General features: G+C 39.9%; 1 protein-coding gene and 1 non-coding gene across 2 annotated transcripts; both read right to left on the reverse strand.

The window, feature by feature from the left end:
• Positions 1-23,095: 23,095 nt before the first annotated feature.
• LOC124796355 lies at positions 23,096-50,714 on the reverse strand. Its single transcript, XM_047260508.1, has 3 exons — positions 50,656-50,714; positions 32,174-32,318; positions 23,096-23,325 (listed from the first exon to the last, which is right to left on the reverse strand). The coding sequence occupies exons 1-3, from the start codon at positions 50,664-50,666 to the stop codon at positions 23,215-23,217; spliced, it is 267 nt and encodes an 88-aa protein (XP_047116464.1). The 5' UTR covers positions 50,667-50,714; the 3' UTR covers positions 23,096-23,214.
• On the reverse strand, positions 23,388-23,504 carry Trnal-caa. Its single transcript has 2 exons — positions 23,467-23,504; positions 23,388-23,433 (listed from the first exon to the last, which is right to left on the reverse strand). It is a non-coding gene; the product is annotated as a tRNA-Leu (tRNA).
• Positions 50,715-72,089: the final 21,375 nt, after the last annotated feature.

The raw sequence follows: 72,089 nt of genomic DNA on the forward strand, positions 1-72,089 counted from the left end.
GAAATTATTTTGTCTACTTACATCAGAGAACTGGAGAGGAAATCCTGGGGACATACAATCTGTCAAACTGAAAAGTGAGCAGTGCTCATTGTGGTGGAAGTCACCTTTCCTAGAAGAATACAACAGCTACCATACAGGACGAGTAAATCAGTTTCTCCTATAGCAGTGTAGAACAGTTTGCAGAGATTTACATTGGATATGACCATATGTTTTTCCTGTGTTTGTATGATTAGCAATTCATATCTGTATTCCATATAGTGTTAACACACTTTGTGGTGAATACACATTCCTGAGGACTGTCACCAGTGGTTCATAAGGCAATTCCAGATGAGTCAATATAACTTTGTGAAATACCCGGTAGTTGCTTTGTCTGACATATTGAGGTAGAGAGAATGGATAATTGCCCACTCACTTTCCATTTTGCAGATGTATGAAGGAAGGAATTGCTTGACCATAATCTGGGGACCCACCTCTCCACACTGTTACAAAACCAGAACACAATTTACCTCTTGATCTAGTTCAGCTGCACATTGGATGTGGTACACACATTTAATATTTGCTCTTAGCTCACTCCATTTAACAATAATCATCAATTTTATACCATTAAAATACCATTTTCAATAGTCTGCAATATTTTCAGCCCATGCAATGTGAAAACTATTAATCCTAGAAAAAAATAGGACCTTTTTGTAGGAAACTGAATGTAGTTTGATTTTGTACTGGGAAACATTTTCACTAGATGCTGTAGTCTTTGAGATATTTGAGAGAAACATAAAAATGTTTACTTCACATGCCCCCACCTTCACGCTTACATCCCACTAGTCAAGATTTTTAGTACATTGTTAATGACCTCCATCACAGTACAAAAATTTGCAACTAAATTAATCTTTTCCTCCAGTCAACATTTTTTGGTCTTCATTGACTGGGCTATTCCATGCCATTGCTATTCCATTGCTGACACAATGAATATTTCATCTTCTTTATACTTCACAAATTCTTTTTTCTGGTTTGGTATTATCCTTACTAATGACAGCATCATCTTTTGTGGAACTGCATATTTTACTCCTGATAGTATGCTCTGGTATGGTCCATCAATACAGGTCAATGATGGTGTAGTAGTTTACACCTTCTTTAACTGTGCTACAAATTTCATTACTTACATTTTCATACTCCAGAATGCTGAACTTACTTGTTAGTGGTCTACAATATTTGATTCTATGTTGAGAGGGCCTGTACTGACAGAATGTTTTTGGGCCTGGTGTACAAAGTTTCTGGTTTGATATTAAGACTTCAACAGGATCAGTTGAAAGCTGTTTCCTGTTTCCCAAGATCTGACCATAACATAGTTCCATTTAAATATATACACAGTTTGTGTATCAAAGTTTGTTCAAGTTCAGCATTAATATTTCCACTGTGGTTTCTGAATTATTACACATGAAAATGTATTGAGGTTTATGTTCACAAAACAACTTAAATTATATCATATGTTCATTACTGGACAAACTCTGACACATTTTTTCAGTTTTTTTTATCACATCACTAATTTTACATGTATGAAACAATGGAAAGTTGAGAACAGAGTAACAATAATATAGAAAGGATCAGCACATATAGGAGGCACAATGAAAAAGAATGCTATAAATATTTCATCTTTTGGACAAAATCTTTCTTCAGAAGTAAAAAAAAAAAAAAAACCTCACACACATTCACACAAAAAACTCACACACACTTGGCTACTGTTTCCAGGCACTATATGTGTGACACCATTACAGTTTGACCATTTATGAGAAGGGAAGATTGCCAAACATTTCTCTGACTAGTGGAAGTTTGTTCCATGAATGTTAAAAAAATGATAAATTCACAAACTTCTGTTATTGGGTGTATAGCTCCTTTTTATAGGTCTTTTTATAGATATAGCCTGTGAAAAGTATTTGTGGCATGTTGTTGTTGTTGTTGTTGTTTTGGTCTTCAGTCCTGAGACTGGTTTGATGCAGCTCTCCATGCTACTCTATCCTGTGCAAGCTTCTTAATCTCCCAGTACCTACTGCAGCCTATATCCTTCTATATCTGCTTAGTGTATTCATCTCTTAGTCTCCATATACAGTTTTTACCCTCCACGCTGCCCTCCAGTACTAAATTGGTGATCCCTTGACGCCTCAGAATATGCCCTACCAACCGATCCCTTCTTCTAGTCAAATTGTGCCACAAACTCCTCTTCTCCCCAGTTCTATTCAATACCTCCTCATTAGTTATGTGATCTACCCATCTAATCTTCAGCATTCTTCTGTAGCACCACGTTTCGAAAGCTTCTATTCTCTTCCTGTCTAAACTATTTATCGTCCATGTTTCACTTCCATACATGGCTACACTCTGTAACGTGCCAGGACATGTCCTTATTTATAAGTGCCACAAAAAAGCTCACGTCACAACTGAATGTACCATTATTGAAACATTTCCTCACCCAGTAGCTAGTGTGCAGTATTCTCGACCTACCTTGCTTTGTTTATTCAATATTGTCTTCCCGGGAGCTGCGTCCATCTCACCTAAATCACACTGAAATTAAGAAGCCAGGATCCTAGGTTAAATTTTCCAAAATCAAAAGCCAAGATTGTATTCATTGTTTAACATTTATGTCAACCCCAGTCTGATTATTTTTGTTATCACTCGCACACACAATATTCATGTGACCAGGCCTCTTACACTTAATCGTCACGTTAGGTAGGTCAAAAACTTCCAATCTTTAACAAAGTTCACAATTACAATTACCGAAAAATTAACCAACTTGCCACACTTTTGCTCCAAGAGAATCTGACCGAGAACTAACTGAGAACTGCACTAGCTCGGACCTTATATAGAAGAGCGCTTGAATATTTGACTATTTCTGTTAATATATTATAGTTTATAATTTCCCAGGGTTAAAATGATCCTTTCTAACTGGTTTTGAAGTTAACTATTGGGTTTTATTATTTAAATAACATGTGTGAGCTGTATCAATTTAAATACGCGGAACTAACTTATGCATCCGCCGTGGGAATTCCCGACATAAAACCACGGCAGCCCTTTTGAATAATAACTTTTACATGTTCAAATTTACTTAATTCTTAATTAATGCACTTACAAAGTTGAGACTGGAATTATTTTACGTAGAAAAATAAAGGTAGCAAAAGTATCGAAACAGATGTCGGAATTATTTGGTAGTTTGGTCACAATTGGCACTGAAAGTCATACAGGCTACAGATTTTAAGTCTTAATATCTATTTAACTAATATACTTTAGGTTAATTTAAACACTTTGCTGGAATCAGTAAAATTTAGGCTTTCTTTTGGATGCAGTATTATAGCTGAATTCGATCTATTAGCTCACTCGAATTTTACTTAATATGTATTGCACAATATACGTCATTGTCCATAACTGTTAATAGTATGCATTTCCAATAAAACTGATTAGCTCTTTACTTTCAGAATAGACATTAGAATGTACTGAAATAATAGATTTCACTAGGGGAATTTAATTTAAACTATTTCTGAATTCTGTACTATGAGGCTGAAGGCCACAGAATCTGTAGTCGGAATCTGAGTAGTGGAAATGAAAAAAAATAAAAGTTCATTGCTTAACTAAGTTACTCAAGGAGTGTAAAACCAAAGCAGGATAGCATGGGCAACCCTGCTTCGTTACAACTCCATACAAATACTTTCAGAAATGACTTCCTGACACTTAAATCAATACTAGATGTTAACAAATTTCTCTTCTTCAGAAACTCTTTCCTTGTCATTGCCAGTCTACATTTTATATCCTCACTACTTCGACCATAATCAGTTATTTTGCTCCCCAAATAGCAAAACTCCTTTACTACTTTAAGTGTCTCATTTCCTAATCTAATTCCCTCAGCATCACCCGATTTAATTCGACTACATTCCATTATCCTCATTTTGTTTTTGTTGATGTTCATCTTATACCCTCCTTTCAAGACACTGTCCATTCCATTCAACTGCTCTTCCAAGTCCTTTGCTGTCTCCGACAGAATTACAATGTCATCGGTGAACCTCAAAGTTTTTATTTCTTCTCCATGGATTTTAATTCCTGCTCAAAATTTTTCTTTTGTTTGCTTTACTGCTTGCTCAATATACAGATTGAATAACATCGGGGAGAGGCTACAACCCTGTCTCACTCCCTTCCCAACCACTGCTTCCCTTTCATGCCCCTCGACTCTTATAACTGCCATCTGGTTTCTGTACAAATTGTAAATAGCCTTTTGCTCCCTGTATTTTACCCCTGCCACCTTCAGAATTTGAAAGAGAGTATTCCAGTCAACATTGTCAATAGCTTTCTCTAGGTCTACAAATACTAGAAACGTAGGTTTGCCTTTCCTTAATCTTTCTTCTAAGATAAGTCGTAGGGTCAGTATTGCCTCACGTGTTACAACGTTTCTACGGAATCCAAACTGATCTTCCCTGAGGTCGGCTTCTACTAGTTTTTCCATTCGTCTGTAAAGAATTCACGTTAATATTTTCCAGCCATGACTTATTAAACCGATAGTTCAGTAATTTTCACATCTGTCAACACCTGCTTTCTTTGGGATTGGAATTCTTACATTCTTCTTGAAGTCTGAGGGTATTTCGCCTGTCTCGTACATGTTGCTCACCAGATGGTAGAGTTTTGTCAGGACTGGTTCTCCCACGGCCCTCAGTAGTTCTAATGGAATGTTGTCTACTTCCGGGGCCTTGTTTCAACTCAGATCTTTCAGTGCTCTGTCAAACTCTTCATGCAGTATCGTATCTCCCATTTTATCTTCATCTGCCTCCTCTTCCATTTCCATAATATTGTCCTCAAGAACATTGCCCCTGTATAGGCTCTCTATATACTCCTTCCACCTTTCTGCTTTCCCTTTTTTGCTTAGAACTGGGTTTCCATCTGATCTCTTGATATTCATGCAAGTGGTTCTCTTTTCTCCAAAGGTCTCTTAAATTTTCCTGTAGGCAGTATCTATCTTACCCCTCATGAGATAAGCCTCTACATCCTTACATTTGTCCTCTAGCCATCCCTGATTAGCCATTTTGCACTTCCTGTTGATCTCATTTTTGAAACGTTTCTATTCCTTTTTGCATGCTTCACTTACTGCATTTTTGTATTTTCTGCTTTCATCAATTAAATTCAGTATCTCTTCTGTTACCCAAGGATTTCTACTAGCCCTAATCTTTTTACCTACTTGATCCTCTGCTGCCTTCACTATTTCATTCCTCAAAGCTACCCATTCTTCTTCTACTGTATTTCTTTCCCCCATTCTTGTCAATTGTTCCCTTATGCTCTCCCTGAAACTATGTGCAACCTGTGGTTCTTTCAGTTTATCCAGGTCCCATATCCTTAAATTCTCACCTTTTTGCAGTTTCGTCAGTTTTAATCTACAGTTCATAACCAATAGATTGTGGTCAGAGTCCACATCTGCCCCTGGAAATGTCTTACAATATAAAACCTGGTTCTTAAATCTCTGTCTTACCATTATATAATCTATCTGAAACCTTCTAGTACCTCCAGGGTTCTTCCATGTATACAGCCTTCTTTCATGATTCTTGAACTGTTAGCTAAGATTAAGTTATGCTCTGTGCAGAATTCTACCAGGTGGCTTCCTCTTTCATTTCTTAGCCCCAATCCATATTCACCTACTACATTTCCTTCTCTTCCTTTTCCTACTATTGAATTCCAGTCACCCATGACTATCAAATTTTCATCTCCCTTCACCATCTGAATAATTTCTTTTATCTCATCATACATTTCATGAATTTCTTCATCATCTGCAGAGCTAGTTGGCATATAAACTTGTACTACTGTAGTAGGTGTGGGCTTCGTGTCTATCTTGGCCACAATAATGCGTTCACTATGCTGTTTGTAGTAGCTTACCCGCACTCCTATTTTTTTTATTCATTATTAAACCTACTCCTGCATTACCCTTATTTGATTTTGTATTTATAACCCTGTATTCATCTGACCAACAGTCTTGTTCCTCCTGCCACCGAACCTCACTAATTATCACTATATCTAACTTTAACCTATCCATTTCCCTTTTTAAATTTTCTGACCTATCTGCCTGATTAATGGATCTGACATTCCATGCTCCAATCCGTAGAACGTCAGTTTTCTTTCTCCTGATATCGACGTCCTCCTGAGTAGTCCCCGCCTAGAGATCCGAATGGGGGCTATTTTACCTCAGGAATATTTTACCCAAGAGGACGCCATCATCCTTTAATCATACAGTAAAGCTGCATGCCCTTGGGAAAAATTATGGCTGTAGTTTCCCCTTGCTTTCAGCCGTTCGTAGTACCACAACAGCAAGGCCGTTTTGATTAGTGTTACAGGACCAGATCAGTTAATCATCCAGACTGTTGTCCCTGCAACTACTGAAAAGGCTGCTGCCCCTTTTCAGGAACCACACATTTGTCTGGCCTCTCAACAGATACCCCTCCGTTGTGGTTGTACCTACGGTACGGCTATCTGTGTCGTTGAGGCACGCAAGCCTCCCCACCAACGGCAAGGTCCATGGTTCATGGGGGGGATTTGTGGCATGCACAACATTATTTAACGTAATTTGAGAAATGTTTATGTAAATTGTCAAAACTATACAGTGAGCACATACAGTACATAGTCAGAATCACATATTTTGTTGTCTCATAATTTAACGTGCAGGTGACTGGTCAACACTGCAGTTACAGTTCATATGTATTAAAGAAACAATATATAACAAGAGCATTAATATTTATTTGAATTAAAACTGCTAATCTAAAGTAACAAAAAGTATTAACCATTTACTTTCTTCTGCAGATTTTCATATTATCTTTCAGATATTCTTCTGAGGATTAATGGCATTTCTGTAGTAACAACTTTCGTAACTTTTGTTTCAGTTTCCATAACCCCATGTAGTGGGTTGTTTTTTTTCTTTTAGAATGTTGTAAATTTTTATGCCCATGTATTCTAACGTTTGTGCTTACAACTTCAACCTTTCAGTGAGAAGCTCTTGTTCCTAGTGCTGTACTGATGTTTAAAATTATTGTCTATGAGTGATGTAGGATTACTACACACAGAAAGAAATAATTAGTCTATAAATGTACAAACAGAGCACTTAATATTCTTAGTTTCATTAACAGTGGATGACAGGATTCTTTTGGTTTCCTACACCACATATTTTTAACAGTTGATTTTTGTATTTTTAATACTCTAATCATTTTGCTTGTGTTAGCCCAGAAAAATAATGCCATACCTTAACTGATTCAAAAAGCTGTGGCAAAACTACTTTTCTCATCTCTGTGCTAGCTGAATATGACAGATTGTATTACGTATTTGTATTTTTTATTGGTCCTGTAACTCGTGTTTAGGTACATATTTTGCACAAATGATATAGGAAAAGTCAGTACTGAGTACTTTATGTGTGAAGACCAGGGTAAAGTTTGATCCAAATGTATCCCTGAAAAGTTAACAAAGCCCATTTCTTTCAGTTCTCAGTTTCTGTGATTGAGGTTTTCATTTATCTTAGATGTTTTAGTTTTGAACTGCAGTAACTGGGTTTCTCCAATATTCCATTTCAATGCACTTAATTGGAACCAGTTTTCTAAACTGTCTAGTAGATTTCTGATAGTTCAGGGAATTTGTTCCAAGTCACTGCTTTTGATCAGGAGTGAAGTATCATCGCTGAATAGAACTGAGTGTGAATTTATGTTTGGGGGCAAGTCATTTATATAAAATAGAAATAAGTCACATTAGTACAACTGCCTTCTACAGTGTCCCCTGTGTGATGTCCAGTTTACTCCACAGATAACTATGGAAAATGCCTTTGTTTTAATTATTGCCACTCAAATTCATGTATCATGTCTGTGGCACTATCTCTGCTATTTCACAGTAATACAAAAGGAGCAGCCCTTCTTTGAATTTTTTTGACATCATTTGTCAGTCCCACCTGATGCGGATCCCACACAGCACAGCAATAGTCCAGGTCATGGCAGACAAGTGTGGTGTAAGCAGTCTCTTTAGTAGACCTTTTGCACCTTCTAAGTGTTCTGCCAGTGAATCCCAGTCTTTGGTTTGCTCTGCCCACAATTGTGCCAGTTTAGGTTATTTGTAATTGTAATCCCTAAGTATTTAGTTGATTGTGCCTTGCCACTGGTGTGCTTTATGTATGACCAGAATATCTTCGGGTTTTGTGCCACATTCTGAGACAGAGTCCCATTGTGGAAATTACTAAAAGCATCTTGCCTTGAAGTACGCACTGTATTTTGAACTTTTGCGAAATTTTGCCAATCTTAGGGATTTTGCATTCTTTTAAATTTGGCATGCTTTTTTTGTTGCTTCTGCAATAGTGATCTGACCCGTTTTGTGTATCATGTGGGATCAGTTCCATCACATATTAATTTATGTGGTATATATCTCTCATTTGCCGTTGATACTATCTCTTTGAAATCATTCCACATCTTTTCTTCACTTACATGATCAGATTGGAAGGAGTGGATACTTTCTCTTAAGAAGGTGCTAAGAGCATTTTTATCAGCTTTTTTAAATAGATGTACTTTGTGTTTCTTTTTGATGGTTGTGGGTGTTAGGGTATTCAGCCGAGCAGCAACTGCCTTGTGGTTGCTAATCCCTGCATCCATCATGATACTCCCTATTTGTTCAGAATTATTTGCTGCTAAGAGGTCAAGTATGCTTTTGCAACCATTTATGCTTTGAGTGGGCTCATGAATTAATTGTTCAAAATAATTTTCTGAGGAAGAAATCAGTACAATTTCAGATGACTTTTTATGCCTGCCGCAGGCTTTAAACGTATTATTTTTCCAGCATATCAAGGGTGGACTGAAGTCACCACCAATTATAGTTGTATGAGTGGGGTACCTTATTTGAAATGAGACTCAAGTTTTCTTTGAATCATTCAGCAACCATATCTCCTGAGTCAGGCGTTGGTAAAATGATTCAATTAATAGTTTAGTCCAATTGTCAAGTATAACCTCTAGCCACACTATTTCACAAGGACTATCTACTTCCATTTCACTACAAGGTAAACTACTTCTGACAGCAATAAATACTCTAACACCAACTGTATTTAATCTATCCTTCCTTAACACTATTAGGTCGTTTGAAAAAATTTCAGCTGAACTTATGTCCAGCTTTAGCCAGTTTTCCATACCTATAGCTATTTGAGCGTCAGTGCTTTCTATTAGGGCTTGGAACTCTGGTTCTTTCCCAAAACAGCTACAACAATTTACACCTACAATACCAATTGTTGCTACAACTACCTTACTGTGTTTTACCTGCACCCTTTTAGATGGACGCCCTTTCTGTGGTTTCCTGAGATCCTCTAACCTTAAAAAACCACCCAGTCCCTTCCACACAGCCCCTGCTACCCATGTTGCTGCTTCCTGTGTGTAGTGGACTCTTGATCTATAAAGCAGAACCCAGAAACCCACCACCCGAAGGGACAAGTCAAGGAATTTGCAGCCTACATAGTCACAGAACCACCTGAGCCTCTGATTCAGACCTTTCACTTGGTTCTGCACCGAAGGACCATAGTTGGTTCTATCGATGATGCTGCAGATGGTAAGCTCCACCTTAATCTCACAAGCAAGACTGGCAGTCTTTACCATTTCCACTAGCTGCCTGAAACCAGAGAGAATATCCTCCATCCAAAGCAACACATGTCATTGGTACAGACATGAGCCACAACCTGCAGTTGGCTGCACTCAGTACTCCTCATGGCATCTGGAAGCACCCTTTCCACATCCGTAATGACTCTCCTGGTATGTGCACGGAGTGCACACTTGTTTTCTTCCCCTCTTTGGCAGCCATGTTCCTAAGGACCACCACTACACGCCTAACATTGGAGCTTCCAACTACCAGCAAACCCACCCTATGTGAATACCCAGACCTTGTGGGCCAAGAAGCTTCCTCTGGAACAGAGTGGATGACTGCTCAGCCATCACTTCTGACAGATAGAATAGCTGTAGGACAGTTTCAAAATGGCATCTGTAGGTAATGTATAAGCAATGTGCCGTCATTGTATTTCTCACTGCAGAGTCTATGGAGCATCTGCTGTCGAGAGAAGTACACTTAGTCACTGTGCATGCAGGGAGAGAAGGCGGTTCAGCGGATCTCCACCTCTTGCAGCGGTTGGGGAAACCACCCACGGCTGTCATGCCTGACCTAGTCCCCTCAGACTTCCACTTGTTTGGGCCATAAATGGATGCCATTCGTGGAAGACATTTTGAGGATGATGATGAGGTGATTCAACAGTGAAGCACTGGCTCTGCCATCAGGACAAGGACTGGTGCCGACAGGGTACACACACCCTTGTCTCACACTGGTGGAAGGCCATAGAATGGGATGGAGATTATGCGAAAAATAGAGTGTGTAGATAAAACACCCCCCCCCCCCCCCCCCCATGAACCATGGACCTTGCCGTTGGTGGGGAGGCTTGCGTGCCTCAGCGATACAGATAGCCGTACCGTAGGTACAACCACAACGGAGGGGTATCTGTTGAGAGGCCAGACAAACGTGTGGTTCCTGAAGAGGGGCAGCAGCCTATTCAGTAGTTGCAAGTGCAACAGTCTGGATGATTGACTGATCTAGCCTTGTAACAATAACCAAAACGGCCTTGCTGTGCTGGTACTGCGAACGGCTGAAAGCAAGGGGAAACTACGACCGTAATTTTTCCCGAGGGCATGCAGCTTTACTGTATGATTAAATGATGATGGCGTCCTCTTGGGTAAAATATTCCGGAGGTAAAATAGTCCCCCATTCGGATCTCCGGGCGGGGACTACTCAAGAGGATGTCATTATCAGGAGAAAGAAAACTGGCGTTCTACGGATCGGAGCGTGGAATGTCAGATCCCTTAATCGGGCAGGTAGGTTAGAAAATTTAAAAAGGGAAATGGATAGGTTAAAGTTAGATATTGTGGGAATTAGTGAAGTTCGGTGGCAGGAGGAACAAGACTTTTGGTCAGGTGACTACAGGGTTATAAACACAAAGTCAAATAGGGGTAATGCAGGAGTAGGTTTAATAATGAATAGGAAAATAGGAATGCGGGTAAGCTACTACAAACAGCATAGTGAACGCATTATTGTGGCCAAGATAGATACGAAGCCCACACCTACTACAGTAGTACAAGTTTATATGCCAACTAGCTCTGCAGATGACGAAGAAATTGAAGAAATGTATGATGAAATAAAAGAAATTATTCAGATAGTGAAGGGAGACGAAAATTTAATAGTCATGGGTGACTGGAATTCGAGTGTAGGAAAAGGGAGAGAAGGAAACGTAGTAGGTGAATATGGATTGGGGCTAAGAAATGAAAGAGGAAGCCGCCTGATAGAATTTTGCACAGAGCACAACTTAATCATAGCTAACACTTGGTTTAAGAATCATGATAGAAGGTTGTATACATGGAAGAACCCTGGAGATACTAAAGGGTATCAGATAGATTATATCATGGTAAGACAGAGATTTAGGAACCAGGTTTTAAATTGTAAGACATTTCCAGGGGCAGATGTGGACTCTGACCACAATCTATTGGTTATGACCTGTAGATTAAAACTGAAGAAACTGCAAAAAGGTGGGAATTTAAGGAGATGGGACCTGGATAAACTGAAAGAACCATAGGTTGTACAGAGTTTCAGGGAGAGCATAAGGGAACAATTGAAAGGAATGGGGGAAAGAAATACAGTAGAAGAAGAATGGGTAGCTCTGAGGAATGAAGTAGTGAAGGCAGCAGACGATCAAGTAGGTAAATAGAAGAGGGTTAGTAGAAATCCTTGGGTAACAGAAGAAATATTGAATTTAATTGATGAAAGGAGAAAATATAAAAATGCAGTAAATGAAGCAGGCAAAAAGGAATACAAACGTCTCAAAAATGAGATCAACAGGAAGTGCAAAATGGCTAAGCAGGGATGGCTAGAGGACAAATGTAAGGATGTAGAGGCTTATCTCATGAGGGGTAAGATAGATACTGCCTACAGGAAAATTAAAGAGACCTTTGGAGATAAGAGAACCACATGTATGAACATCAAGAGCTCAGATGGAAACCCAGTTCTAAGCAAAGAAGGGAAAGCAGAAAGGTGGAAGGAGTATATAGAGAGTCTATACAAGGGCGATGCACTTGAGGACAATATTATGGAAATGGAAGAGGATGTAGATGAAGATGAAATGGGAGATACGATACTGCGTGAAGAGTTTGACAGAGCACTGAAGGACCTGAGTCGAAACAAGGCCCCCGGAGTAGACAACATTCCACTGGAACTACTGACGGCCTTGGGAGAGCCAGTCCTGACGAAACTATCCCTTCTGGTGAGCAAGATGTATGAAACAGGCGAAATACCCTCAGACTTCAAGAAGAATATAATAATTCCAATCCCAAAGAAAGCAGGTGTTGACAGATGTGAAAATTACCAAACAATCAGTTTAATAAGCCACAGCTGCAAAGTACTAACACGGATTCTTTACAGACGAATGGAAAAACTAGTAGAAGCCGACCTCGGGGAAGATCAGTTTGGATTCCGTAGAAATACTGGAACACGTGAGGCAATACTGAGCTTATGACTTATCTTAGAAGAAAGATTAAGGAAAGGCAAACCTACGTTTCTAGCATTTGTAGACTTAGAGAAAGCTTTTGACAATGTTGACTGGAATACTCTCTTTCAAATTCTAAAGGTGGCAGGGGTAAAATACAGGGAGCGAAAGGCTATTTACAACTTGTACAGAAACCAGATGGCAGTTATAAGAGTTGAGGGACATGAAAGGGAAGCAGTGGTTGGGAAGGGAGTAAGACAGGGTTGTAGCCTCTCCCCGATGTTATTCAATCTGTATATTGAGCAAGCAGTAAAGGAAACAAAAGAAACATTTGGAGTAGGTATTAAAATCCATGGAGAAGAAATAAAAACTTTGAGGTTCGCGGATGACATTGTAATTCTGTCAGAGACAGCAAAGGACTTGGAAGAGCAGTTGAAGGGAATGGACGGTATCTTGAAGGGAGGATATAAGATGAACATCAACAAAAGCAAAACGAGGATAATGGAATGTAGTCGAGTTAAGTCGGGTGATGCTGAGGGTATTAGATTAGAAAATGAGACACTTAAAGTAGTAAAGGAGTTTTGTTATTTGGGGAGCAAAATAACTGATGATGGACGAAGTAGAGCGGATATAAAATGTAGACTGGCAATGGCAAGGAAAGCGTTTCTGAAGAAGAGAAATTTGTTAACATCGAGTTTAGATTTAAGTGTCAGGAAGTTATTTCTGAAAGTATTTGTATGGAGTGTAGCCACGTATGGAAGTGAAACATGGACGGTAAATAGTTTGGACAAGAAGAGAATAGAAGCTTTTGAAATGTGGTGCTACAGAAGAATGCTGAAGATTAGATGGGTAGATCACATAACTAATGAGGAAGTATTGAATAGGATTGGGGAGAAGAGAAGTTTGTGGCACAACTTGACCAGAAGAAGGGATTGGTTGGTAGGACATGTTCTGAGGCATCAAGGGATCACCAATTTAGGATTGGAGGGCAGCGTGGAGGGAAAAAATCATAGGGGGAGACCAAGAGATGGATACACTAAGGGGATTCAGAAGGATGTAGGTTGCAGTAGGTACTGGGAGATGAAGAAGCTTGCACAGGATAGAGTAGCATGGAGAGCTGCATCAAACCAGTCTCAGGACTGCAACAACAACAACAACAGATAAAACACCAGTCTTTTGTTTGTGTAATTATGATTATGTTCAATAAAGAATTGTTGAAGAAAAAAATGTTGTATATTACTTTCTGGGCACCCCTCGTCAAAACTTTGAACCTTCCTCAATACCATGACATCTGCAGTTTGTTTTTATCATATATAGTTTGTCTGCAATATAGAACTGAAATCTCTTCTTTCTTTTTAAATCACCTGGTACAATAATGACCACCATTTGTGCACCCTGATAGAGATCAAAGTCCACATTTTCCTTGGCATTGCACCTATCTTTCTTCAGGCTTAATTTCAATGTATTGTGTCAAGACAAACAAGACAGAAAAATTCCTCATCTTCTGATGCTGATGGAAGTGATACATTTTTGTTGTTTTTCCTTTGCCTTTTTAATTCTGTAAAATCTTTAATGACCTTTTCTGCATCTGATTGGCCCTCTCTCATCTTTGTTTGTCTTCAGATACTTGCCAGCTAGCTTTTTTTTTCAGGTGTGTCTGTGTAAATTGTGGATTTTTTATTTTTGCAACCTCGAATTGCCATTTTTCTTGTAGGAGCCCTGGCTAAATATCCCCATTATCACACCAGGAGGAGTAGTCAAAGAATCATTCAGCACTGGTATAGAGAGTTAGTATTGTGTCACAACAGTACCCACAATAATAGTCGCAATTATACTCATGACCACATTCTGCACAATGATGTCTATCATCCCAATACCAACTAACTGATTCAAAAGTCAACCACTGCCAGTTAGTGTCTTAACTCTAATACATAAAAAGCACTAATTATTGTATCTATAGTACTAAAAACACAATTAAGAAAAGAATTTGGTTATAAAAACTTGCTTCTAGCCTCCAAAGTAAAACACGGGGCCTTGCAAGTGGAAATGTATGAGAAGGCTCGCATAATCTGTGAAACTTGTTCCAACAGGCAAGCTGCACGTATTTTTCCTTTTACCCTCCCCACTACCCTGATTGTTTCATCAATAAGAAATCTGTCATATCCATATGCGGTCACAATTGTACCCAGTCTATCCAGTTAGTTATGTAAGTTGGATTAGTTACAGCTGGTTTTATGTTAAAAGACTACAGCAAATATTTGATTTTATCTTTAAATTTATCAAATTTGGAGAAATCCATATTGTGGTCTCCACACATGAAAATATTCTTCTTGGTGGTGTTGAAATTTTCTAACAGTTCTTTGATATGATTGCAAAAAGCATTTTTACTACCAACTGTTGACCCATATGCACATATTACCACAGCATTTTGATTAAGCACTTCTACTGTTGACAGTTCTATGTCTCTTTCTCTAAGATTTCTAATTCATTCACTTTGCTGGAAAGGGACTAAACATTCTGCTGGAGCAATTTAAAGTCTGAAGTGTGTGACATATTGTTTATTTCTTCACCACTTACTTTTTTTTTAAATCTAGTGATGTTAGCTGCAATAAATCCTTCTTATTTGCAGAGGTGGGTGGTGTTTTCTTATCAACTGGTTCCCTGGATTCTGGATTCTAACTTTCTTGTGCTGTGGTGCTTCTAATGGCTTTAGCAGCATTTGTTTCATTTAAGGGACTTCTGCTTCACCGCCTTTCTCTTTGGTTTTATTTTGATGAAACACTGATGTCTTCGGATAGACTTTTGTTTTGGAGATGAATGCACCTGATTTGTACTAGTGTCAATTTTCATTGATGAAAAGAGCCTGTGGCATACTTGCTTCTTCCTTTTTCTATGCAAGACAAAACTATGACATGTCATTCATCATGTGATAGTCTTTTCATGTAAACATTTGTGCATATTCTGCTTTTATTCTACAGTTTCAAACAATTCACTGTCTACACTAAATGATGACTACCCATGCCGGGTGTAAAACTGCTTTTGTCTTATTACTGACAGGGGAAGACCTCAGACACACCCAACTGATTCAGCTCATAGAATGAGATTTTCACTCTGCAGTGGAGTGTGCGCTGATATGAAACTTCCTGGCAGATTAAAACTGTGTGCCCGACTGAGACTCGAACTTGGGACTTTTGTCTTTCGCGGGCAAGTGCTCTACCATCTGAGCTACCGAAGCACGACTCATGCCCTGTCCTCACAGCTTTACTTCTGCCAGTATCTCGTCTCCTACCTTCCAAACTTTACAGAAGTTCTCCTGCAAAACCTTGCAGAACTAGCACTCCTGAAAGAAAGGATACTGTGGAGACATGGCTTAGCCACAGCCAGGGGGATGTTTCCAGAATGAGATTTTCAGTCTGCAGCGGAGTGTGCACTGATATGAAACTTCCTGGCAGATTAAAACTGTGTGCCCGACCGAGACTCGAACTCGGGACTTTTGCCTTTTCCGGGCAAGTGCTCTACCATCTGAGCTACCGAAGCACGACTCACACCCGAGTTTGAGTCTCGGTCGGGCACACAGTTTTAATCTGCCAGGAAGTTTCATATCAGCACACACTCCTCTGCAGAGTGATTCCAACATTATTATTAGATTTTTCTCCGTTATCCCACGCCTTTTGGAAACACAATTGAGTTGACTCTGTGATTAATGCACTGTATTCATGTTAAGAAGGAATAGAGCCTGAATCCCTGTCTGGTGATATTGAATTAGGCTCTCTGCGTTAGGCAAATTCTGGGATGGCTCCTTCAAAAGGCTGCAGGTGATTCAAGCTTTTTTCTTCCTTTTTCATTTTTACCCCGTATATTCGCTCAGGAAATACAAAGTGATGCCATTATTTGCACGGGATGCCTACAAGTGAATAAATAAACAGAATATTTATCTACTGTTATATTCAAGTATGAGCAGAGGACAGAGGATATGACCAAGTGGAGTGTGTTTGTGGCAGGACAGTAATGTATTTTGCAATTACTTAAATTTTCATGTTCCCTGTATGTCTTTGCTCCTCATTATCCACATCTACATCCATACTCTGCAGAACATTGTGAATTGCATGGCAGAAGGCACTTGCCATTGTACCAGTTATTAGGACTTCTTCCCATTCCATTCATTTGTACATGCTGTAAGTCATCTAATCTTGTCTTCAGGATCCCTATAGGAGTAATATGTAGGAGGTTGCCTTGTACTCCTAAAGTCTTCATTTAAAGCAGGTGCATGAAACTTTGTACAGAGACTTTCATCGATACTTTGCATCTATCTTCAAGTGTCTGCCAGTTGTTCCTTCAGCATCTCTGTGGCACCCTGCCACAGGTCAAACAAATCTGTGACCATTTGTGCAGCTCTTCCCTGTATATGTTTTGCATCCCCTGTAAGTCCTATTTGGTACAGGTTCCACACACATGAACAATATCGTAGGATGTGTGAATGAGTGATTTGTAATCAATTTCTTTGCAGACTGATTGCATTAACCTAGTATTCTACCAATAACCCAAAGACTGCTGTCTGCTTAACCTATGACTGGGCCTACATGATGAGCCTATTTCATATCTCTATAAAGTATTACACCCATGTATTTGTATGAGTTGACCAATTCCAACAGTGACTCATTCATACTGTAGTACGTTTTCATTTTGTGAAGTGTACTGTTTTACATTTCTGAACATTTAAAGCTAGTTGCCAATCTTAGCATCATCTTGAAATCTTAACAAGATCTGATTGAATATCTGTACTGCTTTTTTCAGACAATACTTCATTAAAGGTAACTGTGTCATCTGTGAAAAGTCTGAGGTTACAACTAATATTGTCTGCAAGGTCGTTACTTTATAACATGAACGGCAAGGATCCCAGTACACTTTCTTAGGATATACCTGAGGCTATTTCTATTTCTGTCAATGACTCTCCCTACTAAAATACCTCAATCCAATCACAAATTTTGCTTGATGCCCCATACAATCACACTTTTAATAACAAGAGTACAGGTGGTACTGGGTAAAATGCTTTTTGGAAATCAAACATGCTGCATCTTCTTGAATGTGTTGATCCGTGGGTTTCAGGATCTCATGTGAGAAAAGTATAAGTTGGGTTCTACATAACTGATGTTTTCAAAATCCATGCTTTTTGGGATAGAGGAGGCCATTCTGTCCAGTTTGAGCTTGTGTTGTAAGATACTTTAACAAATGGATGTCAAGGATATTGGATGATAGTTTTGTGGATCACTTCTGCCATCATTCTTGTAGGTAGGTGTGTGATCCATGCTTTCTTCCAACTAACTGACACTGTTTTTTTTTCAAAGGACTTAGGGGTGGAGAAAACTGGTAACAGTATTTTAGTTCTGAAAAACCAGTATTTTTTGGTATTTATTTGGTCTCTGATACAACAGATGTTTTTATTTTTTTATAATAACTGGGTAAAAACTCTGATACACCAATTCACCACAGCACCGGTGCAAATTTTTTGTATTTGTATAATACTTTTTTTTTTTTAAATGAGCAACAAACATAACATGAGAATTGGTACAGCATTGCTTTATATTCTGCCCATATTTTACACTTCATAGTAATAGAGGGCCTAGAGGATGTTAATAAAGAAATTTTAAAAAGCCTGATAAGTGAAATAAAATCAATCATCACATTTGCAAAGCAGAGTATTCATGTAGAACCTGAAGGTGGAGCAAGACTGGTAGAGCACAGCAAAGGGATACATAACGTTTTTGGTTCAGTCAGTCCAAACAAGGTGTAATACCACTTACTGAAGAGATTTGTAAATTGTCATCATTAATTGCTCAAGCCTATCCCTTCATTAAAAAAAATCATCAAGGATGATTCCTGGTGCAGACACTGAACAGCTGTCAGGAATATTGGGTACTGAGCATTGTAATGCCTTTCAGCATGGACAAAAAAGAAATTTATAGAACCGAGCACATTACAGGAAGTAGGGTTATTATCCTAGTGACCATTACCACAAATGCACTAAGAGGTCTCAATAATAAACAAAGTGCAGATAAAGTTCTATCTCAAAAGCTTCCAAGAAAACTTAAATACAGAAGTGTAAAAGTTTTACAAAGATCTGTGCTGTCCAATTCTGCATTATCAGATCCACAGTTCAAAAAAAAAAAAAAAAAAAATTTTGCATGAACCCTCATCACCAGTATCGCAAATTTGACCCAGAAGGTAAATAACTACTTTGATGAAACCAGCAAATCCCCACCATTACTTCACAGGGAGGAAGTCAGAATAAATGCAAACCCTCTTCAGTTATTACATGTTCAGGAAGTAGCCAAGATTGTTTATTATTATTATTATTGTTATTATTATTTATCTTTGACAGAAGGTTCCATGACTTCTGACATATGTATCATCTTTGAATGACACTGTTTCTGATGAAAGGAGTAGACTGACAGATCCACAAATTATAGAACAAGTGTTTATGAACAGATTGGACAATGAGTACTGGCCACTGGATTAACATATTACTGAAGTTTTAACTACTGTCATGCGATTATTCCTGGTGCAGTGTATCTTATATTTTGTTCGCTTGCTATCTCAATTATTCATTTCAAATTTTTGGAAAAGCATTTGTAGTTTTGTCAGCGAAAATCAATTGTACTCAAAATCCTGTTAAAAAGTAAATAAATATATTGAATTGCAAAATGGGGTTTTCATTTGCAACAATTAAAGAAAGAAAACACTACAAACTTTATTTGGAAGCTAGTTACGTGTTTGCAATTTCTATGAAATAATAAAAGAGAAAGGAAATTATGGCAACAGCAATAAATTGCCAACTTAACAATTCTATTGCTGGGCACTGATGTGCCACCTCACAAATCAAGCAGTGTGGACTTAGCTTGGTCACTGCTAGGCAGCACCAGGAAGAAGACAAAGTGACTATAGAACAATTGTTAACTGAATAGCATTTCTTTATTGCTCTGGTACACCAAAAGATCATTTAGTCCCGCTCTTTGCTCGACCTCATGAGAGCAACAAGATCCCAGTTCAGGTTGTAAAAATTCATGCATAGTTTAACATAAAAATAGAAAGTTGCTGATCTGCTGCCTGTGTCTGCATAATATGCCTTTATCTGCTTGCAGCTCTCTTGATACGAAAAACAGAGTTGTCAAACATCAGTTTTCAACCTTTAGCAATGACTATTCATAATGCCCAAATAATGATAACCAAATAGTGATATGATCCTTGCTTACAACATGATTTTAAGCAGAATAAATAGGACAATAATGGTGATTTTTTGAAGTATTCAACCCCTCAATACTTTTCGAGGAAAGCAGCAAACACCGGAGGAACTACATGTTTTTTTTTATTTTATTTTTTTTATTTATCTATTGTATTTGTTACTTTGAGTCTTGAAACATATAATTAAAAAGTCTGAAGGAGTCTTACAGTTATACAATCTTTGTTTGATATCTACATTTATTACCAGAAACAATAGTAATAAGAAACTGGTTGTTATAGAAACCGGTTATTTTGCATGGTTTTAACAGATGTGACTGAAAACTAGTTGTTTCAGCAATAATTGCCATCCACTGAAGGCTCAATGATAGATTGCACTTAAAAGAAGGGCTAGCTTGGCTGCAAATTCAGTGTAAAATCTCATACGAGTTGCATCAGGTGCTGGAACTGTTCATTTTTAGTGGCTTCGGCTGTTTCTCAGTGCTACTGACAAATATCTCTCATCTTTACACAGGGCTGAGAATTAAATTAGGGCAATACTCCTGGATTTTTGAGTGCAAAGCAATGTTTGAAAATGAAGTTCGGTACTTCTGCTTTTGCTTTGCTGCTCTTAATTTCAGATCTTGTCACATCCATAAGTGTCTGGGCTCTGTCATTGGTGCCACTAAAGCCTTTACATATGACCAGAATTTCTTCAGGTTTTCTGAGTGACCAATGAACTTTATTCTTCTTCAGTAGTCGTTCAAGGGTTCATGCATTGTCCTCTTGACATTCTAACACATTTCATTCGGCATTTCTCAATCTAAAGCCCTCTACTTTATTTCACACCCATTTCGCAGTAGTTTCTTCAACTAGGTACACATCTATCAAGTGCATAGTCCACTAGTCTGATGCACTGTACTTCTACACACTCCTCTCCAGAGCTAAATGTTTCATGTTCTTCACTGAGATACAACACTGATGCCTCTTCATCTAGTTTCCTGAAAATACAAATCCTTTTATTTGTTTTAGTTACTGTTTGTACCTTGGTAATCATTGTTACTACAACTGCCTCATGGTCACTGATACCATTTTACTTATGAACATCCTCAAAGAGGTCACATTTATTTGTTTGCTTTTGGATCCAATACATTTCCATCATAAGTGGGTTTCTGAACAGCCCGTAAGAGGCAGGTGTCAGAGGACACATTCAGTAATGCCCACTACTTACAAATTGCATGCAAGTGAACTTCTGTTTTCTTTGAAGTTCTCAGTTACATCTGAAGGTGAGTCTGATGGTGGATAGAAGGAACTGATTACAGGTTTATGCCCACCCATAATACTAGTCTTGGTGAAACAATCTCACACTGATTTTCAATTTCTCTATAGGTGGATTTGAGTTTCTAGCTACTGTGATAGATATACCACCTCCACTTACCATTACCCTATGCTTCTATACTATATGCTTCAATTTTCTCCAAATAACTCATGACTATTAATTTCTGGTTTTAACCAGCTTTCTATACCTGATATAATGTGAGCTCCACAGCTTTCTAGAAACAGTTCAAACTCTGGCACTTTGTTGTGAATGCTTTGGCTGTTAACCACTAGGATTTTACTACTCTCATCTGTGAGGGGTATTTCAGTGGATCTTATTCTCACCTTTCTGGGACTCCTAGAGCTATTGTTTCTTGGACTGGATGGAGAGTCACCTAATATAAAAAGAACTCTTGTGTTCACTGCACATTCCGTCAGTTACCTTCAACCTATAGTGCGAGTACAGGAAGTCACAGTCTAGCTTGTCTGAGAACCTTCAAAATCTGTAGTTACTTCTAATCAGGAGCCATAATCAGTTCTAGGAACAATGCTGCAACCTGTAAGCTTCATTGAAATTTTGTGTGCAAGAGTGGTTCTCAATCTTCTCTGCCAATTGTTGGAATGATCCATAGATTGGTGGGAATCATCTTGTACTCCACCTAAAAATACAGACTAACATTTCTACTTAATATTTTCCTTTTCATTGACTCCAGATCAAAACACAGTATATTGCTGTCTTGTCACAGGCACATACTTTGGCTTGGTGTGACTGTTCTGCAGTTAATATTTGCTGGATGTAGAGTTGTTTATTTTTTCATTCATAAATATATAGACTCTACCATGGACAGTAAAGTTTTCCATTAGAGAAAGTTACTGAATGTGTGAGTAAAGTGCTTCATATTAAGTTGAACTTCTTGCACATCTGGTTATGCATTGTCTCTTCATGTGAAACATGATATGTTAATTATTTCATTAGCTGCCATATGATAACTTCTACATTGGAAAGGGCATATACAGTAGGTATTTGCACCCTAAAGCAAAACAAAACAAAACAGTAGTTATTTATGTAATATTTGTACGTATACCATAGGACACTGCAGGGCTGAACTTACTCTCTTGTTCGATCCAAACAATGTAATGCTGTGGTTTAGACAATGGACTGTCATTTGGGAGGAGTGGAGATCACAGTCCAACATGGTCACACAACTTTATGTATCCATTGATGGACATTAAATATTAAATCTTCTTTGTCTTTTCCATTAAGCCAAACTCTCTTCCATCTATTTCCTACTTAACACCGTGCTTTGCTTTTTACATCACTTACAACTGTAATTTAGGGATACAGTAGTATATCTGTTGCCAAATAATATGTAAATAATTTAAGAGAAAAAGGAGACCACTCACTGAATAGCAGAAGGATTGTGTCATTGAAAAGCACACAAAAAGAATGAAAATGTTGCTTGCTTTTGGACAAATCATTTAACGAGCTAGAGTACACATACATACACCAACATCACCACCCCACAAGCTTTGCAGTTACGCTGTACTGGCTGAACCAAAATAGATTTCTTGATGCTGTAAATGATTTTTCTGAATATATACTGAAACACAATGTAGCGCTAGAAATAAAGTCCAGGCTATCACATCTTTTTTGTTAGAGAAATTTGTGCATCACTCATGGCTCTTACACCACACATAGATACACACTCAAATAGAAGACGAACATAGTCTACAATTCATAAACTAAAGAGGAATCTTGTAAATAATAGAAATCAGTTAGGACTTTTATGTTGAAGCCTCTGAAATAATTTTATGTGATCTGGTATGATAAACACATAATAAAAGTCTTTGCTGATCCATCAAGAAAAACATAATAAAAGTGTCTCATATAACAATTGAACCGCAAAAAGTAGATGGAATAATGCAATGTAGCCTACAATTGTACACATGAGCCATTCACCCTTTTGCTATATAGGTACAACTATGATAAAATTAATATTTTTGACAAAGAAACAATAACTCAGTTTTATTTCTGCCTGTAAATTATTATTGAGGAAAAACAGTATAATTAAAATTCAGTCAGTTATTTACACATCTTTTAAACAATTCAATTTACTTTATTTTCGTTTTAAAATTATAACAGCTTATCTTCCACCATTTCCGTCAATGTAAATTTCTTGGGGAACATTCACTTCTTCGGCGTGGTATCGCAGCAGGGACTTCATTTCACACGCTGCCAGTTGACGAAGTTCGTTCTGAAATACGCAAATTTGATTGGTATTAGTACGTTTATAACGAAACAAAGAAATAAAAATTTTGTCAGAAGTGGGATTCGAACCCACGCCCTCAAACGAGGACCAGAATGCTCGGACCTACTTGCGTAGGCAAGGGTTAACCTTGAGTCTGGCGCCTTAGACCGCTCGGCCATCCTGACAACTACCGATCTAGGTCTTGTATAACATATGACATTAATGTTAAGTGTTCATTTCATCGATTTCTCATGTGGCACGAAAACGAACAATGGCTGTGTGAAGTAAAACACTGAAAAAAACATCAATTGCGAATGTTTTTTTATGGTTCAATAACTGTATTAGCGAAGTCATCTGATTTCTTTCTATAAAGTTTGCAACTTCCTGTAAAGCCATAACGTGGAACTTAATACACTAAGCATTTAAGGTGCAACTAGAGTACAGAAATTTCCTGACGCGTTGAGCTGGAGGAAAAATGAGAATCGATGTAACAAACACATTAACTAATAAAACTGTTTTCGATCACTATAATTAATTATTTCTAATTCAAATTCTCCAAGGCTGTTTAAGGATCCGTTGACTCTCCGTTCTCGAACGGGCACTCGCAAATACATTGAATTTTCGAAGGTATTGCATTACGTCACAGTGTTGTTTGTCGTTAAACGTTCAAAATGATGAATTTCGTGACCACATAATAATTTGTACGTCCACCCGGGTCAAAAAATCATAAAAATACACAGACGTGCCACAATGGTAGTAATATTACTCAAAACAGTACACAGCTGATAAGAAAAAAATGCATTTCCAATTAACTTATATATTCATTAATATAGCACACTAGCTTACGTCGCTTTGCTTTGTTTTTACCTGTAGCCATTTTGCTGAATATTATAAGTGAAAATAGAAGTTTGATCGTCATAACATTATGCATCCTTCTTTTTTTTGTGGTTTTAGGGCGCACAACTTCAACGGTCATTAGCGCCCAGACTACGTTAGGAATGCACCGCGAGGCACAAGTTTAAAACAGCAACTAAAAGGGAAAACATGATAAAAGATCGACAGGCATAGGATTAAAAAAAAAACAGCATAATTAAATGTCCTTAGACAGGTTGGTCAATTTGATAAAACGAAGAACGCGAGCAGCTGCTCCTGGGTCACCCGCTAAAATGGCATCGAGAGTACATGGCAGGCCAAGATCAAGACGCAGTGTAGTAAAATCCGGACAGGACGTTAAAATGTGGCGGACCGTCAGCAAGTGCCCACATGGGCAGAACGGCGCCGGCGCAGCCGTCAGCAGATGGCGATGGATGAACCGGCAGTGTCCAAGTCGTAACCGGGCCAAAACTACCTCCCCCCGCCGAGAGGGGCGTGAGGAGGACGTCCAAGCCGCAGGAAGAGGTTTCAAGGCCCGAAGCTTGTTGTCCGTAAGTGCAGCCCAATTGGCATGCCACAGCGATGAAATGCGCCGACAAATAACCCTGCTACAATCTGATGAAGGGAATGCATCCTTCGGATACCAACGAACAATGATGACATTTTAGTATTTTTTTTTTTTTTTTACTTTGGCCATTGTTTAACAATGCCATATTGATTCAAAGACAAAGTTGACCATAAAACTGAAAAATACACATAAATTCAGCTCCGGATCTACGATATTTCTGAACAGCAGCAGAAACTTGATAGTGGTGCCCCTCGCCTATTCGAATGCTTGAGATCGGAAGTCAAACATTTTAAAAAAATCTATCTATGTATGTTCGAGGAAATGTAAGACATATTATTTGGTCTTCAGTGTGACAAAGTACAGCACCACGCCTCTTCACACAGCATTCTTCTATCGCAAGTCACTGTATTTCGTTCTGTTGAATTAAAACGTGTATATTTTGTAATGGAAGCCATCAAACCTATATTCAGTGCAATGGAAATTAAAATGTCCTGTGGTGCCTCTACAGCTCCCATTCGGCCGGTTTGACACGCTAGCATACACCCAACCCCTTTTTAAAAAATAAGACACCTCACATACAATTCTGGGTGGGGTTACTTCTGATCAGGAAAATAAGAACTTTTTAGGAAATTTGCAATCCTTATTGTCTATTAGCTGATGACTTTCTCTCTTGCGTGACATGAAATTAAATATGAGGAAACAAAACAGCAGTAGAGACAAGAGACAAGTAAGGCAGTATAAAATGGTTCAAATGGCTCTGAGCACTATGGGACTCAACTGCTGTGGTCATAAGTCCCCTACAACTTAGAACTACTTAAACCTAACTAACCTAAGGACACAACACACATCCATGCCCGAGGCAGGATGCGAACCTGCGACTGTAGCGGTCGTGCGGTTCCAGACTGTAGCGCCTTTAACCGCTCGGCCACTCCGGCCGTAAGGCAGTATACATTTCTTCAATTCGTTAGGTCCCAGAATTTGTTTCTTTCCCTAATCTTGCTACAGCTTTAAACGGCGTGCTTTCCTTTCTGCGAAGGAACCACATCGAAGTTCATCAAACGTTTTGCTACATGAAAAATCGAATTGTAGTTGTCTAATAATGATAAAACAGCTGTTAAATATGAATAGCACCCAAGACTGGTGTGGTACCTCGATGTGATTGCGTCATTTTGTCACTGCTACTAAATAAAACGAAATAAGCATTTCTAATATTGCAGCAATAGTAATCTGCGACAAATACGTGAGACTGTTTTGGCACAAAGACCATTTTTATCTACTTCATTTACATAAATAACATGGCAGAATATAAGTAACGATGGACCAATATCAAATAGTTTCAAATTTCATTCATGTGTTCCAGTTTCGCAAGCATGAAATCGAAAAGTAGTAGTAGTACGAAATTTTTACATATAAATTGTAATCGTCATATTAAATTTGTAATCGTCATATTCTTCCATAAACTTGCGTCGTATCCCCGTTTCTTTTCTTATCTCGAACTCACAAGCAATTTTGTCTTCACTAATTCTAAGTTTTCCTGCCACCGTCAAAACTTTCTTCTCAGGTTAACTTCAGTAACACTGCCAGAAACACCGGTTTCGTTACCTCACTTTATTCTCCGTACAACGTGCTTTCCGCGCTATTGCGAGAATAGAACTTCCTGCGGCTGCTAACAGAGGACGGTATACCTGTATCTTAGTAGTGTAGCGATCTGGCTAAAATTTTGTCAAAATTTCATTTTCTTGGGTACACCGAGAAGACAATTTGTAATCTTTCTTACCTATTACTCCTGTTAGTCGTTTATTTCCACTCTGGTGGTCCGAATTCATGGATATCGCTAACAGTTATAACACCTGTCTTTCACACACCCATTCAGCCACATACGGCTTTGGTATCCACCTGTTCGGGTTTATTCGGCTCAGCTCGAATAGCCCCCTTCCCTTTTGTCTGCAGGGAAGTTTCTTTTTATGACTTGGTATGACGGAAATTCCCCTGGCAGAGACATCACGTACACCATGCACGCATTCAAAAATCAACTTATGATTCGTTCAGAAATCAACTCAGAAAAAAATGTTAAAAAACCAACAGGTATACGTTTCAAAATCATATGAATTATCAATAGATCAACATCCGCTGCATGCTACGCACTTTGTGAAAGATGTTTTTTTTTCTTCAAGGATATGTATCTGGCGTGCCCTGAAATTGACACCCAGGACATATTCCCCAGTTTGCCACCCCCTACACCTGGGCCTGCCACACATTAAAGCAATATGTGGAATATATTGTGAAAAGCGTAACTTACAGTTTTAAATTAGGAATATGGTACACATTATTGACATCGCTTTGCACTGATCTTCGTCATGTCACCAGAACAAATTACCTCTTACTTTGGTCCAGGTAAGGTCTAGAAACAAAATAATTTGGAACTTCGGAGAAGGTACCCATGCCCTTGTGGTGGGGCAGAAAGCGAGTTCGGTTTGTGAAAGTGTTTTTCACTATTTTTTTCTGTATGTGAGGAGGGGACAGGGACAACAGCTGCTTTCTCCTGCCTCTCGCTGGCTGTGCCCTTGAAGTTTACACACACAAAAAGCCAAAAATGCATGAACAGCTTTTATCTACGAAAAATGTCAGTTACTTAATGAGTTTCATGATGTTCCATAGATCGTTTGAACTATTCTTTTATAGAAATGATGTGGAACAGATTAGTTTACAAGGATATGTATACTGCATGATTAATATTAGCATTAATGAACACATTATTTTTTTAGTCCTACTCATGCAACTACATTTGAAAACAAGTCCAGGAATATGATTTTAATTTAGATACATATCTTGCTTTGCTGCCTGTCAGATATTTTATGGAATTGGGCAAATGATCAAACATTTATGTTGCTGCGTATTGAAATCGTTTGTGAGCCTTCTGTAATGGATACCAGTAACAAAGCTCATTTTCCCTCTTGCATTTTAGGTATAGACATGGTTATTCTTCTCAAATCTTGATGGATTGTTTATGGCGAATTTTATTAGTGAATACACTAGGTCTTGTTAATCATGCTATTCCTTGCGCATATTAGCGGAAATACCAGATTATTGAGAGTCTTAAATTAAGTGTAAAAATAGAGGTATTATGCTTTACTAAATTCAAAGATATATTCATTTTCACACAAAACTTCGTCCTTGAGTGTGTACATGTGCAGTAGTATTACTCACTATGAAATATGTCCTAAATTTTTAGCTGTTGCAATGGTGATATATGATTACAGTATGCTTTATCATACAAGGATCATTATCACTCTCATTGTAACTTTCCTGCATGCTTTTGATTATCTCTTCATGTGTTAAAGTTTGGTCATAAATAGTTGCTCATCCAACATTGTACTCAGCAGCTAATAGCTTTCTATGAAGTACCTAAGACACACTCGTCTTAAATTCGAGTATCTGCTTGAGGTTCAGTATAGCGTATTTCCAGCTAGAAGTCATGACATTGAACCAAGAAGAAAGCATCAATTTCAAAAATATATACTGCAGTATTCAGTTACCCTTACCAATGGGCTTTATGCAACCTGCAACCCCTCTGCAAAAAACCATATGTGAGATTTTCATATTCTCTCACTCATTATGCACATTAGCCCTACAGAAAAAAATTACAGGACCTTTCTGGAGGAAATTTAATATTTTTAAGTTTTGTACTGGGATACATAATTGCCGGAGGTCACAGGTTTCGAGTTATTCAAGACAAACATTTAAAAGAAACCTTCAGCTGCATCTTCACCCCATACTCATCCCTCACCAGTCAAAATTTCTAGTATGTAAACCCCTTCAAGCACAGTAGTTTCGTAGTCAGAAGGACTGACGAACACAAAAATGTAATTGTTTGTTTTGTACTGAAAAATTCACAAAATTATTAGATAAAATTTTCACAAATGTCAGTTTTACATTTTCTAAGTGCTCAACTAAGTTGGTGGGTAACAAAACCAGTAAGCGAAGAGCAAAAAACGCGAATGTGGAAAATAATTCGTGCAGTCTCAAGTTTTTGTACAGTGGCTGGCGTGAGTGCCATAAACAACATACTGGAAATCCTGACTGGTGGGGGCTGAATGTTGGAGTGGTGGTGTGTCTGAAGGCCACTTTTGTACGTTTTTCTTGAGTAGCTCAAAAGCTATGGCCCCTAGCGAAAACGTATTTCAGTACAAAATTTAACTACATTAAATTTCCTACAAAAAGGTCCTGTTTATTTTTTCTATAGCACTAATGTTTTGCATGCAGCACTGACAGAATATGAATATCTCATGTGTGGTATTTGAATATATTGCGGTTTGCCTAAAATCCATCAGTAGGGAACGCTGATTCACTCTTATGACATTGTTTAACATTGTAATTAACTAACAATATTGTTGCACTTGAGAATTCATTACTGAATGTATCGTTTTTGCTTGAGCGGCTAGAGGTTGGCTGTGGGCTGGATTACTTAATTACTTACAGGCTGGATTATTGAAGGTCGAATTAGCGAGAGTTTAGTGTATATGTACTGTGACAGTGCAGTTAAAATGCCTAGGTCTTTGAAGAGGTACCTACATGAAGTCCTTGGGTGAATACTATATATTACTCTTACTGCTCACTTTTGTACAAACAGTACTTTGTTTATAAGTGATGAGCTACCCCAGAAAATTATTCTATAAGACATTATTGAGTGAAAATAAGCAAAATATGTTGGGAGGTTAATTCATATACAAATGCTGTTAATTTTCTTGGGATAACAACTGATCCATACTAACCTGAGATAGTCATGTGAAGAAATTAGTATGGAACATTAGTAATGGTTTATCGTCTATACTTCAGTGTTTGTATTTCTGTTCTCAGAGTGGCTTATTATGCCTTGACACACAGCTGTATAACATATATCATTTTGTAGAGTCACTAAAGCAGTGCAACCAATATTTTCAAATCACAGAAGAAGACAATTCGGAAAACATACAGATGGCACACAGAGGTCATTGTATACTTAGCTATAAAAAAGTTAAAATTATGACTTTGCCTAATGAATTTTATTTTGCACTGTGTATTTCACATCAATGAGAACTATGACAACTACCAACAGTATGACATGTCCTACAAGCACAATACCAGGAACTAACATGACCTAAAACAATGAAATTCTATTCATACAAAATTGCAGAAGTGTTTTATGCACAATTCAATAAAATCCTCTATTGTTGTTACCTGACATGGTCAGTCAGTGCAGGAGGTGATCTACGAATTTGTGCTGTAGTCTTCTTGTGAAAACCAATGTATTTTCCAAGATCGCTATTTTAAGACAATTACTGGCTTATGTACTAGTTCCAGTAACATATATTGCCATATGAAATTCATAATGTCAGGCAGTGATAGATACATCACACAATGCTTAAACCACTTTGTCACATTACGACTATACATATGCAAAAGAAAACTGAGCCATTGCAATGATATGCCAGGTGTGTTATTAGAATGTATGTACATGTTGTCATTCATATTCCAATTTTTATGTACCTTTTGATAGCACACATGGAATGTTATTGCAATGCCTCAACTTAATTATGCATATTGATTAATCCTAATTTGACAGAGTGATATAAGTATTGTATGATCTAACTACCACTGCCCAGTTTCATGGATCTGAAGATGGCAATACATATTGCAGAAACTAGTAATCCAGTAATTGTGTTAACATTGCGATCTTGACAAATAAATTGGTTTTCACAAAAAGGCTACATTACAGGACGCTTTATGTCATACTTAAGCATACCAGAAGCCTAGTAATTCAATCAGAAGAATAAACAATTCCTGCTAAAACAGATTGATTATGGAGTTGATGAATTTCTGATTTTGTATAAAAATGTTGCAATAGAAGTTTATGCATTATTGTAGAGTATTGTAATTAGTGATCAGCAGCCTAACATATTCTATATTTTAGATATTCTAGATTTGTTGAATAGATGCTTATATCTACAGCACATTGCATGCAATATTTTTACAGCCTCAGCTGACTACTGAAGTCCCTACAACAATAAAAACAAATTGCTAATTTATTAAAAGTGAACTTCCATACCAAGAGTTTACTGTAAACAGAGAACATGAGAGAGTGGAGCTGTGTGCAATGCACTGCAAGACCAAACGTTCAGACTGAAGATCTCCTGTGAGACACAAAACTAAACTGCTTCTAAGTTTCAGCAAGTTAACTGTCGTGTATATTGTGGATGAATTGCAGTATTTCAGTGATATTTGTGTAGGATTCATGGAGATTAATAAAATATTTTGTCTCAGCTTCAACAAAATATGTATCAACAGCAATGAGAAACTAGCACATATTCAACTTATGTTAGTATACTGAAGAATGTATACATAAATGCTACAGCATAGAATATATTTCACCAGGATAGTGATAAATTCAGAACTAAGAGACAGACAAAGAGATTCAATCTCATCAAAAGCATTCTCAGAAATCAGATGGAAAGTGTTCATTTCTCACACAATGCACATGAAGAAGGAATACAAGTTAATGAACATTTATTACCATTTCCATATTACTAAAGACCAGATATTCTTTGCCTTTGCTACAGATAAATGTCAGTAATGAATGGAAAAAGTAATACAGTAACTGTGAAAGTAGGTCTTAAAACAGTCGAATTAAGACTAAAATATTGTTTAACTATCATATTGAAAAGTTTTGTTTTTGAAGACAGGAACTGTATTGACAGCCAATTATATAAATTCAGGAGCAAAATGGACCTGTAGTATCTTTGGAAAACTAAATAGGGTTTTCTTAACTAAGTATCCAATGTGTGGAAAGCTCACATTCAGAATGTGTTGCTAGTTTCGACTTATGGTAGTGAGGATGGATTTTTATTTAGGAAACAATTTAAAAAATGGTATTTGCTCATTGTGTGTTGGTGAGATGCTTGTTGGAAATCGGTAGAAGAGATGAAAAAAAAAAAAAAACAAATGGGTCAGGAAGCACACTGGTATGAAATACGTGATTGTGACTTCAGTGAATATTACATGGATGTGTGCAGGATTGTGGTCAAACTAATGGGTGTTAGATGAATTGAGAAAGATTGTTGCTGGATTACAGTTAGGGAAGACCAAAACGGTGACCTCATGGAAAACAAGTAGATGACAGTAGAGAAGATGCAGAAGTAACATAAGTGCCTGTAGCTATTGAAAGTGACCCATGGAAGTGTCTAGAGGAAGTCTTCATCCAGCAGTGGATATCATAGAGTTGATGAGACTGATATTTTCCTTCTTATTCTTCTTCCTCCTCCTTGTGGAGACAATGGATGGTTGATGTGATGATAAATAAGGAAGACTATGGTAACAAACTCACGTACTGGAATTTTACTATATTAAAAAAAGAAAAAAAGATTATGGAGAACTCACCACGAGGATCTGGCAGATGGAGGCAGCATGTTTGGCACAAGTAGGCTCGGGACTGCGTTTTCCTGGGCTCCAGTCCCTTGAGAAGGTCACCTGGGATGCCACCAGGTAGCAACACCATGCCGTCACCGTCAGTGCGAGAAACAGTCTGTGACAAAAGATGCCACTATAAAAAGATCCGGGCAATGTAAATTCAATAGTCACAAGAACTTCATCTGCCTAGACAGTAACACCAGTGCACACCAGTTACAGCTACCAAAGTGCACGACCAACCAGCAATTTCTTATTTTGGCAATGGATAGTTCCATCTACACTGGATCAAATCTTTAATTGGTCACTTTCTTCTTAGTGGAAGAGAATGAAACATGTCGAAAAAAAGTTCTGGTGAGAGTAGCAGAAACATTCAGATGGTATTTCAAAAAAACACAAGAATGTGAAGTTTTTGATGTATCTCTCTACAGTTATTTCTTGACAGACATGTGAAATAATTTAGACTATCATATGTTTTGTTACATAGCTTATGCAGGCCACATATAAGGTTGTATTTACAGTCAAATTAATAAAAGTTCATTATTTTTTTCAGTATATATAAATTCGTTTGTGTTATAAAATGCTTTTTCTATCAGCCATGTCTCTTCCACCATTTTAAATCTATTTTCAATGTAATTCCCTTGTGTTACAAGGTATTCAGTTGAAAAACGTTTTGCCAGCACGTTGAAAATTATTTTTTACCTTACTCAATTGAGTCCAAGAAATGTCTAGTAAGTTCTTGTTTCTGGTACCATATAAATGCACATCTTACCTACTTTCATATTCATGGACATTCTGTTTATGGTGCATAAGTACCCTGGGGACTGTGAGTATCTTATGTTCAACAAAGTATTGTTTTCAAGAAGTTAATTCACTTAAGCTGAATATATATCTGATGGCCCCACCAGAGTTTCTCCAAAGAAGTATCGCTTAATAGTATCCCATAACTTGTGTATGGAAAAGGCATATTATGCCATAAGTATGAGCTCTTTACTCACAAAATCCTTCAGTTTCCTTAAGGACATGAAACAGTTGCCAATGTACTGCAGAGTTTTTGTGTGTATTTGTTCCAGCATAATTTACTATCTTGGTAGATGCCTGACAACTTTACTGAGTGATTTTGTCCATTATAAATATTTTTAAGAGAAACGGTTATATGGTATGAGGAGGAGGGAGCGTTTTGCATACTACTATCATTGCACCCCTGAGAACTAAAATTTTTCTGCTATTACATTCATGGTCCCTTTGGAGTACATGTGGGACGGTATTCGATCTCAGAATTCTAACAGTAAAGATCTGCATGTTACATAACACTCCTGTTCAAGTGCCTGACACAGGGGCTGAATGAACCAGTGGCGAAACGTGCTGCTCTTCTTTGCATCTTCACTATCTGCACTCTTAATCCCAACTGGTGAGGGTTTCAGACTGACGAAAAGGAAATAGGAATCGGTCAATTTTTTTTGAAAACCTTGCCCTTTAAGGGTGTTAAAAAGAAGTTACTCCATATTATGGAGGCAGTATTAGCATCAAGACTAGAATAAAATCCCAATAAACATACCTTAAGAGCTATAACCGGTTATTCATATTCGTTTCTGTAAAACAGATCTCCTTAACTGCAAGCTCTTTGCTATTATGAACGACCTATAGAACGCAGTAAATTAACGAGAAGGCATTATTATGTGACTTTGAAAAAGCAGAGCTTGTAATGTAATCTGTTTGCTATTCTAAACGACCTGTACTTGTGAACCATCGCTAAGAGAAGATACTCAATGTGGAGTCCATTCATAGTAAGGCATGTTTCCATCCGACAAATTAGGGAATCTTGCGCTCTCTGAAAACCTTCAGCTTGGTTACAGGTGCGCTGGCAGGCATAGATAACGTGTTCCCATTGTGTTTGTGCATCAATAATAGGACTTGCATACAAGAAAGATACCAGGTGTCCCCACAATAAAAAATCCAATGCATTAAGGTCGGGGGATCGAACTGGTCAACGTACTAGACGGCCAAGACGAATCCATTGTCCATTAAATGTCTGTGGGCGGAGTCTTCGAACATTTCGGAAAAAACTGGTTTACTCTCCATTTCTCTAACTGTTGTTGGATTGATACCTACTGTAGCAGGACAGGCAAGTCATTTGATAGGAACTGACGACACCTCACGCCAGTAAACCTATTAGTCTATTGCCAAGAATTCCTGTCCCTACATTAATTGAAAATCGGCGCTGGTGCCATGCTTCTTCAGCTGCGTGTGAATTTTCATTACGAAAATCGACAATCTCATCTCGCGTGAAGCTAGCGTGGTCTGTGAACAGTATCTTCGTTGTGAAAAGCGTACCTTCGCCACATCTTTGCCACTGGCGGAACAGGTTTCTACCAGGTTGGTCTCCTGGCCGAAGAGCTTGGACATGCTTTACACGATATGAGTGCGGCAACTGTTCGCGCGAGACAGCCAAGACAAGACGGTGGCCGACCCTGATAGATACTGCGCACACTTGTTCTATGATCCTCTCCTGCTCGTTTCAATACTCGCACCATCAGTACAGGAGTGTGTGTGGTACGAGGTGCGAGTCTGTCGAGATTCGCCGTTGGAGTTACGAAGCTAAAGACAACCAGTTGTTTGAATAGACGGCTGAATAACTGTGCGGATGGCATCCAGCACTCTGGATATTTTTCAACGTACAAGACACTGAATAGGCGATTGCTTTCATTTGCCAGGTCACAACAGATCTGTCATTTCCCGTGTGGAACTATAGGCTTCCATAATGCTGGTAAGTGCAAAGATAAAACTACAATGTAAAAGCATTTCACAAACTTATCCCAGCACGACCTAATTCCATTGTACACAACCTAGTTCTGCTGTAGTCAATGCACTTAGCCAGAACTGTAAATGCGGATTACAGTTAACAACACTGACAGATGTTTGCTGCATGCTGTATCCATGGACAATAACAGAGGAATATGTCTTCATTTGTTTACTGCATTCTGTAGGTCGTTCTTAACAGCAAAGAGCTTGCAGTAGACGCGATGTGATTCACAGTAGCGAAATGAGTAAATGCTCATAGCTCTTAAGGTGTAGATGATATTGTATCTAGGAGAACATGATGTTCCCCGGTTGGTGCTAACATTTAGTGACTGATTTTAGAATCACATGAACGAATCCGCGCTAAAAAGTGCCATTAGCAGTTTCCGATATTTTCCATTGTGTTTGTTGTTGTGAGATATGAGGTTGTTTTTTGTGTGGCGTTTGTAGATATTAAGAGTTCCACACATATAAGCACTGTATGATATGTTTCAGCTATTTGGAGGATATTATTAATTCTTCAGTTACAAAATTTTATGGTGAGTAAAATGCTATGTATTTTTAAAACTTATTATACGACATGTGGCTCTTTAAGCTGTACTTCGTAGGTTGTGTATCCTCTTAACCTTGAAAACGAGGTCTTCTACTGCTGAATACATGACATCTGGAAATGAAGTGAGTTTCTTTAATGTCTTAACAATTTTTTCTGTCATGATAATGAAAAGGTGTATTAGTTGCGAATAGCTTCTATTTGCAAACGTTTTTAACTTTTAACTGGTATTTGATAATATAATTTATTTTATTCACTGATTATTGGTAAGTAGTAGAGTAATAATGTAACACACAGACTGTTAAATGCGTTATTGACAAGATTTTCTAGATCTTAATAGTTTTAGATTCGAATGAATATTTGTTCCTAGGTACATGACCATGTTGGACCTTGGAGCAGATTTTCACACTCGGAAGACCGTTACTTTTCCACAGCAACTTTTATAATTGTACAAAAAGACTGCTGCACAGATGAAGTGAACAAATAAAATGGAATAAGAAAATACATTTGACTTCTATTACAGGGCTGGCCAGGTTTCAGAGTCTCAAAAGTGTTCGAAGGAACAACGTTCTCCCCTATGCATTAGAATCCTTGTTTACTGGACGTTTTTGTCTTGCTTTGATCCTTGGCGCATCCTCTGAAAATGAGGAAATACTTTCTCTTAACACCCTCTAAGACTTAGACGGATGCCAGGTGAAATTCACTGAAAGGATTCTCAGGACTTAGGGTCTAAGTCCTGAGAATCCTTTCAGTGAATTTCATCTGGCATCCATGTTTTGGGTTACTACTTGTATATCGTCTTTCCATTTTAAAGCACTCCAGACGCGCACTTTTTGACAGTGGTGATGAGTGACAGCCAATCATGTAATTGAACAACTGTGAATCATCTATCAGATTTCGTTTCAAACTTTTTGTCTTATGCTACGCGTAGTCATGATATTGTCGTGTTGTTCTGTTGGCCTATGTTCCGTATCTCTTCCCGTGTGCAACTAATAAAGAAAGTAATCCTACACGAGGTGTGTGAGAAAAGTAATATGAGACTGACTTTTTATCTCCCAAACCTTTTATCTTTTTCAAACAACAATATTGTCCCCTTCAAAGCAGTTCCCTTCGGAAGCTGTACATCGGCGGAGCAGTTGTTCCTAATCGTGGTAGCAGCGCTGAAAGGCCTTTAACATATCGGTCACATTTCCTGCATGATCTCCACAGTCCCAAAGTGACGTCCTCTTCAGGCATTTTTCAATTCCGGGGAAAGAGAAAAGTCACAAGGACTGAGATCTGGTGAACAGAACAACAGGAGGTCAAAAATTTCATGATGGAAATGACCATATGACATGAAGCGTTGTCATAAGGCAGTATCCACTTCTCTGCCATGTTCGGTCTCCCGATCCTTTCAAGGGCAACTCGCGTACACGCTCGACGTTTACGTCGGTTTTTGGGCTCCCTGGGCGAGGTTCGTCTTCAACGTGTTTTCGGCCTTCCAAAAATGTTTGTGGCAGCGAAAAACTTGTGCTCTAGATAATCATGTTCCCCATAGGCCTTTTCCAATCTTTCAAAAGTCACACTCGCGGCTTCCCCAAGTGTAACACAAAACCTGATGATACCACGTCGCTCTAAATTCCGCTGTCCCATTTTCGTAATTTAACAAAAACACAGTTTTACTGATGGCGCTCTGAAAAATCACGTGATGTGGTGGCTGTACGGAGCTGAAAGTCGGACTGAGCATCCTGAAGAGATGAACACACGGATGGTTCAAATGGCTCTGAGCACTATGGGACTTAACTGCTATGGTCATCAGTCCCCTAGAACTCAGAACTACTTAAACCTAACTAACCTAAGGACATCACACACATCCATGCCCGAGGCAGGATTCTAACCTGCGACCGCAGCGGTCGCGCGGTTCCAGACTGTAGCGCCTAGAACCGCTCGGCCAATCCGGCCGGCGTTACTAGATCGCTCGTAGTGTTGCCAATGTCATTACTTTTCTCCCACACCTAATACCTCGTACATAAAACGCCTCAAAGGTCGTTTGATCCTTTTCTACCTCGTCGGCAGGCGACGCCTGTTTCACTCAAGCTTCTACCTTAATACATAAACAGTATTGTAGATCAAGGGAAAGAGTCACAACAGATTAAAGACTCCCAGAAAACTTAGTGATGTAGATTACTTTTCAATAAAATCTTTGTTCTTCGCTAGATGAGATTGTCTTGAAGAGAAGGGGGATAGAATTGAAAAGCAAGTTTGTGGAAGTAGCAGTCGTTCGACGTCAAGAGCCTCAGAGACTATGATAGCCCAGTCTGGCAGAAATATAGGAAGAAATTGGCTGTGCCTTAGTCGAAGGAACTGTGAGGATATTGTCTCAAAGAAATCTTGAGAGACCATGAAAACAGAAAAAGGCAACAGCCTGGGAATTAGAGCCATCTCTTGTCGAATGCAAGACCATTTGGTGCTGTTACACATCACATATCACCTATTTCTATTAACTTATCCATATTTGGAACGAGCAGATTTCAGATGGCCATCCAGCTATTTCTATTCGTGTTTCTCCTAGTCCTCCCTGCCTATCTCACTTCAGGTGGATGACAGTGTTTCCTTAAATAGGTCACGTCTGCGTCCTTCCCCCCTCCCCCTCCTTTTTTTCTAAATGACATGGTGCCTTGTATACGATGTCGATGACATAAACCTTTTAACAGCATTCACTCCTCCTTAGTTTATATCGCCAGATATGGGCTTTGCTATCAACCATAAAATGTTACACGATATGACATTTATACTTTGGTAGTGCCATAGGAGTCAGTTTTGAAACCGAGCTGCTCAGTAATTTTCCAACATTCAGAAAGTCCAGTAAATGCAATACCCTGCAATAGTGGAAAAGAGGTGGCGTCTTTGCATGGACGTCCTGAGTCCCCAACAAAGTGCTGTTTCAAATGACCACTTTTCATATTTATTTCCCAAGGAAAGGTTGAAAAACCAGTCCTACGGTTATTTCCTTACATTCACCCGCCCGGATATCCGTTTATGTTAAGGCGCCGCTTCCGGGACGGTTTCCCACTTCCCACTTTGTGAATAGAGGGCTAGTACCCAATGTTCGCCTCAGTTACACGATTCGCAACATTTAGAAAACTTTCGCTCGCCTCCACATGAATAACACTAGAAGCGGAAGGGTGGAGTACGCCTAATCCGTCTTGCGGGGTAATGGGTGGCGGCATAAAGGGCATCCGGCCGTCCATTACATTAACCACGCCAAATCCGTTCCCGAACCTTGCCGACCCTGAACCTATTCGGGACACAGGTACAAGAGAAAGAAGAAGAATATTATTTCCTTTCATTTATCACTTTGTTCACCTATGATAAATATCTCTTACTATGATAAATGCCGAATTGCTTCGTGATTCAGAGTCCATACTGAACTATAGGTTCCTCTACAACTGGCCATCCCTTACATTAACCATGATTGGGTGTTGTGTGATGTCATTAGGTTAGTTAGGTTTAAGTAGTTCCAAGTTCTAGGAGACTGATGACCATAGATGTTCAATGCCATAGTGCTCAGAGCCATTTTGAACTTACATTAACCACGCCAAATCCGCTCCCGAACCTTGCCGACCCTGGACCTATTCGGGACACAGGTACAAGAGAAAGAATAAGAATATTATTTCCTTTCATTCATCGCTTTGTTCACCATGATAACCATCTGTTAATATGACAAATGCCGAATTGCATCGTGATTCAGAGTCCATACTGAACTGTAGGTTCCTCTACAACTGGCTGGGTAAATCATTTCAGAAGTTGGGTGAAGGCAAGTACCACATGCAATAGCACCATGGCCAGTAAACGGCTGCGGTGTTGAAACAGTTCGTTGTGTTCGGCGCTGCTTTATTCTTTTATTAATAACAAACTGTATGAAATGCGATGAATAGGTAAAATCAGTTGTAGGAGAGAGCAATAGCGGACTTCCATTTATTGGTAGGTTCTGTCAAAGTTCAGTGCGTACATCTGCACTCCGTGAGTTACCTTATGGTGTACGGCAGAGGGTATTTTGCGTATACACTTTCGCTTCCCCACTTTCCTGTTGTAGTCTTTTAGAGAACGACTGTTTGGTAATCCTACGTATTATCTCTAATTTTACTTTCACGGTCTTTTCTTGAGATACATTTAGAGCAAAGCTAAATGTTGATTGATTTTTTTACGAATGTACGCTTTCAGTATTTTAACAGTAAATTGCTCTCTTGTGACGTCTGCCACTGAAGCTGAATAAGCATCATTGCGTCTCTTTTACCCTTACTAAACGAACCCTTGACGAAACCAACTGTTGTCCTTTGTATCTTGTGTATTTCGTTTATCAGTCTCATCTGTTAAGGATTCCAAACTAAGGAGCAATTCTAAAGCATTGATCGAACGAGGAGTTTAGAGCTATCTCCGTAGTGGGTAGACTACACGTTCTGAGGATACTACCAGTGAATCTCGATTTGGTATCTGTCTTTCCTATGATTAATTTCATGTTTTCGGCCCGCTTTAAATCGATCCGTACGCATATTCTTAGACAGTAACAGTTGTGACTGTTTCCAGGGATTCATTGGCTGATGTGTCTTTCTGCCTATTTATAGGAGTCATATTAAATTTACATGAAATATATTCACAAGTGCGAAAATGGACAACCATCAGCTGTATAATGGAATGACTGACAATGGAAATTTGTGCCCGACCAGGACTCGAATCAGGTTTCCCGCTAATCACGAGCGGTCGCCTTAGCATTAGGCTATCCGAGCACGACTCACTACCAAACTTCCATATATCATCAACCGTGTGTCCGCAGCCTGCATTCGTACATTCATTTCATGCACAACCGTATACGTGTCGGCGGATAAATACGACATGGCAGTGGCTGTGTTGTTCAGAAGTACGGCACAATTTTCTTTCGAACACACATGCATGTCCTAAGGAACGTTACATCGTACTTCTGAACAACGCAGGCACTGAAACATTGTATGTTATATCCATGGTAAAGCGTCATTCTCGACAACACAAGTCCATTATCTGGAGATCTTCCTACGTTTCTTTACACTTTTCTATCCTTGCAACTTTTCTATACGCAAAAGCAGCATCTGCGAACAGCTTCACGGAGCTTCTAAAGTTATCCACTCGTACTTTATGTACTCTTTTAACAGTACGCCCTCCATCAAAGAACAAAATGCTGTGTTCTGTTTGATAAAAACTCTTTAATACAATGACGAAGCTGGCCTGATATTCAGTACGCCAGTATTCTGTTCATTGGATGGCAATGCAGAACTGTATTCCGGAAGTCAGCCTGTTCACCGGTATCTGCTGCCTTGAGGGTCTCGTGGGCGTACGGAATCCATGTTGATTCTTACACAAGATACTCGTATTTTCAGTATCCATGATAGGTAAGTACAATATGTGTAACGGAATTCCACAAAAAATTGACGTCATCGATGTGATCCTATAACTTCATGCATGTGTTCGATGGCTCTTCTCGGGAACGGGAATGACCTGCCTGTTTTTCCAATTACCCGGAAGGTTTCGTCCATCCAGCGACCTACTACAGAATGCCGTTTGAAGAAGAACGAATAATTTTGCATACTGTACGTAGGGGTTTCCCACCAGGTCCATGCCTTTCCTCTGTTGAGCGTTTTCAGTTTACCAGGAGATCCGTGCGAAACTCGTATTTTTATAGTTTTAAATAATGAGGGTGTTTGGAATAAGTAAAGTCGTTGGGACAAGGGTAGTTGTGGGAATGAAGAGAAAACATCGTTAAAAATGAACCGAACGAGATGAAATAATAATGTCCATTATAATTACCCGGGCTGTTATGCCGTGGTCGGTTGATGAATTCTGTGGTGATTCCCAACGTTTCGTCTCCGACTGCGGGAGACATCTTCAAGGGGGTCCGTAGCTTGATGGAAGGTCCAACACACACACTGGCTCGCTACTGACTGCCGCTAAATTCCGTGTCCGCGCGCCCCCGTGCCGCGGCGTGACGTCACGTGTTTTGAAAACGTCAGTGCAATTGGCCGCTGTCCGTCGCCGTCGATCGCCGTTGCCATCACCCAGTAGTGGTCGAGTGGTACACATCTTCTTTAACACCGGCATCCATATACCTTTTAATTTGACGCCCTCCTCCTTTCGGTTGAAATTATTTGGGTGTTTAGCGATTTCGATTGCCTCCCTGTAGAGCCTTTCGTAGTATCCGCTCGTGGCCGCTAGTACTTGCGTCTACTCGAAACAAATATTGTGGTTCCCTGGCTGGAAAGCATGCTCCGCAACAGCTGATCGTTCCGTTTCTCCTCTTCTACAATTTCCCTTGTGCTCTTCCAAACGTTTAGAAACAATTCTTTTGGTGGTACCCACATAAACATCACCACAGCTGCATGGGATCCTATACACTCCAGATTTTTCCAATGGTTTGCGAGCGTCCTTGGCAGGCCTAAGGTATTCCTGTATCTTCCTGGTGGGCTTGTAAATTACGGTAATATTCCGCTTCGTCAAGATCCTCCCTATTCTTTCCGTTACATTTTTAACAAACGGCAGGAAAACCTTAGATTTTGCAGTAGCCTGTACGTCAGTATGATTTCTGCGTGGCTGCCTCAACGCACGTTTTATTTCGGCGGACGAATATCCGTTCTTCGTTAGTGCATTGTGGAGATGTTCCATCTCAGCGTCGAGCAACTCAGGTTCACAAATATTTCTAGCTCTGTCCGCTAACGTCTTGATAACACCCCGCTTCTGTTGTGGGTGGTGGTTCGAATCCCGGTGCAAATAACGGTCCGTGTGCGTGGGTTTGCGGTACACTGAGTGGCCCAAACTATCATTTTCGTTTCTAAACACAAGTACATCGAGGAAATGTAGTTTGCCGTCTACCTCCTCCTCCATTGTAAACTGAATTCTTGAGTTTATACTGTTCAGATGTTCGTGGAACCGGCTTAGTTCCTCCCTACCATGTCTCCACAACACAAACGTGTCATCCACGTATCGGAACCATACATTTGGTTTCTTGCTGGCAGTACCTAAGGCCTGTTCTTCGAATTTCTCCATAAAGAAGTTTGCAATTACGGGACTTAGGGGGCTTCCCATAGCCACGCCATCCGTTTGCTCATAAAACTGTTCATTCCACTTGAAGTATGTGGTCGTCAAACAACACTTAAACAGCTCTAAAATATCGGCAGGAAAAATTCGATCCAGCTGTTCCAGTACATCATTAAGTGGAACCATGGTAAACAGCGATACCACATCGAAGCTGACCAATATGTCCTCCCGCTGGACCACTATGCCATTCAATCTGCTGATGAAATGTGTCGAATTCTTTATATACGAGTCCGAACGGCCCACATGTGGTTTTAACAGCGTAGTCAAAAACTTGGCTAACGAGTAGGTGGGCGAACCAATGGCACTTAGTATCGGTCTTAACGGAACATTTTCTTTATGAATTTTGGGCAATCCATAAAGCCTCGGTGGTAGCGCAACCGAACTGCAGAGACCTTTCCGTACACTCTCTTCAATGGAGGACTTTTTTATTAACCGCGACACAGTTCTGAGAACGTTGTTAGTGGGGTCCTTATTCAGCTTCCTATATGCTTGCGGATCCAGTAGATCCGTAATTTTCCTTTGATAGTCGGCCACATCCATAACCACCGTTGCGCTTCCTTTGTCAGCTGGGAGAACCAAAATACTATCGTCGTCATTCAGGAGTTTTAAAGCTCTTCTCTCACCCACAGTTATATTACTTTTCGGCGGTTTTGCATTGGCTAATATTCTCACTGTTTCTATACGGATTTCTTCAGCTGTTACAGAATCTACACTGCGAATTCCTGCTTCTACATTAGCTATAATTTCTTCCGTGGGCACAAAACGCGGACTAACAGCAAAATTTCCTCCCTTGGCAAGCACAGATGTCTCATCGTCAGATAACGAACGTTTGGACAAATTGATAACGGTCCGGGAAACCGAACAGTCTGATTAGGTAGCAATTTATCAAACTTCTTCTTCTGTTTACTAGACGTCGTCAACATACGCTTCCCCATGGTATCACGCAGTAGTCTATCAATTTTATCCCAGTCACCGCTGCACAGTTTATTACTGATCGTAATATGGAGAGACATTAACTTACAGTTTGTGCTTGCCAAGTCCCGTCGGGTCTGCTGAATGCAATCTCGTAGTAAGGCCTCCTCAGTCCGTTTGAAAATGCGTTGTGCCTTTCCCGAATAGAACAGTCGCTTTATCTTCAGAAACTTCGGTATAACGCCGACGGCTCTGCAACGAGACAGGAATGTGAGGGAACACAAAAGCTGCACTTCTTCTGGAGTCCTTCCAGGCGTCGCACTTCTCTTGACATCTCCTCCCCGTAGAGGCGTCTGATACTAAAATAATAATGATGAATTTATGATACATCCTTGTATACACATCGCCGTGTACATAATTTCCGTAGGGTAGCGAGGTGCCCTTCTCTCTCAGCATGTGTTTGAGCTGCAGCCACCCGTTTGGAGCAACGCTTCTCATCGACAGTTCCTAACGTTGTTTTCCTTGGCATCGTAAACTTGTTATTTACTGTTTATGACTAGTATTTCCACCACCCTGTTGCTGACAAAAGTTAATAAATAATGAGCAAATACAAACATACAATGAAAGAAGTAAAGAAGTGTAATTCACTGCTCATGACAATACTTGATCGTCATCAGTTGCTTGTAACTCTGACTTTAGACCATAATGTTTACATTTACGTGTTGTTGTAGAGAAGTGTAATGATAAAAGCGAATATAAAATACAAAGAAGTAAATAAGTGTGAAATGTATAGGTTAGAACGCAGTGTTCGCTTCTTGCGTGACACGTTCCACATCATAACGGCTACCGTACCGTGGGATTGATCAATGGAACACGCAACCAACTAACTAACACTAAGGCCACGATAATCTCTAACTGTACTGAGATTTTAATTGCACTTCGTACTGTATGTAAGCACGGTAGGCCTTAGTAACAATAGGTAAACCACAGTTCAAGTCGATAATAAATAATATGTTTGACGTTTCGGAAAGTACATTCGTTTAGAAAAGTCAACTTGTACGACTGGCAGAGATAATGGATTACCGCAGGGTCACGGTTATTATCTCTAACAATGCTGTATACAAGTTATCCACTTAATAAGTGCTTTAAAACAAATAAAATTATATTTGTAATAAGAGAATTTGAAAGGAAAGCCTCTTATTCGAGATTAATAAGTTAGCTTCGTAAAATACAGGTACGAAGCTGATGCCCTTTTGCTTATGATAGTTAAAAGCCTCTTTTATGTTAATATTTTCCAAAAACAGGAAGTGTTAGCGCAAAATTGCGGTGTCAGAAGACGGCTAAGAAACCTTTCTAACGATTGCTCATTTGTCCATGTATGTTTAGTACGCGTTGAGAAAAAGGGATTTTGACTTGAGAAATAATATATATGTTTTCTATCCCGCAAATATTTATACGATATGTACCATTTTGATGTTCGTGCGACTGTTTTAAGGATGAACCTCAGTTCCAATTCTGGAGCGCTGCTCGAGCGTTTGGTGACCTTATCAAGTAGACATAACAGCAGATAGCAGATATCGAACGATTTTAGAAACGCGTTGCTATGATGGTAGCAGGCCGATTTAGCCAAATACGAGTGCGTAATATGTGCTCGGAGAATTTAAGGAGAAATCTCTGGAAGAAAACCGACCCTGTTGTCGGAAAAACTGTTGGGTAAATTTGGAGAAATTATATTTGACGAATATAGCACTACAGTTCTCCATCATATATTTCGCGTAGAGATCATGACAAAGAGATAAGAGAATTAGGGGACGTACAGAGGACCACTGATATTTTGCTTTCGCTTCATACGCATATGGAACAGGACAGAAAATCGCAAATAATGGCACAGAGTACCTTCCACAGTGCACTGTTCAGAGGTTTGTCAAGTGTAGCAACAACTGTAAATTTGAACGTAGTGGGTAAAAATTGGCGTCGGGCTTCAGAAGCTTTTCAACGTCCGTATTTAGGTTTTTCTGCATCGATTAATCCCTTCGGAACGAACATCACCGAAATCCTCATCGACCCTTGCCCATTTCGACCTTGCGCTCCGTCTTCAGTGAACCAGTTATCAAAGAGCTTCCTTTCTTCGAAAAGCAAAGTAATTTCGTAGACCGGTTTTTAATGCAACAATAGGTGCTAAATTAACAGAAACGATCACTGTCATCGTACAGAGAACTATTGTAAACAGGTCCAGTATGCACCTGACGCACGACAGTCAACGTGCAGTTCAAATCCCTGTACTAACGTAAACTACCACAGACAACTTTCGTAAGCCTAAACCCAGGCACTGCAAAGAGAATTACGCAATCTTCAGAATAATTTGTTTTCATCGTACAAACGACCATAAAATTAACCGTGCAGATAAATAAATTTTAAGAATGTTATCATGTGTGTGATTATGTCAGTTCTATGTCGAACCGTGTTTAGTAAATGTTATTCGGAGGGGCGTGTCTAGGGACAGCTTGTGTCTTGTCTGAAAATTAGAGTATAAAGTTTTTTTCCATTAAGATGCTTACTGACAGTTCCGAAAACGATAATTTGAACAACTTGTTGCTTTAGCTCTTAGTCATTTTAGGTCCGGGTACATTGCTGTTTAAAATCCAAAAATAAAATCTGTAGCTTATGCTTTCGTGAGCCTGGTATCACTGTTTTTGTTGTTCATCCATACTCTCATAAGAACTTGGGTGCAAATACATTGAAGGTGGCCTTTGGAGTGGGAGAGTTGGGGCAGAGAACTTACGGTGATCGGATGATGGTAGGGCCAAGAAGATGCAGACATCCTAAAACCGCGTGCACACCTAGCGACGAAGTCGTGGTACAAGTTTTAGAGCTGCTCCGCAACATTTTTCTCATGTTCCGTGACTGTCGAGTTCCCCATCTAAACGGGAAAAATGCGACAATGTTGTTCGATTACTTGAGTCAGTTTCTACCTGTTGCTACAAAGACAACATTGAAAGTAACAGAAAATTTTCTAGTTCTGCCATGTCTTTGGAATGTGACATCCCAAGACTGTAAAAACGGAAGCAAAAGGAGGGTGCTACGGAGTATTAGGCCAAAAAACAGGAAATGTTACAACAAGACATGGCACAAATACGTAACTAAATAACATTTTGGGAGGAAACACAAGAAGTTACACGAGTCAAAAAAAGTGATTCTTCCCCAAAAAAGTCAAATAGGTTTGTTTAATTAATGAAAAACCGCTCCAGCTGTCGCTGAGAACTTTACTAAGACCACTAACGGTTTGGCCTTTGTATAGGCCATTTCAAGTGGTTCTGAAAACTGCCGTAAATGTGAAAAATATATAGACGTTGTACATTAATAGAAGTGAGAGAAAAAGGCTTACGTATCTACAACGTAAGTACAGATAAATATAAAACTTACATTACGCTGTAAAGAAACAACGCCCAAACGATAAAAGTACAATCTAAATGGATTTAAATTTTACATGTCCAATGATATCGTCAGAAACAGGGATCTGTCAAGATTATGCAGACTGTATAATTAATAGATTATAAGTATTATTTGAGTTTAAGAGGATTTATGCCCTGACATAAAAGCTTGGTTACCACCCATTACTGTTTTAACCGCAGCGCATGTAATGCAGGGGATGCCAGCATACAGACTGCGACGGAGGAGCTTCTAGTAGGCACATTTTATTTTATTTCACAGTTTATGCAGTACGGTACATATGCTCTTGCGTGTACTGTAGTGAGAAATATTAATTATACGTGCATAGATATGTGTCATTTCTAAGGAGGGAAAGCAGATATAGCCGGCCGCTGTGGCCGAGCGGTTCTAGCCGCTTCAGTCTGGAACCGCGCTACTGCTACGGTCGCAGGTTCGAATTCTGCGTAGGGCATGGTTGTGTGTGATGTCCTTAGGTTAGTTAGGTTTAAGTAGTTCTAAGTCTATAGCACTGATGACCTCAGATGTTAAGTTCCGTAGTGCTTAGAGCCATTTGAACCATTTTGAAAGCAGAGATAAAGATTTTATAGAGTGGTAAACCGTACACTGCATGAAGGCGTTAACAGAGGCAATTCGCAGTAGTGGTGAGTTTGCAGCTTACTGAGAACACGCTGCATTTAAATTAAGAAACTGCAGAAGAACTCGTATCGAGAAATTGACGATGTTTTTTCTAAAATGAGAACTGTGGTATTCTGTAAGGATGGCGATTTCCAAATGCAGAGTTCCACATCATTTCAGATAACAGTACCTCCAGTCCATTCCCTGCCATCAACATCTCACAGTGCAAATAGCTATCTCTCATTCTTTTCTGACTCTTCCTTTCTTTATACATTGCTATTGTGAAATTCCCATCCAAAATTCAGAGACCACCTATAACCAAATTGTAGAAGTATTGTTAGACAAATTTAAGCAATAAAATAAATGTAGTTGCTAAAGTTATAATTAAAAAATCATTGTCATGTAGATTATACTGTCAATAAAAATAGTATAATTTCCTATCTTCACAAAGCCTTTCAACGAAGTATTTATGGCTTCACGGATTTCTGGGACGGTACGTGAGGTCGCTTGTAATGAAATTCCAAATTTGAACGTCAAACTGATGAAATAATCTCCACTAGCAAGGAACCGGAGTGTGACAGCTATGAAGGAGGCTGGAAGGGTTTCCCCTAAACAAAGTGGAATCTTTAGAGTTCTTTTCTCCAACCACCTGAAGAAGCGTTTTGAAATCGGCAAGGCACATTCTTAAAAAAAATTCTGAAAACCGTAGCATCTTTCAGTTTTAACTTTTCGAGAAGATTCATAGCAACAGTAACGCCTCCTGAAAGTTGAATTTTCCTCCAGTAACACTTTTAAATAATAATACATTACATTAAAAGCTCAGATACCAATTTCTTGGAATATCGCTTTCTGGTTTTTATAATGCAACTGACTCGGAGTGTGTGGACACGGAACTTCGTATAGAGGCTGTCGCTATACAATGTATTGCGACAGTGCGTATACAATGTTGCTCGATTTTGTCGCTAGGTGTGTACGTGCCTGCAAGGTTGCAGCCATTTTGAACAATATTTCAAAACAGAAGTCATGTGAAAATGTGATGTAAAATCTTAAGATATTTTTATTCGAAGTAGAAGTTCAGACTGATGTAGCCTCCGTTACATACGTAACGAAATAAGAAAATGAACTTTGGATGTACCCACGAGTCTTTTTTTCATCTGTAATCTGTAACTGGAACTTCAATTGTATACATTTTTTGTCAGACTACAAGTGTGGAGCGTTATAAATCTACATATAGGGTACTGTCGCCTATACAAACCATACAAAATAAATTTTTATGAGGAAAATGCTTGAAAAGGAGGTAACATATAGGCAAACAGATAAACATCCCGTAGAGAAATGAAGATTTTTAAAAAGATTCTCTTCTGTGATATCAATAAGCTTGACTGACGTAACAGAGCCGGAGGATAAATGCCTCCCATCAACAATCGTTTGGGAAAGAAGCATGTAGCAATTTTTGTAAACTGTAAACTGCTTGTAATAATTTACATTTTTCGCAGCTCGTGCTGCTAGACATCAAAGTTTACTGCGAGAACAAAATTACAAAACTAACTGGTAAAACTACAGATAAAAAATTTCAGATTTTAAGCATTTAGTTTTCGCATTGCAGGTATTTCTGCGATAACTCTTCGATGGGTGGCGTAAATACGTACTTTGTCAGGGTACTACGCCCTTACTGCAGGTACAAATCGATCTCATACCATATATAACTAAAATTTATTATCAATAGTGATAACATCGTTTCACGACAGAATTTCTAAGTGGTATACAGGACGTTTCACACTTCATGTTACATTTTTCTAGAGGCTGCAGAGGGGACTTAGTAGATCAAGTTTTACATAGGAATCCATCTTTGGAAACGTCATCCAACGACGCTACAGTCCGTCAAATTTATAGGCATCGGTGCCTGTAAACGTATGTACACACAGGGTGATTCCGTAATGGTGTTACAGACTTTCTAGGATGATGGTGAAAGATAAACGTATCAGTTTGATGTAAGGTTCCCTGTACAGGAAACGAACTAATCGGAAGTCACAGAAGGACACCGTTCTCATGCCTCTAACCGTGGAATACATGTACCGGTACTGTTGTTGCTAAGACTGTGGGGTAGACAACTTACGGAATTGGACCAAAGCAAGGAAAAAATGTTCAGTAAACATGGACTCTTAAATGCTTACCTGAGGAGCTGTGAGCAATTAATCTTCGCTAGTGCGAAAAACATCCCCGCTACTGTACAAGTGCTCATGCTCTTAAGGTACGCATTTTAGTGCCCATATTTACTAGACAGTTTTTCTTCTCCTGGTCGATAATATCACCTCTGAAAGTTGCCTGACCTACAATCATAGCAACAACGTTACCAGTACATGTTCTTCACTGTCCGAGGTATCAGAACGATTTTCACTAATAATTTTTGACTCGTTAGTTTCCAGTACAGGGACCCTTGCATCAAATTGAAACATACTAGAAAGTTTTTAACATTATCACGGAATCACCCTTTATATGCATACATTTACAGGCGCCAGCGCCTGTAGCTTTGACGCTCTGTAGCATCGATGGACTACTTTTCGGGACATGGGTACGGAACATCCTGTACAGTTGAATAATAAGGACAGGAAGGAAAACGTGAGACGATTGTTAACGGATAATAATTGAAAAAAAAAGAAGTCCTAATGTTCACGTCTCTGCATTTGTTAAAAGTCATGTAATAGTTCCTGTACTCGTGTGTCGCATGGGAAAGTTCTACTGTATTTACATGAAATGACAGTATGGGACCAAAGTTTTACATGGCCATACGAACATCATATAGCAGTAGTGATAATTACTTTAGCTCAAGTGTGTATTAACTGGAAGCCCCAGACATCAAGGGCTTGATCTCGTTAACACAGACAGTCATGAGTTAAGCAGAGGGGAGTATTTCGTAGTTGGAGGAAACGTAATAATTTTGTTCGGTCAAAGTGGAAGTCTTTCAAACGTCCCTAATCCCCAGAGCGTGAGTGGCAGCACGGTGAGCAGCTTGCGGACGCACACGTACCTTGCGACCATGTTTGGGCTGTGCTGGAGAGGCTGCGGAGTCTTGACGAGATGCCGATTCGCCGCTGTCTGCGGTCGGACGCCGGCCGGCGCGCTTTTATATGGCCACGCTGGGCGTCGCGGCGCCTGTCGCCGTGGAGGGTTGGGGGCGGGGGCGGTGGCGGGAAGGGGGAGGGGGGGGGAGGGCGCCGCGGGAATTATTGGCCAATCACGCTGCGGCGCGCGGGACGCCGCGAGCGACGTGGGTGTAGTCGCGGGCAGAGTTGTGGGGTAATAATTCTCCGAACGAACCGTCAGGTACCCACAGCCACTAAGCAAAAACTTGAATCAGCGGTGGAGGAAAAACCGAACATCTACGTGTTGTAAATATGAGGTGTCACCGGAAAGGATTTTTGTCTTCTATCCTTCTTCTTTCTTTGTTTCGCCCAGTTAAAAAGCACTTTTAAAACTGATGGAGGAGCGTTATGGTTCTTCCCTTCTTACTCTCCAAAAATCATTTCGTGACTTCGAGGTATATTTTCTTCCGCTCTTCTGATCGTGTGTCTCTGGTTTTCTTCTTCGGCTTCTTTGTGTTTCTGTGGTTCCTTACCAGCATTCAAAATACTAGGCAAATTCTTGTGATTCCTTCTTTGATATTCATGTCTCGTAAATATTTCCTAATTTGTTCTAACCAATTCATTTTTACCTTATTTGAATAAATAATGTTGAGAGTCTATTATTGTCCATTCTACAAATATCACCACGGAATTTCAAGCGTTTCATATGCACGGTGTCAGTGAACCTGTCTGTTACAGTGCAGAGCTCGGATGTTCTCTTCAACCAGTTTCAGTTTTCTTGTGTGGTGCCATAAATTTTCTTAAGAATATTCCATTCTTGCTTTTCAATTCCTGAAACTGTGAAGTGATCTCCAACAACATTAACCTCTCAGTTTCGCATTGCGCCATTTTTTTTTCTTTTTTGTGTTGATGTCGGCGGTTCCGCATGCCGTTTGAAGCTTAACGACTCTTTTTTAAGTTTACGTTACCTCTGTCCAACCGCGATGGATAGTATGACCTCTCCAAAGTGTGAGTATTTGAACAAGGCCACCTTATTCTATCTTCAGTCAAACTTTACTGATGTAAATTTTCCATCTGACGTGTTTTCTCGTATGTATTAATCGTTTGCCTTCGAAATCGTCTCCTGCAATTTTTGTCTGTACATACACATTCTTCCTTAATTTCTGTTGTGACTTCAATTTGACACTGATTTTGAATTTAGAATTTATTATTTTTATAACACTGATTTTTTTTAATTTTCACTTAATGTGTTGACTGAAGCTGTGTTTAAAGGAAGAGGGAAGATATCTTTATCACTTTTTAAGAGCTCCGTACCTCAGTCGGTAACAACGGAACCCTTACAGGATCGCCGCCCGTCCGTCTGTTCGATTATTATGAACCCCTTTTTCTCAGGAACGGTTATGTTTCAAGCTGAAATTTATGTCTGATACGAAGGTCCACGGTCCATTGGCGGTGCAAAATATGAAGCTTCTTAGTTAATGTAATGAAAAGATAGGACCATTTACGTCCCATACATGATACTCGCAAACTCATTCATCAAAACCTATAGGATACTCCCTGTTGGCCTAGAATCAAGAAATGTGGCAACGAGTACTGTTTCGCTGTAACAGTAAAGCGAAAATTTGAAAATCGGTAATTATTAATTAAGTCACATAAAAAAATTTGTCATTTGTTATTCGACTTAAATCATGCAACATTCTGGGAAGTCTTGGAATTCTTGGAACCGACCTCTTGCCAGTATCGATATGGATAACACGCAAAAATCGTCCAGATTCTCGATTCCCAGGAGGTATGAACTATTTGTACGTAACGTATCACCTGAATATTGCGGGAATGGAAAGTAATATTGATGTGTGATTTTCACAGAATGGATTGGTAGTGAGAGTCTAGTACTATTAGCCAATAAGAAGATTGTAATAATACTTAGAAAGTGTATCTTTCGGCAAACATAGACTTTTTAAACAGAACAATGCCTATTGATATCAACAAATTAAAATTAGAGTAAATTAGAATGTGAGTGATGTTTGTTGCAGGATTCTAGTGCGAGACGTTTACGAGATATCGTATTTTCAAAAGTTTTCACATCTACACTTGCCTGTGCCATTCAACCTGTGAGCTCGCTAGGTACGATGTTATGTTTGTTTACAATGTGATTGTGTGTTCTCTGAGAGCGTTGTGATTTGTTACTCAGTTAATGTGTGGCAGTCGAAGCAGTAGGCCGTGAGTGGACGATGGGATTTACCAACACAGAAAAAGCCGACTTGCTCATGGAGTATGGAGAACGTAGGAAGAATGCACTTAGTTCTTGTACGGTGTGGCGAGATATCCCAATAGATGTCAACCATCTCGGCAGTTATTTATCAGCCTCTTCAGCCAGTTACGTGAAAGTCGTAGTGTAACATCTAGACAGCGCAACAGAAGGAAACAAATGACGACAGATGAGGGGGAAATGGATGTTCTTGCTGCTGCTGCAGTTGATCCGTACGTTAGCTCCCTCGCAATCGCATGAGGAAGTAGCATGAGTCAGGCAAGAGTCCTACGCATTCTCCATTGGCATATGTTCCATCCCTATCACATCTCCCTACGTCAAGGGCAGTGTTAACTGGTCTACATGGGCACTAAGATAGGATTCTCCAGATGTGTCTTGTTTAGTGATTAAGACAAAAAATGGTTCAAACGGCTCTGAGCACTATGGGACTCAACATCTTAGGTCATAAGTCACCTAGAACTTAGAACTACTTAAACCTAACTAACCTAAGGACATCACACACACCCATGCCCGAGGCAGGATTCGAACCTGCGACCGTAGCAGTCCCGCGGTTCCGGACTGCAGCGCCAGAACCGCACGGCCACCGCGGCCGGCTGATGAAGACACATTTACCATTCATGGCCAGGTAAACCACCGGAACATGTACTATTGGTCTGTTGATAATACCCGTTAGCTTCATCAGGTAGAATATCAGCGCACATGGAGTGTAAACGTGTGATGTGGGATAGTGAACCATCAGCTCCTAGGCCCGTTTTCCATAGACGGAACACTGTAAACGAACACGTATTGAAGCCTCATAACAGACCATGTTCCCCAGATGCTAGAAGACGTTACTCTGCAGACTATGAGGAACCACTGGTACCAACATGATGGCTGTTCAGCCCAATCCATTCTGTGAAAACCGCACATCAATAGCACTTCCCGTTTCCGCAATCTCTGCTGTGCAGGTTTCAAGTGATTCAACAAGTACACATAATTAATTTGTAATGAAAACTTCAGAGCGCGAGTCATACTATCACCTGGCCAATTTTTATAACTTTTCATTACTATTTAATAAGCTGGTGAGGGGTGAGGGCAAGAAGAAGCATGGTAATAGTAACTGGGAGGGAAACACAGAAATAAGACGATAGGAAAAAGTCGACAGATTTACTGCAGAAAAACATTGCTTAGGCCGGTATTACACTATCAAATTTCTTTGTCAAAGTTGATATGTCAAATATTTTTGTCAAAGAAGTTTGATGGTGTAGTAGGGCACTTTGTCAAATCTCGTCTGTCGTCAAATAAATTTGATCAAATCTAGGGCCTCGCTGTAGATTTGATCATAAAAGTCGCTTGTCTTCTGTTCACTGCAACGTGACACGTTACCACACGGAGCGCTAGCATCGCTGCAGAGTTTTGTCATCTGTAGTGTTTTTATATACATTGCCGGTAAATATAATTGGTGTGTACCGACAACTACATAATTAATAGAGATTCTCCTTTGTGGGAAATTGAAATAACAACCAAGAAAAGAATGGGAAATCATTCTAGCGACGATACGATCCGCAAATAGGGGAATCCACTGAGAAAAGCAACTTTGACAAAGGGCATATTGCAACGGACCGGTTCTTGGGAACGACCATCTCATGAACGGCGAAGTTCGTCGGCTGCTAGCGTGCTACTGTTGTGAGCGTCTATGGAATGTGACTGAAGTACGGTGAAAACACGAGTAGGTGACACGGAGTTGGACATCCACTCCTCCTCAGGGACTTAGAGATCGGTGGCTTGGCAGGTCTATAAACTAGGACTACTGGTGATCTGTGGCACTTCTGACGACAGACTAAAATGCTGGTGCAGGCGCAAATGTTTCAAAGCACATCGTGCAATATCTACATCTATACTCCACAAGCCACCTTGTGGTGTGTGGCGGAGGGTATTTTGTGAGGCCCTGTCACTTTCCACCTTTCTTGTTCCATTTGCTAACACTTCGCGAAAAGAACTATTGTGGGCATGCCTCCGTATGAGCTCGAATCCGTCTAATTTAGATATATGCGGAGGGGGAAGTTAATGCATTCGTTGAATCTTCTAGGAAAGTACGCTCCCGGAACTTTAACAATAAACCACACTGCCTCTAATGCAGTGTGTGCGACACGAGTTGGTCGACCATCTCTGTGACGTCTTCGTGCATATTAAATGAATCTGTAACGAAACCCGCTGCTTTTCTTTTTATCTTCTCTATTTACCTTGTCAGTCCCATCTGATATGGATCGGATAATCGAGCAATATTCAAGTACTGGTCGAATGAGTGTTTTGTAAGCTATTTTCTTTGCTGATGAATTACGTTTCCTGAGATTTTTTCCAGTGCATCCCAGTCTGGCATCTGCCTTACTCGCGATTAATTTTATGTGGTCGTTGCATTTCAAACCCCTCCGTACACATACTCCTAGATATTTTATGGGAGGAACTGCCTCCAGTGATAGTTCTGCAATTGCGTAATCGTACAGTAAAGGGTCTTTCTGTCTATGTACTCACAGTATGTTACATTTCCTTATGTTGAGGGACAATTGCCACTCTCTTGTGCAGGCCTTCCTGCACTTCGCTACAATTCTCCAACGTCACGACTTCTCTGTGTATATTACCGGCATTGTGAAAAATCCCGGTCTTGTATAGAATGTCTGGGTAATGCATAGAATGCCTGGTGGTTTTAGGCAAGTTATGTAAGTCTCTTAAGAAAATGTTAAGTACCTTTCCTAGGTATTCTATACGATTCCTAGGTATTACAGAAAATGACCGTGACTATTGACGCAAAGTGTTAAAAGCGTACAAGATGAGTAGCCTTTATTAATTAATACGTATTTGAAACTGAATGAACAGAACTACGAAATAAAGTGCAGGATATTGTTACCGAGAAACAATGAAAGCAAAACTGAAGCTGAAGTACTTGTTACAGTGAGTACTCACTTTACTTCTTAAAAAAAAACACTTTTTGTTTTGGCAATTTTGTCTTGCACATACATTTCACGATTTAAAAAAGAATGCGAATAGAATATTGTTACCGGTAAAACACAAAGCAGAACTGCCATGACCTACCTGTTGTAGCAAGGAAGGCTAGAGTGGCATTTTGACACTCAGTTTTCTTTTTCACACAAACCACCTCATATTTTGGCATTTCACGTTGCACATGCACCTGGCGAATCGCCGGCCGCTTCCAGTGGGCAGAGAAGTAGCTGCAGATCGGAGAGGTGTTTCTTGGTCAGGAACGTCTTCGATTCTTATTAAGTTCTTTGGAAATACGGTGAATTCTGATCTTGCGTAAAGCTACTTCAAGATTCCTTCTGCAGTACTAAGTCGGTAAAAGCCATCTTTCGGCATGTTCATAACAACAGATTGCGTGAGTCACCCCGCATTTTGTCGACTTCGGGAATTGGATCTCGCACTGTCGCGCCCAGAGACACAGAAGATTTTTTTTTTTTTTTTGTCAGAATCCCTTTTCATTTTTCTTGCCTAAAACCCAAGGTTCAATGCTATTTCGTTTTACTTTGGACAGCTTTCTCAATATTGAAACAAACAACGCATAACATGCTAACCCTATAACCTTCTACTTAGTTGCCGTCATGGTCTATAGGAGAATGCCCACAGATAGCATGAACGTTTCGGCCACACTTTTTACATGTATGGGCAAAGCTGGTTTCTTTTAAGCAGTCACAAAAGAGGTATTTTCGATAATCAGACAAACGAAAGACTCTTCGATAACGATGGCTTCTCCACTGTTTTAGTTTCCTCCATCATGGACTGCATTTTCATCTACGTCTTCTTCAGGGAGCTTTGCCTCTTACATTCACTCATCTCGTCTTTCTTCCTGTTGTTGTGTTGTTTGTACGCTTTCTGTATTTTTTCCAGCTCTTTCTCTGCCTCTACGTCTTATAAAACGTAGGCAGGGACGGCGTTCAGAGACCTATTCTAGCTTTACAGCCGAACAGAGCTTCGTATGGTCACCTTTTAACCCCAGAATCAAAAGCTCTGGTTTTCGTAAGTTGGACGAACCGCAGTCGTCATTCCAGCAGCTAGTTTTTCCATCTTGCATCCAAGCACACTGCATATTTTCAATGTCCTGATTTGCTCTTTCGACGCTCCCCTGAAGTGAGTGGCGCGGCTTGCCATGGAGCATATTCAAGGTAGGCCAATACTCCTATAGACTGCTTACCACAATGTTTGCAAATTCTGCGCCGTTATCGGGTTGTAGAATCGTTGGAGCACCAAGCAGCCTAAATATGTCGATGAGGCTGTGGGTTATTTCTTCTGTTCTCTTTGATTTCAGAGCCCTGAGAACTACAAACTTAGTAAGATGAGCTAGGTAGACCATTATAAACTTGTGCTGTCTATCAGGACTGGACTGAAAAGCGTTGACATCGCCCTAACAACGGGAACTGAATTCCGAAAAAGTCATTGGCTTGACCACAATACCTTTCTGTAACACCCTTTTGCTTCTTCTGGCAAGGCTCACAAAGGTGGATGTACAGCTTAGTATCATGACGGATAATGTTCTTATACTTAGGTGAAAGTTCTTTCAACATACTGTCCCGCCCTCCATGATCAACAGCCAATTGGGCCTTATGGAGCTTGTCAAATAACTCGAAGTCCGCGACGTAAAATTGAATAAAAATCATACCTTCTTTAACAGGATTGATCAACTTAGTCTTATTCTCGACCATCTTTACGTCGTAGTGCTTTAGCAGATAGTAGTCCCGTTGTTGCTTCATCATGGTCGTCTTGGACTTTTTTACATCGTTGACTAACATATGATAATTGGTTTCGGTTAAGAAAACACAGTTTCTGCAGCGGTTAAGAAAACACAGTTTCTGCAGCAGTGGCTCTTACTTGAGATAATTCATCGCAAAACCGTCGTTGCATGTCAGCATTGCGTGATTACTTGTTTGGCACTACGCTCCCTTCCGACATGGGAATGTCTGTGGAACTTCAGCCGGATGCTGTATACTGAAGAAATATCCATGGCGTGACAGTTGAACGTCGTATAACAATACGCTGTCTTCGCAACCATTAAACGAAGACCCGAACGCCACCGCGAACACTGGTGGTGGGAAGAAATGGTGTGATCAGGCGTATTATATACTTTGCCAGCAGACAATACGGCAAAGTATACAACGCCTAGGCAATGTATAAAATATCAGTCTTTTCATAATTTGACGTTCGATTTCAGGCATTCTATATATTACCTAACAATTCTGCCGAAAGCGGGATTTCACACAATGCTGGTAACATAAACAGCTCATCCGCGAAAGCTTTATGCAACTTCTGACGTCATCTACAAGGTCATTTATACACTATGTGATCAAAAGTATCCGAACTCCTGTCTGAAAATGAGTTACAAGTTCGTGGCGCCCTCCATCGGTAATGCTGGAATTCATTATGGTGTTGGCCCACCCTTAGCCTTGATGACAGCTTGCACTCTTCGCAGACATATGTTCAATCATGTGCTGGAAGCTTGCTTGGGGAATGGCAGCCCACTCTTCACGGAATGCTGTACTGACGAGAAGTATCGATGTCGGTCGGTGAGGCCTGGCACGAAGTCGGCGTTACAAAACATCCGAAAGGTGTTCTGTAGATTCAGGTCAGGACTCTGTGCAGGCCAGTCCATTACAGGGATTGTACTGTCGTGTAACCATTCCGCCACAGGCCGTGCATTATGAACAGATGCTAGATCGTTTTGAAAGATGTAATCGACATCCCCGAATTGCTCTTCAACAGTTGGAAGCACGAAGATGCTTAAAACATCAATGTAGGCCTGTGCTGTGATAGTGCCATGCAAAACAACAAGGGGTGCAAGCCTCCTCCATGAAAAACACAACCACACCATAACACCAACGCCTCCGAATTTTACTGTTGGTACTACACAAGCTGGCAGACGACGTTCACCGGGAATTCGCGATACCCACATCCTGCCACCGAATCTCCACATTATGTACCGTGATTCGTCACTCCACACAACGTTTTTCCACTATTCTATCGTCCAATGTTTAAGCGTTATTTGGCATTTACCGGCGTGATGTGTGGCTTATGAGCAGCCGCTCGACCATGAAATTCAAGTTTCCTCACCTCCCGCCCAACTTTCATAGTACTTGCAGTGGATCCTGATGCAGTTTGGTATTCCTGTGTGATGGTCTGGATAGATGTCCACCTATTACACACTTCTCTTCAAATGTCGGCGGTCTCTGTCAGTTAACAGACGCGGTCGGCCTGTACGCTTTTGTGCTGTAAGTGTCCCTTCACGTTTCCACTTCACTATCATATAGGAAACAGTAGCCCTAAGGATGTTTATGAGTGTGGTAATCTCGCGTACAGACGTATGACACAAGAGACACCCAATCACCTGACCACGTGCGAAGTCCGTGAGTTCCGCGGAGCGCCCCATTCTGCTCTCTCACGACGTCTAATGACTACTGAGGTCGCTAATATGGAGCAACTGGCATTAGGTGGCAGCACAATGTACCTAATATCAAAAACGTATGTTTTTGCATGTGTCCGGATACTTTTGATCACATAGTGTACATATTGTGGAAAGTAATGGTTCTAAAACACTCCCTTGTGGCACCCATGAAGTTACTTTTGTATATGAAGACTCCTCTCCGTTTAGAATGACAGGCTGTGTTCTGTTAGCTAGAAAGTATTCAGTAAAAACACATACTTGGTCTTCTATCCAGTACGCTCGTATTTCGTTCATTAGGTGGCAGTGCAGAGCTGTATCAAATGCCTTCTGAAAATAGAGGAACACGGCGTTAGCTAGGCGCCGATGTGTACTGCTTTCTGGGTGTCGTGGACGATCAGAACGCTGGGTATCATGAGATCGTTCTTTTCGGAATCCGTTTGGTTTCTAGAGAGAAAATTTTCAACTTTTAGAAATGTCATAACATGTGAGCATAAAACACGTTCCGCAACTCTACAACGTCGGTTAGATGTCAAAGACATAGGCCTAAAATTTTGTACATCTGTTCGATGACCCTTCTTGAAAGCGGGAATAAGCAGTACTTTTTCCAGCGATCAGGGAAACTTTGTTCCTCCAAAGATCTGCGGTACACTGCTGCTAGCAGACGGTCAAGTTCCTTCCCCTACGCTATGTATAATCGTACTGATGTTGCTTTTCTATCCCTTAATCACATATTTCGTGCAACCATTTAAAGGAGGTACTACCGTGCGATCTTCCTCTGTGGAACAGTTTTGGGAAAAACATTTAGTGTTTCAACCTTTTCTGTGTCGTCCTTCGTGTCAGTGCTGTTAGGGTCACATAGTGCCTGTTGCTGCTTCCCCATTTATGGAGCTTGGCAACAACCTTTTTGATTCTGCACATTCCGGTTTTAACCTGTTTTACTTACCCTTTAGCTAACAAAACGTCCTTGCGTGCACCTTGGGTTACTAATCATGTGGCCCTGGCCTCGCAATTTGCCTCGTTCGCGACCTCTTGCGTCTCTGTCAACGTTTTCTTGACGCTTTATGTCTCCTCTTTAACGCATGTGACTTCGTTTGTAACCTGGTCTACACTTTCAACAAGCTGTTCAGCTACTATCCGTACCTCCTTTGTCTCCTTAGTGACTACATCCCCCATCTCCTTCATGGCTCTCTTCTCTCTCCCCTGCCTCTTCTTCTCCGCTTCCTGCATAAATCGCATGAAGGCCTCAAATTGAGATTCTCCGTTAATACCTCCAGGACTAGACGAACGCGGTTCCATCGTTCTGAAACATTTGGTTTATGAGTCCGATCTGCCACTCTAACGGTACGTCTTGCCAAGCCTGCAGATTCTACATGGCGCTCTGCTGCGGTTTCGCCTTCGCACTCGCTGTCTGACTGAACTTCCTCGTCATAATCAGAAAATTCCGCGTTCGACATATCCGTAAGGTCAGCCACTACATTCGACTGAGAATTCTCCGCAACTTACACTTGATCAGTGCTACCAGTCTGACACTGAGCCATTTGTGACGAACTTCAAATATTCTGATACTTGGGAGCAAATGTGCCTTGCTTCTAGTGAGCATGCATTCAGGCTTCAACTCCTGAGAGATTTCAACTGTTCAATTTCTACCCTGAAATTTGCTCTGGCAAGTCATGAATTCTAAATCCCTGACAATGCATAAAATATAAAAAAACCCTAACTGATGATAACGTGCAAGAGCCACAAATAATCTACCATCCCCACAGTAACAGAACGCCATTCTTATCAGGAACAATCAACAAGTGACACACAGAGCAAAACAACAAATGAAAGAAAAAACAGACAAGTAACACACAGAAATTTACAATTGTCAATGCATTTAGTGCTAACAATTCTCATGATTGTATGAAGCTGATTTAACTCAGTGCACCAGTTGAATTTCAGCATGGTAAAACAGAAACCTTGTAACAGAAATCACATCTGACAGTTACAGAAGGTATCATCATTTCAGTATCCTGGCAGGGTCGCCAAATTGCAAAATTACAGTTTACTTGAAGTGTGATTTGAAAGACTACGGGTGAATGCCAGTTTACACCCTGACAGCAATCACTTTAACCAATAAGCTTTCCACTTGTCTACCTGGCCCGTGGATCTGCTAAATAGATTTCGGCCTTTGACAGTGGTTGTTGCTGTTAACCTGCATTGGAGGTTATCATTTTTATCAGAATCTAAATGAACATGAATGCTGAAATAACTGAATGAAATGGTGGCCCTGTGGTTATTGTAGTTAAATATTGGTGGCTGATTAATATAACAACACAGAATTAATCTTTTACAAAAATTATGACAAAAGTTTATAGATCATAAAATAGGACAAAAAACCAAAGTGAGACGACAAACAAATTATGAACTGTTGGCAACACAAATAGACACAACGAATAGTTAACACTCTACTTGGTGGCGCTTGGTTGGCAAAGACTAAGGTTTGTCTGATTAATGGTTCAAATGGCTCTGAGCTCTATGGGACTCAACTTCTGAGGTCATTAGTCCCCTAGAACTTAGAACTAGTTAAACCTAACTAACCTAAGGACATCACAAACATCCATGCCCGAGGCAGGATTCGAACCTGCGACCGTAGCGGTCTTGCAGTTCTAGACTGCAGCGCCTTTAACCACATGGCCACTTCAGCCGGCGGTTTGTCTGATTAAACTATTTACTCTGACTCAAAATATGGATGACGCAATCTGAAATTATCTAACAGTGAATAGACTTCAATGGATTTATTCTACATAAAAGTTGTACTAAGTTGGTGCTACTGAGAACAAGTGGCGAGACTTTGTTTGCCCTAATAGTGGAGCAGCAATACTATACCCCTTTCTTAATGTACAGTGCTGTGTCAGATGATGGGCGCGCTGCAGGCATGTGTGGAGTGGCGATGTGTGGTGCCTGTAATTCGTTACTGGGTGCATGAAGTATGCAAAGCCACAGGCTGGCGATCTGTTAGATGGATCGCAGTTATTCTCTAGTGGAGCCCAGAAATCTCGGCAGATTACAGCGTGTGACACTCCTGATCACTGGTCCTACCATGACTCACTTATACGGAACTGCACACAAGGAATTGAATTGGCAGACCTGACATGAAGAATATTGCCCTTGGCATAACTAGTCTGAGACGACCGAGGCCTAAACTGTCAGTTCAGCTACGTCTGCACCACAGGCTCCCCATTCAAGACCAACGCCAGTGCAAAGTCATGCTCAGGACGAGTGTCCCAAGTGCAATCCACTCATAACAAGAGTCAAGACCACATTCCTCTCCAGACCAAAGCCCGAATCCAAAGACCTCCCATTCCATCAAACCTCAGTAGACTCCCCAACAGCACAACCGCACCCATTTGGGTTTCATGCCAATCACAAGGCTCTACAAGCTCCGTGTCGCCCCTCTAACTCGTCTGCTCTACCCATCGCCCAATCATAATCAAAGTTAATAATATTTTTCTCTTTTCTGGAGAAACAGCCAATCCTTGACTTATAAATTAACACACAGAGATGATAACACATTGCTCTGCTGACTAGTTTTCTCCCATGGCCACTTAATGTGGCGTGTTTTGAGTTATCGTTGAGGCCTAAAGTGAAAAACACACTTATTATAGAGATTATTATCTGGACAGGCCAAACATTACAGCATGTGCGACCAGGGGCCGCAGGTAAACTAAGAAAAGTGCTTTTGTCTCCCGACATAGACCATTGCAGAGCCGCCATAACTGTAGCTTTCCATTCTAACATCATTTTGAAGGACTGAGGCTTCGCAAAAAACATGGAAAGCGGAAGGATGACACCATCCCACGGTTCCCTCAATAGCACCCGGTCCTTGGTGAACATGGAAACTCGCGAATTTTTATGACCACCATCCACATTCACAAAAGTCGTTTGCGACATTGTTGAAATGTCTTCGCCAGGCGTCCTACGTTTGTCTTACGTCCCAGCCTCTGCTGGAGGCGCCTAACAGGTAGATCCAGGTAGACAGTTTTTTCATCTCTTCGGCCAGAAGAACTGTCTGCACACCAAACCAAGAAATTCATGGGACCAGCATTCTGTCTCCAGTAAGTGCTGCGAGATGTTCCTATCCCTAATATGTGCACACAGCTTCCAAGCCTCAAACGTCCAGTGCAAGATTTACAGTTAAATGTCCAAACTGCCTGCTTGTTCTCAACTCCAGGAACACAACTCGAAGGAGAGCCATCATAAAGATTCTGCATGCATTAACAACTTACATGGTCCCATCAGTGACTGCTCATGTTGATAATTTTCTGTCGTCTCACGAAAATAATGTCTTGGATACAAATCAAAATTAAAAAGTAACCTTGAACATGAAAATAGTGAAAGAGTGACTCGTCCTGTATGGAATGGAAAATGGAAACAGGCTGCGTTGATAGAATCATGGGGACAGTCACGCTTATGGGCATATCCTCCTAATCACTGCCGTAAAGAAAATACCTTGACAGAGTGAACTCAGATTTAAGGCTATTGGTATCAAAATAGGAAAATATAACTGAAAATTATGTGCCAAAATATGAGGAGCTAAAAAGAAGATCAAAGAAAACATATTCCATCACAATGTTAGAGGGTTAAAAAATTGATTCATTGAACTTCTGATTTCTTTGCGAGAACTGCAACCTGCAAATCATGTAGATGTAATACGTATTTCTGGGTATCATTTGACGACAGGTGATGGAATGCTGAACTTGGATGGATATAAATTAGCATCATATTACTGCAGATCAGGTATAGAGAAAGAAGGAATTACCATTTCAATTAGAAAGGCACATAAATATAAAAATACTGATGCTTGTAAATTTTTCAGAGATCTGCATTTTGAAGCTTGTGTTGCAGAAGTCTATTTTCATTGAGTCAGTGATAACGGTCATTATATACAGTGCTCCATCTGGTAATTTTGAAGTATTTATGAAGTTACTTTATATATTATTAAAAATTTGACTTCCAAACAGAGATGAGTAATTTTAAGTGTAAATTTTGATTTAAAAATTTTTAGAACATACCTCATCGAGAGTTATACTTCCGACTTCATCTAATCTGGCTCCTCTCAACAGTTAGAGGAACCAGCAACACTAGCCATTGACAACATTTTTGTAGATGGATCGAGCCTGCAAAGTCACTGTCTAATTTCCATAAATAATGGCCTGTGAGGCCACGATGGTCAGTTGCTGACATTCAGTATCAGAATGCATGGCACAAATAAAAATAACTGGAAAACTACAAATGTAGCAAATGAAAAATAAACTGATTAATTCAAGAAGAATTAACGAATTCCAGACTGGAAAGGTGTGCACAATATCCCTGGGGTGAATGGAAAATATAATGAATTCTGTAGCATAGCCATAGGTGGATTATTTGCACCTGAACCCCTGGTTACAAGTGGAACCAGAATATCATGCAAAGCTAAGTGAAGACTCTACTTGGAATCAAGGGATATGGATGACAACAGAATTAAATCACATTACAAACTGTCCTATAAATTTCTCAGTAAAATCATAAGAACATCAAAATGTATGTATTTTCAAGAAAAAAATAAACTCCTCCAGCAACAAGATTAAAAACTATATGGAAAATATTAAAAACCTGAGACAGGAAAAATAAATCAGGCAGACAATGAACAGATAGAATATAGCTGCGAAATTTCGGAAACTTTTAACAACTTTTTTCCGTAAGTAGCAAATAATTTAAGTTTGAAAGCTTCTTTAGTAGACAGCATACAGTCTGTAAGAAAAGACATCCAAGACAAGTTTAACAAGATTCAATTTCATCTGACGTATTCCAAAAGACGTTTTCAATGTTATCAACTCTCGTAAAAGTAAATGTTAAGTTGTTATGAAGAAATGAGTAGTACAATAATGCAATGTTGCTCAACTGAACTTATATATGCTCTGTGGAACACTTGACTAACTGTTGAGTTATATGTGTAATGAATGTCTTCACAGTAGTACTTTCCCAGTGAGACATAATTATCTTGTTGACATACCACTTAATGAAAAAGGAGACAAAACGTTAGTGAAGAATTACCGACCCATCTCATTATAGCCAATCTTTTCAAATAATTTTCGGGAATATAGGGTACAAGACTTTATACTCACTTAATACAGGGAAGCATTCAATAGCAAACAGTTTTGATTTAGAAAGGATTGTTACCTGAACAGACTACAATTACGTTGACAGATGGTACATTGAAATCAATAAATCAGAAGTTTCTACTATTCAGAATATTTGTGACTTGGTTAATACTTTTGATTGTTTGAAACATGATATCCTAATGCGAATGTTGAAAATCGCGGAATAGTACGCACAGCAGGTTCATGGTTTTTATTTTATCTGAAAGCCAGAATGCACTTCCATGTCACTCACATAATCACAAGCATTCAGAATTTGAAGCTTTCTGGCATGGTGCGCTATAAGATTCGACTTTGAATTCTCTATTATTTCTGATACACACAAACTGTCTTCCACTTGTTGTTTCAAAAAACATAAATTTTGTATTTTTTGCAGGTGATACAATTACAGGAACGAAACATAACACCAGTCTCCTTACTGAAAATACAGCTAATGAAATATTCGAAAACATCAGCAGATGATTCATGACAAATGTGTTGTCACTGAACTTCGGCAAGACTCAATACATACAGATCAATACTTCTCACAGAACTCCACACGCTATAATAATGAGTTTGTGAAACAATGAAATACAAGAAGCAGAAAGTGTTAAGGTTTCAGGACTAACATATTACACTTTCAACTGGAAAATCCAGTGCTTAGAATTAATGAAGCGCCTTGGTGCAGTTGTGTTTGCACTACATATCAGTACTGCTGTAGGCGACTTAAAAACGCAGAAACTAGTTTCTTCTGAAAATTTCCGCTCACTAACAAACTACAGAATCATTTTCTTGGCAAGTTACAGGGATAGTACTTTCAGAACAAAGAAGTACGTTATAAGAATTACGTAAGTTGTTAATCCAAGAACATCTTGCAGGCATCTCTTCAGAAATCAGGCGTTTGGGAACTACTTCATAACACCTATATTCATTAAGGTCCTTTGTCATTACCAACTTTTTTCTTTTCTCAGAAAAGAGTGAAAAGCATTACTATACTTCTAGGACAATAAACAACATCTACAATAACTTCAAGGAACTAAAATCAGTAAGGAAAAGGAATCAGATATATGGGCATACATGTATTCATCAACCTACCAAAGTATATTAAAGGTCATTTAGATAATGTATTGGGCTTTAAGGCAGAATTGAAGAACCTTCTACTAGGCAACACATTTTATCCCATTGAATTAATTTTAATGTTTTAGATTAACGTATAATCTGATTTAGACCTTAATACAGGACTGTAATGTCATTTCACCGATTTCCACTAACATTAAATTAAATGTATATTTTTGACTTCTTCCCACAACTCTGTGGAACACAACTAGTATAAAGTAATGTAAAGACCAATCATCTGGTTATCTAAAGTGGACCATTGATTATGTGTTTTTAACGGTATTAAACTACATCTCTGCAGACTTTAAAAGTTAGGCAACTATATTTAGGAACTAAAACAGCACTTACCAGTAAGAATGTAACAGAAGAAACAGCTTCCCACCGATTATGTTTGTGACCTGGAAAGAACTCAGATCTGCTCACATTTGACAGGGACCTTACTTCGAAAGTTAATGCCGCTTATTACTATCAGAATATTCAACCATTGATGGTTTATTCCCGTTTGGCACTAAATTCTACAGACGTTTCTTACGTTGCCTTACAAACATTATGCTATTTAGGCCTAGATACAGATTTAGGACTACAGGCTCGTAGGAAAAAGAGCTGCGCCCAGAGGTTAGAAGAGAGCACAGGTCACATTCGTCTATGAGAACTAAAACGTGAGTGACTAACAAAACTACTGTCCGGTATCTGGCAGATTAAAACTGTGTGCCGGACCGAGACTCGAACTCGGGACCTTGGTAGAGCACTTGCCCGCAAAAGGCAAAGGTCCCGAGTTCGAGTCTCGGTCCGGCACACAGTTTTAATCTGCCAGGAAGTTTCACACCAGCGCACACTCCGCTGCAGAGTGAAAATCTCAATCTGGAACTGTCCGGTATGACTGGCAACCATCTGTTGTGTAATCTCCGCACAGAGCTCAATTTAATGATGTATCTCAAACAGAACGACCTCCTCTACATCTTCATCTACATCTGCATGTGGAGTCGGCAAGGCACTGTACAGTGCTTGCATGGCGGAGAGTACATCTAATCAATACACTATGTGATCAAAAGTATCCAGACACACCCAAAACACACGTTTTTCGTATTAGGTGCATTGTGCTGCCACCTACTCCCAGTTACTCCATATCAGCGATCTCAGTAGTCATTAGACTTCGAGAGAGAGCAGAATGGGGTGCTCCGCAGAACTCACGAACTTCTAACGTGGTCAGGTGATTGGGTGTCACTCGTGTCAAACGTCTCTATGCGAGATTTCCACACTCCTAAACATCTCTAGGTCCACCGTTTCCGTTGTGATAGTGAATTGGAAATGTGAAGGCACTCAGACAGCATTTTGTGCGCGTACAGGCCGACCTCGTCTGTTGACTGACAGAGACCACCGACAGTTGAAGGGTGTCGTAATGTGTCTATCCAGATAATCACACAGGAATACCAAACTGCATCATGATCCACTGCAAGTATTATGACAGTTAGGCGGGAGGTGAGAAAACTTGAATTTCATGATCGAGCGGCTGCTCATAAGCCACACATCACGCCGGTAAATGCCAAACGACGCCTCGCTTGGTGTAAGGAGGCTAAACATTGGGTGATTGAACAGTGGAAAAACTTTGTGTGGAGTGACGAATCACGGTAATCAATGTGGCGATCCGATGGAAGGGTGTGGGTATGGCGAATGCCCTGTGATCGTCATCTGCCAGCGTGTGTAGTGTCAACAGTAAAATTCGGAGGCGATCATTTAATGGTGTGGCCGTGTTGTTCGTGAAGGGTGCTTGCACCACTTGTTTTGCGTAGCACTGTCACAGCACAGGCCTACATTGCTGTTTAAGCACCTTCCTCCTTCCCATTGTTGAAGAACAATTCGGGGATGGCGATTGCATCTTTCAACACGATCGAGCACCTGTTCATAATGCACGGCCTGTAGCGGAGTGGTTACACGACAATAACATCCCTGTAATGGACTGGCCTGCACAGAGTCCTGACCTGAATCCTATAGAACACCTTTCGGATGTTTTGTAACGCCGACTTCGTGCCAGGCCTCACCGACCGACAACGATACCTCTCCTCAGTGCAGCACTCCGTGAAGAATGGGCTGCCATTCCCCAGGAAATCTTCCAGCACCTGATTGAACGTATGCCTGCGAGAGTGGAAGCTGTCACCAAGGCTATGGGTGGCCCAACACCATACTGATTTCCAGCATTACCGACGGAGGGTGCCACGAACTTGTCACTCATTTTCAGCCAGGTTTCCGGATACTTTTGAACACATAGTGTAATATGGATTTTCTACACCATACCATTCGTATACAGTATGAGGAAAAGATGACTGTCTACGATCCTCTGTAAGCCTCATAACTTCTTTTATCTTATTTGATGAGCGCAGTCTCTTCCCATTACAGATCCTCTAAATCCACACAACAAGCCTTCGTGAGAACTATGTTGCCTGTCTTCCAAGCAATCTCATTTCAGTACCTCGAGCATTTTTGTTACACTTTCTTGTGTGATATGACAACATTTTACATCTACATTTACATCCACACACATACTCTGCAAGTACCCGTACGGTGCGTGGCGGAAGATACTGCTAGTGATTTCCTTTCCTGTTCCACTCGCAAATGCAGCAAGGAAAAAGCGATTGTCTGTACCCTTCCGTAAGGGCCCTAATTTCTCGTGCCTTATTTTCGTGGTCCTTGGGGGCAGAACGATCGCTCTGCAGTCAGCTTCAAACGCCGGTTTCCTAAATTTTCTCAATAGTGTTCCTCGCAAAGAACGTCATCCTCCCTGCAGGGATTCCCATTAGAGTTCTCGAACCATCTCTTCAACACCCTCGTGTTTTTCGAAGCTACAGGTAACAAATCTAGAAGCCCGCTGCTGAATTGTTTCGATGACGTCCTTTAATCCGAACTGATACGAATCCCAAACAATCGAGTAATACTCCAGGATAGGTCGCACTAGCATCCCGAATGCGGTCTCCTTTGCAGATAAACCACGCTTTCCTAAGGTTCTCCCAACGTCCATTCGCCTTCCCTATCACAATCCTCAAATGCTCGTTCCATTTCATATCGCTTTGTTACATTAAGCCCAGATATTTAAACAATTGGACTGTGTCAAGCAGAACACTACTAATGCTATATCCGAAAATTGAGTTTGCTTTTCTTACTCATCCGCATTAAGTTACATTTTTCTACATTTAGAGCTAGTTGCCGCTCATCACACCAACTACAGATTTTGTCCAAGTCACGCAGTCTCCTCCTAGCAGCGCCGATCGCAATGTATTCCCAAAACATTGATCAAGCAAACCCCAGCTAGCGCTTTTTTCACACGACATCATGGAAGCCATGGATCGATGCACTCAGGTGGATGCAGAATTTCCCGCTGCAGTGAGGTGTGTTAGAACCCTTGCTGTTCGTACCGTATATCAATAGCCTCAAAGACAATACTAAATGTAACTTGAGACTACTTTTGCAGATGATGCCATATCAATAGAGAGGTAGTATCTGAAAAAGTTGCACAAATGTCTTGTCAGACATTCATAAGATGTAAAGCAAGTTTCCAGTACTTCCACGACTTTGAAATGTTTCACAAATGTTAAATGGTGTTTGTCACAAGACGCCACAATATCAATGAATCACAATTGGAGTCAGGCGACTGCTTGCAAGAAACTCGTGTGACATAATCGGGAATATTGCCAAAGGTTATTGAACGTATAAAAGGGACAGATTGAACGGATAAGAAGGACAGATTGGTTTGACTAATGGTGCTGTGTCACACAAAGTTGAAAAACCTGCACTGGCAGGCGCTTGAAGAAAGACGTCAACTGTCCTGTGAAAGCTTGCTTACAAAACTTCAAGAAGCAGTAACAAGCAAGACATCTAAGAATGTGCTAAGTACACTACATTCCACCTATAAATGGATCCCGTAGGGGTCACGAAGACTCTACTAGGCTATTTAACGAACGGCGTCGTGGAAATCGTCTAAATCTACCGTAATGTGTTGTCCACAATCAGTGTCGGTCTAGCGACTATCTTCGGGTCAACTACACATTAATAAAAACGTGTAAGAAAAATTACATGCCAAAATAATCATGGTGAATCATTGTACACTATAAGACAAAAGAAAACGACGCACCACGAATGGATTATGCGAATGAGACTGATATCGGTAAATGTGATGCACATGTACAGACAAACAAATGATTACAATTTGAAAAAAGTTCTATTTATTCAAGAGAAAGAACTTCACAAATTGAGCAAGTAAATAATGCGTTGGTCCACCTCTGGCCCTTAAGCTAGGAGGTATTCGGCTTGGCAGTGAGTGGCAGCAATGTTGGATGTTCTTCTGAGGGATAACGTGACAGATTGTGTGAAAATGAGGCGTCACATCGTCGAATTCCCGAGATAGGTGGAGGAGCGCCTGGGCGATGAACTGTCCTGTGCTAATCAGCAGAACGACGTCATAAACAGGAAAGTAGTCATCAGACTGAAGTCCAGGCACCGTTACACAAGAAGGGGTATTCAGAACGCAAGAGTGCTATGTCATCCAGCGTTTCTGAAAAGCAAAGTTGAAAAATCTTACAATTCTGACAGGACATTGGAAGAGCTGACCAAATAAGAAAATCAGAGCAAAATGATCTCATGACTGCCCAAAGGCGACGTCGTGCCACTCCACACTGCTATGAGTTGTGGGTTAGGAATGGATCCTATAGAAAAATCTTGTAGAACAAAGTGGCAAAATCTTGTAGGACAAAGTGATAATTATATCAAAACGTTAGAAACAGTCAAAATCTAAATGCAGCAGCCCATTACAAACAGTACTGTAAGGTGCTTAAAAATGTTATTAGGAAGGCAAAAAGTATGTGGTATGCAGATAGAAAAGCTAAGTCTCAGGATAAAATTAAAACCATATGGTCAGTCGTAAAGGAAGTGGCTGGTCTGCAGAGACAGGTCGAGGATATAGAATCAGTGTGTAGTGGGAATGTCCGTGTTACAGGTAAGTCTCATATATGTACAATATTTAATAATCACTTTCTGAATATAGCAGGTGAACCAAATAGAAACCTAGTCCCAACAGGGAATCATATAGCGCTCCTAGAAAAAAGTGTTCTGAGACTGATCTCTGAAATGCTCCTCCATGATACTAACAAGAGGGAGATTTAGTTAATAATTAAATCACTAAAGACCAAGAATATGACGGGGTATCTAGCAGAATACTGAAGTATTGTTCTATGTATGTTAGCCCAGTACTTAGCCATATCTGTAACTTTTCCTTTAGGAGTGGTCGGTTTCCTAACCGATTAAAGTAGTCGGTAGTGAAGCCACTTTATAAAAAGGGAGACAGGGATAATGTTGACAATTTTAGGCCTATTTAAATGCCATCGGTGTTTGCTAAAGTTATCGAGAAGGTTGTATATACAAGGT

The sequence above is a fragment of the Schistocerca piceifrons genome, chromosome 4 (assembly GCF_021461385.2).
Source record: "Schistocerca piceifrons isolate TAMUIC-IGC-003096 chromosome 4, iqSchPice1.1, whole genome shotgun sequence".
NCBI lineage: Eukaryota > Metazoa > Arthropoda > Insecta > Orthoptera > Acrididae > Schistocerca > Schistocerca piceifrons.

Coding starts and splice junctions, on each gene's coding strand:
- LOC124796355 (XM_047260508.1), bottom strand. Junction 23,326..32,173: donor CCATCTGCCAGATCCTCGTG/GTGAGTTCTCCA, acceptor TGCGTATTTCAG/AACGAACTTCGTCAACTGGC.